The following is a 72,089-nucleotide window of genomic DNA, read 5'->3' as shown; positions in this document are numbered from 1 at the left end:
AATTTTGAACTTGGAGATGAACTTGAAATTCCAAAGTTGAATTGAACTTTGAAATTGGAATATTGAAGTTTGAATTTTGAAATAAGATAGAATTGAGAATAAAAAGATGAATTTGAATTTATAAATAAGAATTGAAGATTGATTTGAGAAATGAGGAAAGCATTTGAAAATTTATCTCAAGATCACTTGGTTTTGAAGATAACTTGAAATAATTTGAAAAAGAAAATGCAATTCTATCCTAAATGATGCATGATTTGAAAAGAATTTGAAAATTGGATTTGAAAAGCATATTTCATCCTTTAGGAGAATTGAAATAAGATTAATATTATAATACATTCATGACTATGGTCATAGATGTATTATAATATAATCTGTATCGTAATTCTGATAAAGAATAAAATATATTTTTGGTGCCTTTATAGGATTTGAAATGAAATTAACCCTCCATATATCCTAACTATGGCCATGAATATATATTTTAAGTTAATTTACAAGTCAAATTCTGATAAAGGAAGAAAATTTCAGAGAATATGATGATTTTCAAAAGAGACTCAAGTGTGGATCAAATGTTATTTCATAAAGGATAAAAAATCCTAAGTATTGTTCACATTTTGACTATGGCCATAAATGTGAATCATTTACTTAGAATTAATTACCTCTTATTAGAATAGTGCATGTGCCATTCGTGTTTCATCATTGTGAATTTTTGAAATAAAAGCAAAAATGATATGAAATAAGTAACATGCTCATACATTCTATTTTAAGCTAGAAAGTAAAGAATTCTCATTGTCATCTAGCTATTACAAATTTTGACTTGAATTGAAATTCAAATTCCTAAACTAAGAAGGAAAAAACAATTTTCTACTTAACTCTTGCAAAATTTCAAGTTACCACAAGTAATGTAGAGAAGGAATATCATATTGGAAAAATAACATGCATGTGTATGTCTAACGGGTAAATGGGAGCATGTATATTTAAGGTAGAGTCGATCCCTATGTTGGATGGAAGATATATAGATGGGACCTATATCTAGGTGAAATGAGAAAAATGCATATGATATGCATGTGTAAAATATGTTTGGAAAGAAAGTCATATGTAATGGGGGGATATATTGAAGAGGTTGCAATAATATACAACATCTAGGTGTTGTTGTGGGTAAGTAGTGAACAATGAATTTAGCAGGTAGTATGTGCAGTGAATGGCTGATGATGGGAATGAAGCTGGAATATACGGGTAGTTGCAAGTGTGAATGTTATGGTGTTGTGGTATGTCATGGGTGTTGAGAAACTATATTTTGATGACATACAATATGATACACTGTCATATATGATATGATAATATGCCTTCATGAATAATGTTATATTATGACCGGATATGATTTGTCATGTATTTAACGAGTATTTGATGCAAGGTTAATTCACCTAAAAAGGATAAAGACCTCCTGCTCAAATACAACCTTGGTGCAATCATACTCTCTGAAGAAAAAGATTGATGGGCCATTCATTCTTAAAGATCATCTAAAGAGACCGGCTACTTCAAGATGGAGATTTTTTTCTTTAGAGTCATATGTAACAGAACCTTCAGAGGCATGCATATTGCATATTACATGCTTTTATCATACAAGTCACTCATTCACAAAAGCTATCTTTCATAAAAGCATACAAAATTTTCAAAAACACCTTTTTGAAATCTAATCGTTGTACCTTCTTACACACTTTTATGAAAAAGGTATTTTGACAAGATATAATAGCTCATGATTTCAAAAGCATTAATTGTACCTTCTATCATGTATAAGACAACTTGAAAAGAAATAAAAAGTAATGATTTCAAGTATGTAAGGAAAAGACAAACATAAAAATCGGCTAGTTGAACTAAACAAAGAAACTAATATTATTATAATATGCTTAGAAAATGCTTTAGTTACTTTATACAACTCAAGAATGTCGACTTACTTAAAGTCATCATTCTTTCTGTAAAACATTAAATACCACCTCAAAAATGTTTTTAGAAATGACTATCTTAACCCCACTCAAGAATGTCGACTTGCTTAAAGTCTTCATTCTCTCTGTAGACATTACATAGCACATCATAAAGTATTTTTTGATATGACTATTTAGAAATAAAGAACTCAAAGCATTTATTGTACTTACACCCATTTAAGTAAAGAAGTGACAATTTCTAAATAAAATACTAAAGTACTACAAATCATTAATTTAAATAAAGACAAAACTACATGATGGTTTAAAATCCAACGTTCAATGTACTACACATCATTTATTATGAAAATAGACTTTTTACATAAAATATATCATACCTAAAATACTACAACGAATAGTGTACCCCAAATACTACACTCATAGAAAGAAGACTTTTTCAAAAAATACATAAAGTTGTTTTTAAAAATGACTTGACATCTCACATCCCAAAAAGACAATCATTTAAAAAAAGCAACGACTATTTTTTGAAGGCTATATAAACACAAACAAAATAGTTCTTCAAACAAGGACATGTGAGCTTACAACGAGGCAAATTCCTATTCGATATTTGAAAAAGACAACCTAGAGAAAAGAAAGAGAAAAGAAAGATAAAAAGTCAAGAATAGCTCTTTGACAAAGAGAACCATCTGAGTGAAAAGAACAGAACATTCTGGGAATCCTTCATTCGTGCATTCACATCATTCTGAAGGTTCTATAGGAAGTATTGTAACTTTCTGTTGTTCACTATATTCCTTCTTTGTTGAAAGAAGTAGACCTCTGTGAAAGAGGGTGTTGTCCTTCTTTGTTGAGAGAAGAAGACCTCTGTGGAAGAGGGTGTTCCTTTTCTCTGTTGAGAGAAGAAGACCTCTGAGGAAGAGGGTGTTGTACTATTTATCCGGTAACTCAGATGTTATAGTAAAAAGTTCAAGTGTTTTGCTTAAGGACTGGATGTAGGTCAGTGACTCGACCGAACCAGTATAAATCTTGTGTTTTATATGTTGTGCCTTATTGCATTTATTTTTTAATTTATCAATCTATTTCATATTTCACTATTCACCCCCCTCTAGTGGAATTTCATTTGGTATCAGAGCAGGTTTGCTAGTTTCGACATAACAAGTCTTTCAGCACTTATGGCATCAACCTCTTATGCTCGTGATATTGAAGGTCAACACGCATCTCGTCCTCCTTTCTTCAACGACTCCAACTATGGATACTGGAAATGCAGAATGACTATATTTCTCAAGTCCATAGATTTTGCTGTATGGAAAATTGTTGAACATCCATACACATCTCCTTCCTCAGACTATAGCTTATGGTCTGATGAAGAAAAGAAGATGGTCAATCTAAATGCAAAGGCTATGAATGCTTTGTATTGTGCCATTGATCAAAATGAATTCAACAAAATATCTATTTGTGAATCATTCATGAAGGAACCAACATAGTGAAAGAAGCCAAAATCTCATCTTTAGTCCGAAAATATGAGTTGTTCAAAATGAACAAAGATGAACCCATCATAGAGATGTTTACAAGATTCAGCAACATCACCAACGACCTGAAATCTCTGGGAGAAACCTATTTCCAGACAGATAAGGTGAAGAAAATCTTGAGATCTCTCACAATTGATTGGGAGAAAAAGACTACAACAATTGAAGAAGCTCAAGATTTATCCAAGCTTACCCTGGATGACTTAATAGGCAATCTTATGACCTATGAAGTCCATATGAAAGAAAGAAGGGAAGAGGAACAACCTACAAAGAAAACTCTAGCCTTCCCAGCTCTTTCTGAGAATGAGGACTCAGAAAAAGAATATGAAATTGCGCTACTCACAAAAAAATTTCAGCGCTTCATGAGAAAGAACCAGCTTCCAAATAAGCACAAGGAAAGAAAAGACTCTAAAGAAGATTTCATGTGCTATCAGTGTAATAAGCCAGGTCACATGAGACCTGACTGTCCTCTTATAAAAAGAAAATCCAAAACTGAGGAACCAAAGAAAAGGTTCTTAAAGAAAAAGGCTCTGCATGCTCAATGGGATGATTCAGAACCATCCTCAAGTGAAGAGTCAAGTGATGATGATGCTGAAACTGCCAACATGTGCTTCATGGCAGAAAGCTCTGTAAGTGAATCTCTCGATTTTTCTTTCGAAGAACTTCAAAATGCTTTTCAAGAACTTTTTGAAGAATCAAGAAAAACGATTCTCAAAAATAAAAATTTGAAATCTGAAAATTTAGAACTTTCTCAGAAAAATGAAAAACTCAGTATTGAAAATTTTGAGTTAAAAAGAAAAAATGGTATGATTACCTCTGAAATCTCTTCTACTAGCTCCAGGACTATAAATCTTCAAGTAGAAATTTCAGAATTAAACAGTAAAACTGAAAACCTTATGAAAACGGTTTTCAAGTTTACTAAAGGGAAAGAGAACTTGAATAAACTCCTATCCTCTCAAAAGTTCTCTTTTTACAAGAATGGTATTGGTTATTCTCACATGAATAAACCTTCTTGTATAAATAAAAAGACTGTTTTCATCAAAGGTTTTGTCGAACCTAAGTAGGAGCATTACAACTTTCATACTGTGTACTCCTCTAAAGTTATAGACAAACCCAAATCAAAATAAATATGGGTTCCTAAGTCTAACAAAAAGAGACCCGATTGGGTACCACAAAAATTTTTTACTTAATATTTTGCAGGCTCCAAAGAAGAAGAACAGATGGATACTAGACAGTGGATGTTCAAAACATATGATAGGACATCCAGATCTTTTTGCTGTTCTTCATCATAAAGAAGGAGGAACTGTCACCTTTGGAGATAACAACAAAGGCTTGATAATTGGTATTGGTAATATCGATAAACCTCTTATCAAAGATGTTCTCCTTGTTAAAGGCTTAAAACATAACCTCTTAAGTATAAGTCAAATGTGTGACACAGGTTATAATGTTAGCTTTAAACATGATGCATGCGACACCAATGAAAATATCATTTTAAAAGGTATAAGAAGAAATAATATATATGAATTATACCTAGAAAACATTACTGAACATTGTCTTATAGCTAATAATGACACTCAAAATCTATGGCACATGAGAATGGGTCATGTCAACTCAAAATACATGTCTAAATTAGCTAAAAACAATTTAGTACGTGGGTTACCTAAAATGATATTTAAAAAAGACTATTTTTGTGATGCATGTCAATTAGGAAAATTGTCAAAATCAACTTTCAAATAAAAAAATATTGTTTTAAGTAAAAGACTTTTAGAGCTTCTCCACCTGGATCTTTTTGATCCTTCTAGAGTAGCTAGTCTTAATCATAATAAATATGTGTTTGTCATTGTAGATGATTACTCAAGATTTACTTGGGTAATATTTTTGAAAAACAAAAGTGATACGTTTTGTGAATTTGAAATTTTATGTAAAAAGTTATAAAATGAAAAATCTTGTTCTATTATAAAAATTCGTAGTGACCATGGAGGAGAATTTGATAATGATCTTTTTGTAAATTTTTGTAACTTGCATGGTATTTCTTATAACTTTGCCTTTCCTAGAGCCGCACCTCAAAATGGTGTAGTAGAAAGAAAAAATAGAACCCTTCAGAAATCTGCTAGAACTATGCTCCAACATAATAAACCTGCTAAATATTTTTGGGCAGAAGCTGTTAATACTGCATGCTATATATCAAATAGAGTTCTTATTAGGCCCTTATTAAATAAAATTCCTTATGAATTGTTCTATGACAGAACTCCAAGGATAAACTACTTTAAAGTCTTTGGGTGTAAATGCTTTATTCTTAACACAAAAGATAGCCTTGATAAATTTGATGCTAAATCTGTTGAAGACATATTCTTAAGATATTCAAGTCATAGTAAAGCATACAAAGTATTTAATAAGAGTTCAAATACTATTGAAGAATCTATGCATGTCAGTTTTTGTGAATCTATTGATGAATCCGTTCATAAGTAGACTAACGATGATGATATTGAAAGTACAGATTTATTGTTAGACAACACAGCTAAACCCAATGAAGATGATCTTCAAAGAACATTTGCCGAAATCAGAGATCATCCCCAAAAGCAGATTTTGGGAGACCTGACCAAGGGGGTTCAAACTAGAGCTCAGCTGGAATGGATTGCAAACATGGCATTCATTTTTCAACTTGAACCAAAGAAGATTGATGAAGCCACCATCAATGAGTTCTGGATGCTAGCCATGACTGAAGAACTGAATCAATTCCAAAGAAACAATGTTTGGGATCTTGTACCTAGACCAAAAGATCATCAGATCAATGGGACAAGATGGATCTTCAGAAACAAGCTAGATGAAACAGGTAATGATATAAGAAACAAGGCAAGACTAGTAGCTCAAGGATACAACCAGGAGGAAGGTATTGATTTTGATGAAACATTTGCTCCTGTTGCTAGACTTGAATCTATTAGAATGCTTTTAGCATATGCAAGCTATATGGATTTTAAACTATATCAAATGGATGTTAAAAGTGCATTTTTAAATGGTTTTATAAATGAAGAAGTATATGTAAAACAACTTTCACGCTTTGAAAATGAACAATTTCCAGATCATATTTTCAAACTAAAACATGTCTTATATGGATTAAAACAAGCACCTCGTGCTTGGTATGACATACTTAAAACCTTTTTATTAAAAACTATTTTTTCTGTAGGCAAAGCAGATTCTACTCTATTTGTGAAAATAGTGAATAATCATACCCTAATCGTTCAAATTTATGTGGATGATATCATCTTTGGATCTACTAACAGCACTCTCTGTGAAGATTTTTCTAAGTCCATGCAGAAAGAATTCGAAATGAGTATGATGGGAGAACTCACCTACTTTCTTGGACTGCATATTAAGCAAACCAAGGATGGAGTCTTCATCAACCAATCTAAATATGCTCATGAACTTCTGAAGAGGTTCAACATGAACTTAATTGCTTCAAAAACTACTCCTATGAGCACAACTACTGTATTGGACAGAGATGAAGATGGTAAGGTTGTGGAAACAAAGTTATACAGAGGTATGATAGGATCACTACTTTATTTAACTGCTAGCCGTCCAGATATCATGTTCAGTGTTTGCTTGTGTGCTAGATTTCAGTCAAATCCAAAAGAATCACATCTTAAAGTTGTAAAAAGAATAATAAGATACCTGAAAGATACAGTTGATTTTGGGTTATTTTTTTCAAAATCATCTACATTTGATTTAATCTCATACAGTGATGCTGACTTTTCTGGAAGTAAATCTGACAGAAAAAGCACAAGTGAAACATGTCATATGCTAGGGCACTCACTAGTTTCATGGTTCAGTAAGAAACAAAACTGTGTATCCTTATCTACTACTGAAGCTGAATACATAGCTGCTAGCCTAGCATGTACACAGGTCATCTGGATGAAACAAACTTTAAAAGATTTTGGTTTGAAATTCGAAAATACAACTATTTTATGTGATAACACAAGTGCTATAAATTTATCAAAAAATCCTATTTTACACTCTCGAACTAAACACATTCAAATTAGACACCACTTTCTAAGAGAACAAGTCCTAAACAATATAATCAAACAGGAATTTATACCCACTAATAAACAATTATCAGACATTTTTACTAAACCTTTAAAAAATGAAGACTTTATAAGAATTATGAGAGAATTAGGGATATGTAAATTAAGTGATTTATAAATCAATTCATATGACTAATTAAAATTTAGAAAGTTTAGTATACTCGAGTTCACCTTTACAAAATATTAAAATATAATCTATACGTGACAAAATTTGTTTTAACCAAAAAAATAATAACAAGTAGAAACAATAAAACCACTTTATGTGAAATCTTGTTTTACAAATTTGTGTCATAATCGAGTGTTTGCTTTTCTTATTTTTTTATTTTTTGTCATCATTCCATTCACCACCTTTTTCAAAGTTTAGGTTTTTTATATTTCACATACAGTTTTACTATTTAATGCTTTATGTCATCTTTTATATCATATCTCAAGTACAATCTACTTTTTGTCCTATCATCTTTCACACTTTTTATGAAAAATTATTATAAGGACTCATTCTCGACAACTTGTCCTTCATTTTTTTAATTATTATATGTTCTTCTCATGAGTACTATTAGTACCATCTTTTTCTCTCTCTATCATACGAATTGAGCCTCCATTCTTGACTTTGACTCCTTTACACATTTTTTTTAAAACTATGGACTCTCTCCAATCGAGTTTCTCTACAAACATTAATTCATGTCTATCATGACATTGCTTTATGTCACTCATCTCATATCAAGCATCAAGTTTTTTTTGTCCTTTTTTATCTCACCCTAAATTCGTATAGAACATCACCCTTTCTTTATGTCTATTCTCACTCCTTCCACGCATATCCATAAAAATACTTCTTAAATAAGAAATCATTACTCCTCACTCATGTATTTCTTTTGTCTTCTTCTAAATTTATCTTTCACGAATTTAGAATACTTTCTCATAAAGTAAAAGATCATTTAAAGTTGTTTGTTTTATTAGGCCATTATTCATCTCACATGATATGGCTCTATAATACTCCTACACCTTCTTTTCACGAATTGCCTTTACTCATCACAACATCCCATGAATATCTTCAAAATCTATCAAAGAACACTCCTCTTTAAGCTTACTTTTTCATACAATCTTATTCTCATTTTTTTTACTACTTCCAATAAAACACTCCATACTCAAGTTGTGTCTCACATCACAACATCGACAAACTCTCACACTATAAAAATTTCCCTAAGTGAAAATTAATGTTTAAAATTATTCTATCAACACTATTCTCCAAATAATGATTTGATCTATCATTCACATGAGCTTTAAGTTACAACTCATGTATTCTCTTTTCAACTAAAATCTAAAATTGAAATGCCACTCACTTCTTATCATAATTATTTTCTTCTTTCTATTTAATAGATTGATTCATCCCTCACCAATTTACTCGAAAATTTCTATCATCCTTCAAGCCTTTACCCTCTCCAAGTCCTTATTTTCTTTCAAAAGCTTTCATTCTCTCAAACCCTTTGAAAATGGCCTCCTATTCAAGATCATCCAACATCAACATGATTGAAGCTTCGGATCTGAGATTTCCAGATCTCATTCACACATATCATTCCATTAGCTCCATGTCTATCCAAACCGGAAAGTTAGTTCATCTTGAAGCTTTCCCATCATTTGATCTACAAACTTCACTTTCCGAATTTATTCATGTCCTAGCCTTTCCCCAATCTATGACCATTTATCCACATCTCATCAAAGTTTTCTACACAAATCTTTTAGTCGACCATGACCACTCCACTATCACTTCCGTGATTCATGGAAAAGTCATCTCCTTCAACATTTTTCAGTTAGGTTGCATTTTAAATATCTCTTCCTACGACATTGAGCTCACTAACATAGTTTCTATCGACCGAACTGTGTTTAAGAAAATCTTCCTCTCCACTCGCTCAACCCATCTTCCATGGCACATAAGCAACTTGAAGCCTCATGCCCTGTTGTTGTCACAGATCCTTTCTTCAAATGTAGTCCCTAAGTTGCCTTCTAAGGGATTTATTGCCAATGAAATCTCACTCCTTCTCTATGCAATCTTCTGTGCCTTTCCAATAAATTGGTCCAGTGTCATCTTTAATAACATGATTAACTTTCGATCTTTTCGCTCTCTTCCTTTCGGGTACCTCATCACCCTTATCCTTCAATACTTTCAAATACCTCTTGAAACCGATGTCGTCTACTACTCCAACCGCACTTTTGACGACTCCTCCCTCCCTGAGGAAGAGTCCCCTCAGCTCAACTCTGACGACGAAGGCCCTCAAGAAGCAGATCCAGCAGCAACTTCTGAACTCGACTTCTTCTCAACAATTATCGATGTACAAAACACCCATAATCTACTTCTAAAGAGTCAAGCATCTCTGCATCAAGCCTTCGAATCCCTGAAAATCGGCCAAGATGCATTGCTTCAGAAGTTTCACCCCTCATCTGGTTCAAAATGAACTATTTTATTTATTAATCTGTAATAACTTTTATACTCTGATCCCCTCCTTTTTGTCCATGACAAAGGGGGAGAAAAACCTGTCTCCAATATTAGAGAAAAATACTCTGACATTTTCTATATTTTATATGCATGTTTTATTACTATGCATAATGGCTTTTTTGACAAAGGGAGCATATTTTGTCATCATCAAAAAGGGGGAGAATGTTGAGAAACTATATTTTGATGACACACAATATGATACACTGTCATATATGATATGATAATATGCCTTCATGAATAATGTTATATTATGATTGGATATTATTTGTCATGTATTTAACGAGTATTTGATGCAAGGTTAATTCACCCAAAAAGGATGAAGACCTCCTACTCAAATACAACCTTGGTGCAATCATACTCTCTGAAGAAAAAGCTTGGCGGGCCATTCATTCTTAAAGATCATCTAAAGAGACCGGCTACTTCAAGATGAAGATTTTTTTCTTTAGAGTCATATGTAACAGAACCTTCAGAGGCATGCATATTGCATATTACATGCTTTTATCATACAAGCCACTCATTCACAAAAGCTATCTTTCATAAAAGCATACAAAATTTTCAAAAAGCACCTTTTTGAAATCTAATCATTGTATCTTCTTACAAACTTTTATGAAAAAGGTATTTTGACAAGATATAATAGCTCATGATTTCAAAAGCATTAATTGTACCTTCTATCATGTATAAGACAACTTGAAAAGAAATAAAAAGTAATGATTTCAAGTATGTACGAAAAAGACAAACATAAAAATCGGCTAGTTGAACTAAACAAAAAAAACTAATATTATTATAATATGCTTAGAAAAGGCTTTAGTTACTTTATACAACTCAAGAATGTCGACTTACTTAAAGTCATCATTCTTTCTGTAAAACATTAAATACCACCTCAAAAACTTTTTTAGAAATGACTATCTTAACCCCACTCAAGAATGTCGACTTGCTTAAAGTCTTCATTCTCTCTGTAGACATTAAATAGCACATCATAAAGTATTTTTTGATATGACTATTTACAAATAAAGAACTCAAAGCATTTATTGTACTTACATCCATTTAAGTAAAGAAGTGACGATTTCTAAATAAAATACTAAAGTACTACAAATCATTAATTTGAATAAAGACAAAACTACATGATGGTTTAAAATCCAACGTTCAATGTACTACACATCATTTATTATGAAAATAGACTTTTTACATAAAATATATCATACCTAAAATACTATAAAGAATAGTGTACCCCAAATACTACACTTATAGAAAGAAGACTTTTTCGAAAAATACATAAAGTTGTTTTTGAAAATGACTTGACATCTCACATCCCAAAAAGACAATCATTTCAAAAAGGCAACGTCTATTTTTTGAAGGCTATATAAACACAAACAAAATAGTTCTTCAAACAAGGACATGTGAGCTTACAACGAGAAAAAATCCTATTCGATATTTGAAAAAGACAGCCTAGAGAAAAGAAAGAGAAAAGAAAGAGAGAAAGTCAAGAATAGCTCTTTGACAAAGAGAACCATCTGAGTGAAAAGAACAGAACATTCTGGGAATCCTTCATTCGTGCATTCACATCATTCTGAAGGTTCTATAGGAAGTATTGTAACTTTCTGTTGTTCACTATATTCCTTCTTTGTTGAAAGAAATAGACCTCTGTGAAAGAGGGTGTTGTCCTTCTCTGTTGAGAGAAGAAGACCTCTGTGGAAGAGGGTGTTCCTTTTCTCTGTTGAGAGAAGAAGACCTCTGAGGAAGAGGGTGTTCCCCTTCTCTGTTGAGAGAAGAAGACCTATGAGGAAGAGGGTGTTGTACTATTTATCCGGTAACTCGGATGTTATAGTGAAAATCTCAAGTGTTTTGCTTGAGGACTGGATGTAGGTCAGTGACTCGACCGAACCAGTATAAATATTGTGTTTTATGTGTTGTGCCTTATTGCATTTATTTTTTAATTTATCGATCTATTTCATATTTCACTATTCACCCCCCCTCTAGTGGAATTTCAATGTGATGAAGGTGTGAACCTACTGTAGACATAGCAGTAGCAGAACATGAATAGGGACTGGACTGCGAGGTGGTGGACATAGAGTTGGAGGGGATACCAGCCACAGAGGATGGTCATACTGCTGCTAGAATGGGCAACGCTTGGGTTGTTGGAAGTGTGAAATACAACAACTATGAGCTACTGTGAAAAATTTATAACAAGGTGAGGGTTGGTACACAGAAGCGACAAGGTGTGGTTGAAGGCACTGTAGTGGTGAAGCATTATATCAATGCTTTGGCATCGCTACAAGTTTTGTGAGAAGCTACAGAGGAAGGTGATGAGATGGTTGTGGATATAGAGAATGAGCTGAAATGAGTGTAGAATAGCAAGTGTTTGAGAGCTGTGAAAGTGGGATGAAGGTGGAGTATGTGCTGGTGATGGTGCGCGTAAGGAACCAAGGTATGGGTGCTGGGAATTGTGCTGTAATGAAGGCTGAAGGTTGAAGCATGCCATGAATAAGGTATGTGCTATTGGTGATAGTGAATGTATATGGGATAAAGCAATGGTGAAAGATGCAGTGAACAAGTTGGGTAAGTGCAGGTGGTTAACATTGTGTAACAAATAGGTGAGGTGGAAGGGGTAAGTGTGAGCTGTAGGTAAGCGCAATTGTGAAAGGAGTGGATGTAAGGTGTGTGATATATAGTGAAAGTGAATGTATGACAATGGTGCATTGCTGTGATGAATAGTGTCTTTTGCAAGAAAATGCAAGTGCGTGGCTGGTAAGTGGAGATAGTGTAATTAGATGGAGGTGCAGGAAGGTATGGAGGTGATGCTGAAGGGAGTGTGACAGGTGGAGGGTAAATGGAGGGTATGCTGTGAATGGGCAGCTTAATATTGCTTGGCTAATAGAAGATGATGTTGTAAAGGTATGAGATGAAGATAACGACACTCCAGGGCCTCCAGAACTGGAAGGATGAGTACTCATAGCCTAAGGAGTTTGCTGAGGCAGAGACAATTCAGCTGCAACAGGCATACTGTGTGAAGCATAGGGCCCTGAAACTCCTTGTAATAAAGGTGCAACTTGGCCTGGTTGGCCCGACCTTTTGCTCAGGCAACATAAATATTCTCGCAAATAGCTATCAATCTATTACAAGTAGGCAAGTTTTCATATCCTCAGATCAACACATCGTAACCTGATAAACCGACCAACTGCCAGCACAAATATCAAGTACAGACTCCAGACACTGAATTTGCTAAGAGTCTCCCCAAGGATTTCCTGTGGTGTCTCCTCAGACACGATGATCACTGTAGTATTGAGAAACTATGTTTTGATGATACATGATAAATATGATATGCTTTCATGATGCATATATATGATACATGATAAATACATGATATGCTTTCATGAGATATGATAAATATGATATGCTTTCATATGTGAAACTGAATATGTTATATTATGACTGGATATGATGTGCTATGTATTTAACGAGTATTTGATGCAAGGTTATTTCACTTAAGAAGAGTGAAGACAACTTGATCAAGTGCAACTATTTGATGCAATCATACAACTTTGAAGAAAAAACTTGATGGGCCATACATTCATAAAGATTATCCAAGAAGATCGGCTTCCTCAAGATGAAGACTTTTTTCTTCTTTAGAGTCATATGTAACAGAACCTTCAGAAGCATGCATATTTCATATTAGACTATATGCTTTGAAATCATACAAGCCATTTATTTACAAAAAGTTAAGCTTTCATAAAAGGATACGTTATGTATATTGTAGCATTTCAAAAACACCTTTTTGAAACAAATCATTGTACTTCCTACAAGCATTTATGAAAAAGACATTTTGACAAGATATAATAGCTCATGATTTCAAAAGCATTAATTGTACTTTCTTACAAGCATTTATGAAAAAGACATTTTGACAAAATATAATATCTCATGATTTCAAAAGCATTAATTGTACCTTCTAACATGCATTTATGAAAAAGACAACTTGAAAAGATATAAAAGCTAATGATTTCAAATATGAAAGAAAAAGACAAAATGAATTAATTCATAATACACAAACATTTACGTAAGAAATTTTGGTTCATAATATATAAGCATTTATGTAAGAAAAGACAAAATGTGAAAAGATGTATTGGTTCATAATACATAAGCATTTATGTAAGAAAAGACAAAATGTGAAAAGATGTATTGGTTCATAATACATAAGCATTTATGTAAGAAAAGACAAAATGCATTAGTTCATAATACACAAATTTTTACGTAAGAAATTTTTGTTCATAATACATAAACATTTATGTAAGAAAAGACAAATTATGAAAAGATAATACACAAGCATTTATTTGAGAAATGACTATTTGTAATATAAGTATTACTCAAGCATTTAGTGTACTTCACAACCATTCATTTTAGAATTGACGATTTGAGAAAATAAATATTATTTTATCAAAATAAGAAATGACCATTTCTTTCTATAAGCATTAAATGCCACCTCAAAAAGCATTTGAGAAATGACTATTTATTTATAAATAAAACCCATACTCAAGAATGTCGACTTACTTAAAGTCATCATTCCTTCTGTAAACATTAAATGCTATTCCAAAAAGCTTTTAAGAAATGACCATTTATAAATAAAGTACTCAACAAACATTTATCACACTTACATACATTTATTATAAGTGACGACTTGTAAGAAAAATATTAATATACTAATATTCATTAAATTGAGTAAAGACAAAATTACATGATAGAATATATTCCAACGTTCAATGTACTACAAACCATTAAATTGAGTAAAGACAAAACTACATGATAAACTACACTTCAACGTTCAAAAATACTACAGAACATTTATTATGAGAAAAGACCTAATACAAAGAATAACTCATTTAAAATACACCAACGAATAGTGTACTCCAAAAATGCTTCGTATGGAAAGAAGACTTTTTGAAAAAGCAATATAGTACACTTATCTTTTTCACACTAAGTTGTTTTTGAAATGACCTGACTTCTCATATCCCAAAAGGATAATCATTTCAAAAAGACAACGACTAGTTTTCTAAAGACTATATATATACAAACACAACAGTGTGAAAAGACAAGCAAGCTTTCAACGAGAAAAATTCCTGCTCGACACTCTGAGAAAAGAGCTTAGAAAAAGAAAGAGAAAAAGAAAGAGAAAAGGAAAGAGAAAAAGAAAGAGAAAAAGTCAAGAAAAGCTCTCAGAAAAATACAAGAGTGTGTAAGAAAAGAAAAAGATCATTCTGAGAATCTTCATACGTGCATTCATACTTTGCATATCATTCTGAAGGTTCTATAGGAAAGTGTTGTAACTTTCTGATTTCTGATTGTATCCCTTCTCTGTTGAGAGAAGTAGACCTCTGTGAAAGAGGGTGTTTTCCTTCTCTATTGAGAGAAGTAGACCTCTGAGGAAGAGGGTGTTTTTCCTTCTCTGTTGAGAGAAGTAGACCTCTGAGGAAGAGGGTGTTTCCCTTCTCTGTTGAGAGAAGTAGACCTCTGAGGAAGAGGGTGTTGTACTATTTATCCGGTGACTCGGATGTTATAGTGGAAGGCTCTAGTGTTTTACTTGGGGACTGGATGTAGGTCAGTAACTCGGCCGAACCAGTATAAATCCTGTGTTTATTGTGTTGTGCCTTATTGCCTTATTTTTTATTTTATCGATCTGCATCATATTTCACTATTCACCCCCCCTCTAGTGGAATTTCATGTAGGTCCTTTTAAGCCCCTAGAGGCTTTTTCTCCCTCATCTGATGCATTAGTATCATGAAACGACCACCATTGCACACTCCCTTGATTCAAAACAAGATCACTACTGACAGAGTCCATATTTTTTTCAAAGAGTCGCACTTCACCAGAATCAGTGACCCTAAAAAAATCTTGGATAAACATTGTTAATTCTGACACGATCTGTTGTTCCATTTAGCACAATTTTGAGTTTTGCAGGATCTGGGGATGGAGGTAACACCATCTTCTTCTTCTAAAGGAAAACCAGATTTTACTTAAGGTAATGGGGTTAAGACGTCTAAGGAAGGCTGAAGGGAAAAAGTCCCTTTAGGTGAAGTAGATGATCTGTCTAGCTCACATGGGAGGCTTTTGTTTCTGGTAGGAATGCAAAACATGGGTACAAAGGGGAGCATCACAGCAATGCGTTGGCACTACTGTGAATCTATAAAAAGCTACAGCAGTGTCAAGCACTGCTGTAGGTGAAGGTGAATGTGGTGCATTAACGGTGTAAACAAAGATCAAATATGAATCAAAATAACTATGGGGAAACAACTCTCGATGATACAGGAAAATAACTCAATATAAAAGGCATCAATGACCCAGACGACTCATAAACCAGAGAAAACCTATAACAATAGAGAAATGAATATCTGCAGATAGATAAAACCCAAACCTATGTATCCTAAATGCATATTTCTTATATACTAAACCTGGATTTTACTATGTTGTTGTAAATGCCCTTTTCAAACCGAATGCGAAAAGGGGTCAGCCCAAGTGAACCAATTTCCATAGATCAATTTTGGTGATTAATTCCAGCAAGTTTCAGCAAGGTAGTTAGTTCCCCATGGTGATCTCTGCTATCCGATGGGTTTTAACAGTTGAACACAGCTCTGCTATGAGTCCCATCGTGAATGAGGTTCAGCCACAACCTTTACATGGTATCTGGTGATACTTGATAATATCATTAGCTAACCATCACCCACACACATGTTATAAAATGCAGGGCTGATAAGGGATGCAGAGTAAAAAACACAGGGCTGGACGTTGGGCAAGCACTCACAGAGCTTGGGAACTTCTCAATCTCAAAAAGAAAACGACGCAGAATACAAATCCACTATAACTGCAGATGAGACAAAGGATCGAGGGAGAGCCATTGCAAAGTGAATCTGATCTGATACTAGATCAGATCGGATACCACCGTGAAGATCACCTTTGAATCTATATGGATGATTTTATTATATGCAATCTACTACAACTTCATGTTAATTAATTTGAAAGGGATGATGTTCCAATTACCTTATTGGTGCAGAAATTAAAATGCAGTGAATGGACCGATATATAGAGATTATGAAATTAAAAGAAAAGTTAAATGAATGGATGGAATTAACTGGAAAATGCAGGGAAACGAAACGTACTGAGGAGAAGTATTTATGTAGCATGGTGATCCAAATGAAAACTGGAAGGACCCTTAGACGCCATGATCAACCAAATGTCCGAAATACAGTAAAAATGACAGAAATACATGGGATAAATCGAACTAAAGGCAATTAAATGCTATTGAATATAAACAAACAATCAAAGTAAAACAGGAATCAGGGAAATAACTCAATAATTTAATAAAATGACTACAGAAACTGCAAAAGAAAATGAAAGTATAGTACTACATTACAGGAATGAAAAGAGGAAAACGAGAAGATCCGATCTTTTGTTGCAAAATACAGGTTGATGCTGCTATGAACAGGAAACTATATTACACATAGAATGGAACATAAATGCCATGAAATATGATTTTATCGCAGATATGAAGCTAGAAAGCTTGTAGATCTGCAGTTCAATCAAATGATAATACTGATTAAGTAAATATGAGGCAATAACCTATATGAAGTAGACAATCAAATGCCAGAAATCACAATGCCAACGAAAATCAAAATGCAATGGCCAATAAAAGCAAGAAATCAAACGTCAAGAACCTAGATCATAATGTAAACAGAAAATCCAAAATTCACAAGAAAATCAAAATGAAAGCAAAATTGAGAATTAGCAGGAAAATCAATCTGAGACTCAGGTGAACCATATCGGATTATTGAATCCGATAGCATGAGCGGGACAAGAATAAAATTGCAGAACAAATAAACAAAACAAAACAAAAATACAAAAGAAATGTTGGAATCTGATATTCCCTTGCTATAGCAACAGGTGGGTCGATCCTGCTATATGCAGGTTGATCCCACCATTTTGCCTTATGATAAAAAGGAAGAAAATGAAGAAGAACAAAAACTAAAACAAAGCGATGCTATGAAAGGGAAAAAGAATTTCTACAAAGAATCAAAGAGGAGGGAGACGACTACTTACTTGTAACTTCAGGGGTGTCGACCTCCTTCGGATTACATGGAAAAAACCAGAGGCAACCAAAAGAATGAGAAGAAGAATAATGAAGAGCAGAAGAATAGAAGGGTGGTGAGAAGGCGATCATCGAGAAGGAAGAGGGGAGAGGTGAAAAACGGATGGATCATAAGCCTCCCTGCGGTTTTCTTTTATAAGAGAAAACCGTTGGGAATTTTACAAATCGAATCCAAAAGGTTTTTGAATTTTTTTAAAAGTATGGTCCCTTTCAAAAAGTTTTCTAAAAAGAGCTTTTTAGCAAAAGGGATGCTTTCAAAAAGAGGTTTCCAAACTGTTTCTTTCTGAATTTCTTTTCCAATTTTATTTTTTTGTTCTTTTCTCTATGTTTTCCTTTTTTTTTGTGTTTTTAAAAGAAAACTTTCTAAAACTATGGGGAAAACAAATGGTTTTTGAATTTTTTATATTAAACTTAAGATTTTTACAAAAGAGGGGTTTTATGAGAATATAGGGTTAAACTTCAGGAATTTTTAGAAAATGGGTCTGGATCCGGTAGTTTTGAGAAAATATTCAAGTTTTGGATCTCGAATTGAGGAATACAGATTAAGGGATCCAAATGGATACCAGATGGACTATCTGCGCCATTCAGAAAACTATTTTTTGTATTTTTATAATTTTGATTTGAAAATTAGATAACAGGGTTCAGAATTGGATTTTGATGTCAGATCCGGATCTGAAATTGAGTCAGATATAGAAAATAGATTTGGTTTCTAGTGAATCCAAGAAATAAATGGAATTTTGATCAAAACTGACTCAATTATTCAGAAAATGGGGGCCAAGGGCAAAAAGGGAATTTTTGCAATTTTTTTGAAAATTTTGGGGTGTTCACAGTGTCATGTTTTGGAATAGAGGATACTCTATTTTAGTTCAAAAACCAACAAGATCAAGTTGAGATCTGTGTCTAGATTCTTTTTTGTTCTTTTATTTTATATTTAATGCTCTCATTTCTTTGTTTTTCACTAACATAGTTGTGTGTAGTTCATCATTTTGGTTGTGTGGTTGTATTTGTGCAGGTGGTTGCTGTGAGCGAGAAGCAATATTAGGTGGTTGGCGTTGAGGTGGATGCACCAAGATTCCCGACACCCGCATATAAGGCTCGTGGTTCACGAGCAGAGGCATTTTCCTTTATGTTTTTCTTTTTCTTTATTCTTTTAGTTAAGTAGGGCCTTAGGCCACTTCTAATTGGGTTGTATTAATTTTCTTTATGCTCAAATATCTTGTAATAGGTTTTCACGCTTGCTTGTTACATTTTATTTTTTTTAAGGCAATAAAGGTGTGCTCTTGTGTGGAATACTTAAATTTCGTTTCCGTTCCCTGAGTTCAATCCAGACTTCACCATTAGTGTAAACCGGTTTTTATTATTTGGTGTTTAGTTTGCACAAACATTTTATGAAAAATATCTTTTTAAAAATATCTTTTATAAAACTTACACAAAATTTTTGACACTGTTGTTGGGGATCGACGTTCAAGAACTAAGTATTCACTTTATTGCCTAGTGTTTGTTCATGTGTTGTTAGGATTGCTAGTTTGATTTTCTTTATTTTTATTAGGATTTTTTAGTTTATTTTTTTGATGATATCTAGGATTGTTTAGTTTGCTTTTGCAAGTTATTTAGGATTGTTAGGACCGCGTTGTTTGACACCCTTAGAGCTATTTTACTTTTCTTGCCTGACCTACCTAATAGGGTACCCATTTCATAGGTGATCGTGCATCTAGTTTGAATTCTATAAGATAATTGTTTGGGTGCAAGTGCATGCTTGTGTGTTTATTTATTTGCTTTCACTTGCTTGCGTGGTGTGATTTATGTGCTTGTGCGTTAAGATAGATAGGCAAATCACCCTTTAGGATGGTTGCTACACCAGTCTCTACACAAGGTATATGCAAGGGCGACGCTCGCAAGACCCCGAGCTTATCAAACCTTTAGAGGACCCAGAGTCCATCCTTAGGTGAGCCTGCAGATCCAGCCACATGGCTGAAGATCAGCAGATTACCCATCCTCTTAGAGTATTTCATCCCTACATAATATACTCCCACCTCATGCATCGCGAGACCTGATGTAAAAGCGAATCAATACGAAATCAAGGCCAGTGTGATCCAAATGCTCCCATCATTTTACGATCTTAGCAACGAGGACCCTTACTGTCATCTCAAAGAATTCTTGGAGATCTGCTCCACAATGCGGATCAACAACTTTGGAGATGACACACTTAGGTTGACACTCTTTCTGTTCTCCCTTAAGGACAAAGTAAAGCACTGGTTAAAGTCCTTAGATACGGTAAGGATTGCCATTGGTATCAATTACAAAAAAAAAATTGAAAAAGTACTTTTCCATCGACAATACAAATCAGTATAAAAAAACTATTACCAGTTTCAGTTAAATCGAGGGAGAACTATTCCACGAGACCTAGGATAGGCTCAAAGACCTACTCAGAAAGTGTCCTACCACCAGGTACCCAAAATGGCAGCTGGTGCAGTATTTCTACGATGGCCTGACTGAGAAAGACAGGCAAATAGTTGATTCCTCAGGTGGGGGCACGTTCATGCTCAAGAGCGAGGATGAGGCATGAAACCTGTTTGAGACATTAAGTAAAAATTCAATGCACCATGCTGCAGCCTCAAAAGTAGATCGGTTAACATCTGCGATTGGGGGACCCAAGAAAGGAAGGATAGACGAGGTAGGGGCCTCCCTAGAGCTGCATCACAAGGTTGATATGTTGACCCAAAAATTAGATCAACTTCTTTTTAGATCTTCTCCAGCTCAGCAGGTGTATACGTTATGTGCTATCCCAACACACCAAATCATGGATTATTCCGCGATGCCATAGTATTCTGAATTTGTCAAAGAACAAGTTCAGGTTGCGCAAGGTTTTGTTAGGTTTGCTAATAATCCCTTCTCGTAGACCTATAATCTAGGATGGTGAAACCATCTCAATTTTTTGTAGAGAAATCCACAAGGCCTACCTCCCGTTCCATCCCAGACACAAGTTAAACTGTATAACTTTCAATAAGGTTACCCAAGGCCCACATTCTTACAGGCTCCACCCCAGTTTAGCCAGCCTTCTCCCCAAGAACCTACATCGAGCCAGTCTTTTCAGAAGAAGCTCCTCGAGGCTTTTTTAGATATGAAGGCCAACCTCATCCCTTACACGTAGTCGATAGTGAAGCTAGAGACTTAGATGAAGTAGTTGGCAAGGCATTGAGCATGCGTAGCGAGAGGAGCCTTCGTAGTTAACCTATTATCAACCCGAGGGGTAAGGATCTCATGCACTCTGACCTGCACATGAAAGAGTCACATCAAGAGCATGCCAAGTCTGTTATGACCCTTCGGTGTGCGAAGGAATTTCACCCAGTTTAGGGGATAACTGAGGAATCTAAGGATAGGACTATAGGCCAGTCAAGTTCTCCTGTGAGGCCTAAGGAAAGCGGCTAGGGCCCACAATCTGAGCCATCTACTTCTTATATACCTAGAGCTCCCTTTCCTCTGGCCTTAGAGAAGCCCAAGCCCTTTGCCAAGCAGGGAGTGAAGATGAATGAGATGCTTGAGTTATTCAAGCAGGTCCATATAAACCTCCCATTGCTAGATGCCATACAACAGGTTTCAGCCTATGCAAAGTTTCTTAACGAGCTTTGCACTCGAAGGCGAAAGTCGATGTCTAGTGTACTCAAGCGAGTATATCTGACTAAGCAGGCAAGTTCGGTGCTTTTACATCAGACTCCACCCAAGCTTAAGGACCCCAGGGCACTAATCATTTCATGTGTCATAGGAAATATTACCATTAAGTGTGCTCTGCTCGATCTTAGGGCAAGTATCAATATATTTCCGGGTTTATTCTATGCCACATTTGGGCTTAAAGATATGAAGCCTACACCGATGACCCTGTAGTTAGCGGATAGGTCCATCAAGGTTCCACAAGGGATCCTTGAGGATGTCTTGGTCAAGGTGGAGGACTTCTATTTCCCTGTAGACTTCATTATTCTAGACATGAAAGGCATGGATCATGTCTGACAAATGCCCATTATTTTGGGATGGCCTTTCTTGGCGACAATGAATGCTTGCATAAACTATCGTACTCGAGCCATGAACATGTATTTTGGTAACAAGAAGATGAGACTGAACATCTTCAATACTGCCATGGGGCCCGCAGGAGAGGATACTTGATTCCAGGTAGACATTGTCTAGGACCTGGTTGAAGGAGAGCCATTGTGGATGTTGAGTGACCACCCTTAGGATGAGGATCATGTGTTGCTTCAAGAGGATGAGTCTAAGCTGAATGATATGATTGTGGTGCTATGCAATGCAATGAGATGGTATGCCGAATACATGCAATGATATGCAATGACACATGAAATGTGAGCACTGAACGAGGATGAAAATTTGGGGTGTTTACAGGGGGTGATGAAATATCATATTGGATGTGGGATGCAACTGATGAGATATTCATGTACTTGTTTTATACTAGTAAAAATGCTATGCATTAGGTGAATACAAAAATGTATGTTGGAATGCATACGTATTTACCTAAATGCATGTTGATACTATGTGAGAAATGTATATGATATGATGGAATGGGATAGGAAATACAAGATATATGCAAGTGGGTATGCTAAAGCTAAGGCAAAGGGTATATGAAAGAAATGCAATGCATATGCCACAGGAGGTGGAATGAATGATTCCATGGTTCTCATGAGCAATGAATATCGGATGAAGATCATAGCAGCTGGTGACGGGTAGTCTTTGACATAAGACTGGTAGGTGACTAGCATAATGCATCAGCTACAAACAGATGATGAAATGGTGATCAACAATAAATAATTTGAATGGAGCACCAGATCAATTTTGCCAACTGATTTCAGAAAAGAGAAGTGTGATCATCGCAAAAAAATTTCTCTCGTTCCTCTTTTCCTTTCTCTTCACCTTTCTAACCTCTATTTTCCCTTTTTGAAGGGGAAAATAAAAGATAGAAAAGAAGAGAGAATGAGAAAAGAAAGCAGAGAGAGGAACTCTTTTGCGGGGTCTCACTTGACCTTAATTTGAAAATATTTAGAAAATTACTCACCTCTATTTTGAAATATTTGCGGGAAAAATTGGGAGACGGGATTCGCTCGTCGGTACGAGGTTCGACCGTTCTTGGCGCCTTTACCAGGGGTAATCAAACCAAGGATCAAATTTATGCCTATTTGCTTTGCTAAAATATCATCTAAGAATTTATCCTAAATCTAAATACACAAAGAATCATGTTTATGCAATGCAAGGATGTATGCTCTTTTTGAAAAATGATTTGGAAATCTTCAAGTGTTTCTGAGATGAATTTGATAATAGAGTGAAGAAATGACTTCTGAATGGTTGAATCTTAACTTAGAACTTGAGATAGATTAGGAAAGATATTTTGAAGTTCTAAGTCTTAGAAAAAAATCAGAGTTTGGGAAGATAAATCTTTGATTTTGAAAAGAATGATTTGAAGCAAAGGAAATGAAATTTCAAAGTCTGAACTTGGACTTTTGAATCTGGATTTAGGAGAGGAGATGAATTTTGGAATGCAATTGAATTCTATATTTGAAATTTGAGATTAGAATGAGATTTGAGAAATCCAAATTGAGTTTAAAAAATAGAATTGGATTAAGAGATCTAGATGGGATATAAGAATGGAGTTGGTTTTTGGAATTTAGGAATCATGATAAACTTGGGTTTTGAAATCTGGAATGAAATGAAATTTGAATCCAAATTCTAGATCCTAAATAGAATTGGGATCCAAGATAAAATTGAATTCTGGATTTAAAATCCTAAATGGGAATTGGATCTGAAATCTGAGATCCAATGATGGGATTTGGATCTAAAGTCTGAGATCCAAGATGGAACTGGATCCGAAATTTTGGAATGGAATTTGGATCTGAAGTCTGAGATCCAAGATAGGTTTAAATTGTGAATCCTAAATGGATTTTGGATCTGAAGTCTGAGATCCAAGATGAGATTGAGTTCTGGAATGCTAAATGAATTTGGATCTGAAGTCTGAGATCCAAGATAGGATTGAATTGTGGATCCTAAATGGAATTGGATCAAGGATCTGAAATCTAAGATGAAATGGGGTTTTAACCTTGGGTTTGGATTTTGAAAGTCCAAACAAGACTTTTGAAGATGGATCTGGGTTTTGAAAACCCAGATTGAATTTAAAACTTTAGGAAGATTTAAATTTTGAAATTTAGAATCAATCTCAGTCTTTGATTTTGAAATTTTGAAGATAAGAAGATAAACTTGATTTTGAATTTGAAATCAGAAGATGAATCAGAAACTTCAAAGTTAAATTGCACTTTTGAAGTTTTGAATTTTGAATTTTGAATTGGAGATTGAAGTTTTGAATACAAAATGAATTTGAAATTTCAAAGTCAATTTGGACCTTGAAATCGATTTTTTGGATCTTGAAAATGAGATAGAATTTGGATTTGAAATAGAAGCTTGAAGAAAGATATTCAAGATCACTTGGGTCTTTGAAAAAGAATTTTAAAAATATGATGCAATTCTATCCTAAATGATGAATGAATTTAAATAATTTTGAAATTGGATTTGAAAATCATATTTCATTCTCTAAATGAATGTAAATAAGATTGAGGATATAATATATCCCTGACTATGGTCATTGGATATATTATATAACAATCATATTTAAATTCAGGTGAAGAATAAAACAGATTTTGGTGCTTTTATAGAGTTTAAAATGAAATTAACACTCAATATATCCTGACTATGGCCATTGATATATGTATTGAATTAATTTTAAACTAAACTCTGATAAAAGAGGAAAATATTTTAAAGAAAATATGATGACCTTTGAAAAGGATCCAGTGTTATTCTATAAAAGATGAAAATCCTAAGTCTTGTTCACATCCCGACTATGGCCATTGATGCAAATCATCAACTTAGGACTTAATCACCTCTTATTAGAATGGTGTGCGTGCCATTCGTGTTCCCATTTATGAGAATTTGAAATAAAAGAGAAGAATGATATAACAATGGATAATTCATGATATTTACATGCTCATTCATTCTAATCTAATGCAGGAAAAGATAAAATTCTCATTAATATCTGATTATTACAACCCTACAATTGAATTTAAAATCCTAATCTGAGAAGGAAATCAATATTTCTAGAGATTCCTGCAAGAAAAAATAATTAGCACCAAGCCAAGACAAAATGAAATGGAAGAGATTAATTCTAGCTTAAGATGCTACATCATGCTAAAAGAGGCATATGGCATATTCTGTATTTATGAAAAAATGTGCATATGTACATGTATATGTATATATATATGTGCACGTATATATATATATATACATGTATATATACACACATATATATATATATATGTATATATATATATATACATACATATATAAGCAATGCCATAGGTAAACGAAAATCCATGTGTGAAAAAGGTATATACAAGGCTTTTAGGTTGATGAGAGATATGCAAAGTGGATGGTAGACTGTACATTTCGTACAAAAATTTACTGAAAAGATGACTGTTAGTCACTACTATAACTTAGAACACTACTTGAGATAGGCAGAGTGGGGATGTAAGTGACATAACTGGTGCAGGTGGAGTGCTACAGTGAAATGGTGTTGAAAGTATGGCCACCAGGGACAATATTCAATGATGGAAGTGATTGTGTACCAAAGCCATAACTGTGTAATGGGTCAAGGGATAGCTTACAACAATTTTCTGAAATGCTGTAGAAAAACATTACGCTACAGCAACTCAGGGAGTTGTTGTAGATGCAGAAAGATTGTTACAGCAATCGTTGGCTCTATTGTAGATGTAATGAAGCTACAACAGTGCTTCACACCACTGTGGCTGAATGGGAAGTGAAGGGTTGTGAGATAACTGGTTAGGAGGAAGGTGTGTGATGTGAATAAAGTGGAGTAAGTGGTATGACTGCACGTGTTGCAGTAGGTAAATGTGGGGGTGCAGGGCATCTGTAAGTGCTGAGATGTAGGTAAGATACAAGACAGTGTTGCAGGTATATTAAAGTGCAATAGAAGACGACCTAAGTGATTCATAATTCAATGGAATAGGCAAAAGAAATGATTTACAACAAACCGAGAAAACTGTGTTTTTAACATGGTTTATAACAAATACTTAATGAAATATGCCTGTTAAAAGGTTCACAGCAGTGTATGATACTGTTTTAGATGCCAAAGAGCTACAGTGAACCCCTTTGTGGTAGACGAACCAGGAAGCAGTGTTCATTTCCTGCCTCCACCTCTGTCAGCAGAGAGACTGAATTTGCTTTGGAAGCTTTAATACCAAAATCTCCGTTTTGCTGCTGGATCCGATGCCTACTTGCTAACGGCAGTAAAGCGCAGTTGGCAGTGAAATGTTCAGAAATATGAGTGTATACAGTGGGATGGGTGATCAACGATGTAATGGTGGTGCACAGGGAAAGAAACAGGGAGATGGATACATTAAGAAAATATGAGGAATAAATGCACATGTAAGGGAATGATGATGAACATAAGGAGGCTATCAGTGAACCTTCTCACAGTAAACCAGGCCTGTCATTCCGACCCATTCTCTCAATGAATCAAACTCGCAGTTCAGAGTAGTTTTTGCAACAAACTAAACAAGTCGGATTGAATATTTGCCTTCTCAATAAACCAGATTTAATGTTACAACTTATCATGAGCCCTCTCCATAATCAACCTGCGTGAATCATATATCATAAGGAAGATTATATTTGGCAAGACATGTAAGCAAAATTGGTGTCATGAATGAAGGAATAACAAACACGATGTGGCATGAGACCTTACCTGAATACCTGGTATAGACTACACCTGAGATGGGAAGGCATTGTAATAGTGGCTACTGAATATTTCAAAGGATTGCCATTGATGATAGATTGTGAAGCTAAAATGCAGAGGATGATCTTAATCATAAGCCTGTTAATCTCCTACTTACCCAAACTTGAGAAAAGATGTCAATGAATAGCCATAGGAATGTCTGTCTTTCTAATGAATGGCCATTGGCAACCTCATCGTCCATATTGGCCAGCGTGGGATTCCATTATTTAGTGGATTACTCTCTGATTTGTTTAATTTTAGGAATGACTACAGGGTAGTCTGTGTTTAGGCATAATTTCTGTTAAAAAAAAGGTGGTCCAGTGACTCCAGTCAATAGGATATCCGATCTTCTCAAACCCCAGAGGGGCATCATCCTCCATTTTACCAGAAGAGGTCGCTTGATCTGGAGGGCAAACATCTCTCAACACCGAAGGTGCCTAAGTTAACTGCATTTTCTCTCAAGATAACTGGAACTTACTCACATATTGCAAATAAGAACATACTGGTTTTCTGAAATAAAACCCATGAATCAGGAATACTCAACGTATGTCAATCAAGATATCAGAGAAGATAAAGTGAAAAATAAACGAGGACTCTGTCTTTAAGGGAAATGGATTTTCCCTTTTCCTATCAATTGTATTTATTATTATATTTTTTTTTAGCCGAGCCATAAAACCCCAATTGATGATATATAGAAGTAGTCCAAAGGTGTGAGAAACTGATTATGCATGATGTAAGGCAGGTCAGTGGGCATTGAGCCAAATGAGAAAAGCATTACCTAGATATGAATCACCTAACAACATTCACACAATTGCAGATGATGGCCAGGATTTAGTTGCAGAACCGAGTGTTGCATAAAATCCATACAATCATTGTGCCAAAATTGGGATGCTATGATATTATAGTAAAAAGAACATATACAAAATGACAGGAAAAGATATAAACGGATTAACAATAGCCAAAAGATACAGATCAATATCATGAATGAGGAAAACAGAAAATAGAAAATAGAAAACAGAAAACAGAAAACAGAAAAGCACTGGCAAATGGATAAGCGAAACCAAATGAACAAGACGATGCTGACTAGTAATGCTATACCAAATGAAACCTAGATACGATTAAAAGAGGTCAGGTATTACGAACAAAAGACAAAAATGCATACTAAGGATGCAAAATATAAGGATTCACCTATATGCTTAGCTGATTACGACCCACATAAAGGGTAAAATACAGACTCAAGGATCGAAATCCCAGTCGATCCATAGCGATGGGATACAAAATTCGATGCAATCAGAGAATCAAGGTAACAAGCGAAAATCAGGTATAAACATGAGAGATGTAGATAAAAAAAAAACAGAGGTAAGTAATCAAAACAAAAAAATAAAACTAAGGATCAGCCAACAGATTAGACTGGGATTAGCATAAAACATATCAAATTACTGAATCTGATATTCTAAACTCAACAAATAAAAATCGTAAAAGAAACAGAAATACGAAAAGGATGTTGGAACAGAATTGTTCCTCTTGATCTTGCTTATTTGTAACTTAGTTTGTTATCTACAAACTGATGTTACAAAGTGTGCATCAATAAACTCGAGTTAAAACACAAAGGGAAAATTTGAAAAGAGAAAGAAAGGAGAATGAAACAAGACAAAAGGGAAATGCAATAACGAGATAAAAGAAATAAGTGATGCAAAGAAGAAGAAGAAAAGATGAGGATGAGGCACTTACTTCCAATTATGGTGAGATCGATTTCTTTCAGGCTCCTGCAGAGAAGATGCCGTGTGGAGGTCGGGAAGATGGATGGAATGGATGAGGGAGATGCTAGCGTTAATGGATGCTTGGAGGAAGAAAATGGATGAAATAGAGAGTCCCCTGCATGCTTCTCTTAAAGGGGGAGAATGAAGGTTTGAGAGGGGAATCAGTTGAAGATGAATGGAGGGAGAAGGTTTTGCCGAGGATGGAGGATAGAGAGGCAATCAAGGGCAGATCGAACGTGGAGAGGAGAAGCCCGCGAGCCTGCGGCCGTTGCAAAATTTCCCCTTTTTCAAAAAGGAGGTCCCTTTTAAAGAGGACTTTTCATAAAGTGGTTTAAAAAGAGTTTTTTAGCAAAACAAAAAAAAAAACTTAAAACCAATCGTTTTTCACATAATTTTTTTCGATTTTTTTTTGTTTTTCTGTAGTTTTTCCATATTTTTGTATTTTTAGAATAAAATCCTAAGATTTACGAGGAAGTAAAGATTTAAAACTATTTTTTTTTGTATTTTTGAGAAATATTTACAAAAGAGGATTTTTCTGAGAATTCAAGGCTATTTTGGAGAATTTTTTTGAGAAAATGAGTTTGGATTCAAAAATTTTAGAAGATTTTCAAGCTCTTAACCTCAAATTGAGGAATATCAAGTAATGAATCCAAACGGATACCGGATGGACTGTCTCAGCCATTCAAAAACTATTGTTGGTATTTTTGTAAATTCAATTTAAAATTTTGGACAACGAGGCTCAGATTTGGATTTTGACACTGGATCCGGATCCAAAATCAAATTTGAATATATCAACATGGAATTCAATCCAGAAAATATGAAAAATAACTAAAATTTAGTTTTGAAATTGCTTTGATTTTCTTAGAAGATGAGGCCAGGGGTAAAAAAGACATTTTTAAAAAACTTTGAAAAATTTGGGGTGTTCACAAATGCCCCTCTTTGCTACTAAGCCGGTTGAAAGCCGAGCTTAGTGGCAAAGATAACACTCCAAGTTTTGAAAATGTCCCAGTTAGCAGATCTGAACTGGGTGTGGAAGAATTTATTGAAAAGATGTGATTTCTCAGGCTTAATACCTTATCCTAAGTGGCTTTAGGGAGACGAAATCCTCGAAAATGACATGACTGAATAATGGAGGATGAAGAAATCGTGATGGGACTTTGGGTGAAAATCCCAAAATGGTGAAAAATCAGAATTTTGATTCAGTCTTATGGGTGAGACAAGATCAACTTTTTGGAACGACTCAGGTTTAGCCCTTAACCTGGATGGGACGAAGATATATCAAGATGAATTGAATAAGGAAAGAAATACATGAGGACCTTAATGAGACATTTTTTGGAAAATGCCTTATGAGATGAAGCTTAAGTAGAATCCTATCCTGGATGGATATACAAAGCATGGATTCCTCGATGGGAAGAACCATGATGGGATTGGAAGAAAACATCTTGTCAAAACGAGGATTTTTGTAGGAACAAAACTCAGGTTTAACCCAAACCTAAAAAAGGAAGATACCTCGTGGCACGAGGTTCAGGCTTAACCCTTAACCTAAAGGGGACGACCAAATGGAATCCTCGAATAAAGAAACCATGATGGGACCTTTGGAGTTTAGACGAACAAATCCGGAAGGGGTTTGCAGTAGGAGGAAGATGGGGTTCCCTAAAGCTTGGAAAAGGGGATGATTTTGGGCGTCTCATTGCTGAGACTGAAATAGCTTTTGAAATCATTGACCTCTCACAGAAAGTACAGGTTCGACCCTTAACCTGAGTAGGTACGACCATATGGATTTCTCGAATGAAGAAACTGTGATGGGATATGAAGAGATACTTCAACTGAATGAGGCAACTCTTTCTGGAAGATATAAACAACGCTAGGTTGCATCAAAATGAATATTGAATATTTATTTCATTCTTGGAATAGCTAGAAAATTTTGCCAATAAGATAAAATTATAGTTGACTCAAACACTTGAAAATGTGCACGTGTGTGCAAAAGACATTCCCTTTTTTACCTAGAGTATTTCCTCCAATGAGGTTAACTCCTCGGTCTTCAGAGTCAAATTCAAAAATTTTAACACTGATGATTTTCTTCAAGGAAGCTATCCATTTCCATGATATGAGAAGAGAAAAAATATTCTTAATTTCATAAAAGCAAGTAGTGAAGCGATATTTATAACAGAATTTTGCATGAGAAAAGATGATTTCTGGCAATTTTGGTAGTTTGATATCTGGGTGTTTTCCCATGATGATCCTTTTGCACTCCCCTTTTTTTTGAGTCATTGAATTTTCTCGGACTTTTACGTTATCCTTCATTTGGATGATGTCTTGAATTTTCTCTCTTTTCGAGGAAGGGTACATCATAAACTCCTTCATCTTGGAGATGTTTCGATCCTTCTTTTATCTCAGGAATTATATTGATGGCTTTAGCTCAAAAGGTCTTTAGATGATAGCAGAAATCAAATATCTTTTAGGGTTTGTCGGTAGGTTCATCACACTCGCCTTCATCTCGATGGTGATCTGAACTTTCCCTGAAAGGAACCTTCACAAACTTCTTTATCTCAGAGATTATACAAATCTTCTTTGGCCCCAGGGGTCTAGCTCGTCTATTCGTCTTCATCTTGACGACAGTTGAGAGATCCCTTTTGCAGATATTTGATTGATGCTTAAATGGTTGAGAAGACATGGATTGAGTGGATTCTTTTATGGCTTAAGATATTTCCACTGCATGATTGCCAGATAGCCGTTTTTAAACATGCGCCATAGCCATGATCAATATCAATTTGCTTCTGGCTTTTCAACATCATTGAATATTTCTTTCGCTAATCATACCAAGGACATTTCTTACATCCTTTTGGTTGATCAATAGGGAAAATATTTGAATTTTATCCCTTTTTCGCAAAAAGCTTCACCTTTTTGGAAAGAATACTAGAAGTAATATGAAGTAATTCTTTTTGTGTAGTCAGATTTTTAGAATCAACAAATGCTTTTAGCAAATCGGCAAAGTTTTCACGAATTCTTTGTGAAATAATCATTCAATATAGATTTTGATGAGACCTTGAGCCGAATCTTTGATTTTTGGGAAATACATGACCAACAAAAGCTGGAACCTTTGAAATACATGACCAACGAAAAGCTGGAACCTTTGAAATACATGACCAGCAGAAGCTGGAACCTTTGAAATACATGACTAGCGAAAAGTTGGAACCTTTGAAATACATGAATGGTTCAAGTCAGAGCTCGAATAAAGTAAAGAGATCACGAGCCGTAACCCGGATCAACAAAAGAAAATAAAGAGCTCGAGTCAGGGCTCGAGTAAATAAAGAGATCTCGAGTCGGAACCCGAATCAACAAAAGAAAAATGAAGAGCTCGAGTTAGAGCTCGAATAAAGTAGAGAGATCACGAGTCGGAACTCGGATCAATAGAGAAAAATGAAGAGCTCGAGTTTGAGCTCGAATAAGGTAAAGAGATCACGAGTCGGAACCCGGATCAACAAAAGAAAATAAAGAGCTCGAGTCAGGGCTCGAGTAAATAAAGAGATCTCGAGTCGGAACCCGGATCAACAAAAGAAAAATGAAGAGCTCGAATAAATAAAGAGATCTCGAGTCGGAACCTGGATCAACAAAAGAAAAATGAAGAGCTCGAGTTAGAGCTCGAATATGGTAAAGAGATCATGAGTTAGAACTTGGATCAACAGAGAAAATAAAGAGCTCGAGTCAGGGCTCGAGTAAATAAAGAGATCTCGAGTCGGAACCCGGATCAACAAAAGAAAAATGAAGAGCTCGAGTTAGAGCTCGAATAAGGTAAAGAGATCACGAGTCGGAACTCGGATCAACAGAGAAAATAAAGAGCTCGAGTCAGGGCTCGAGTAAATAAAGAGATCTCGAGTCGAAACTCGGATCAACAAAAGAAAAATGAAGAGCTCGAGTTAGAGCTTGAATAAATAAAGAGATCTCGAGTCGGAGCCCGGATCAACAAAAGAAAAATGAAGAGCTCGAATAAGGTAAAGAGATCACGAGTCGGAACTCGGATCAACAGAGAAAATGAAGAGCTTGGATAAGAGCTCGAATAAGATAAAGAGATCTCGAGTTGGAACCCGAATCAACAAAAGGAAATGAAGAGCTCGAATCAGAGCTCGAATAAGATAAAGAGATCTCGAGTCGGAACTCAGATCAACAAAAGAAAATGAAGAGCTCGAATAAGATAAAGAGATCTCGAGTCGGAACTCGGATAAAAAAAAAAAAAATATGGACCAACTTGAAAGTTGGAGTTTGAAGGAAAAGGAGCTTGGATCAGAATTCAGATCTTTAGAGGAGAACCCGGTTAGGGGATCAAAATTTTGCAAATTGTCAATGCAGGAGCTGGATTTTTGAAAAGAGGATTCTATCTGCAGAATTTTGAGGAGAAATCAACAGAGATTGTAAACTGGAGTCAGAGATTGATGATTAGGATGATAAATCATTCATGGCCTCAAGATTTATCTCTTCTCCTGAATGGGAAGTGAATTGGGTGCATAATTAGTGCAAATGAAATGCACATGCACATGAAAATGCAAATGAAGTGCAAATGAATGGTGAGGGATTTTATTTGATCCTGCCTGCATACAGAATGTTTGAAAACAAATTTTTAAAAAGATGCCCCAGTGTAACTGGGAAGAGGGAATAAAATTTAAAGAAGGCTCTCTGCAGGGCAAAGTCTTGATTAGACTTTGAGGAAAATTTTGGATTGGGAGAAAAATGATATGGTAGACAATTGAAAGAATATCCCACTACTAGGGATTGAGTCGTCATAAGGATTACGACAATTGTGTTGTCATCCTTTTGCAAGAGAAATAAACAACGGAAAATGTGCCTTGTTACCTAGGTGAGGTCGTCAACCACGAGGAAAACACCATTTTGAGGGAAAGAGGTATCTCTTAGAAAAACAATCCGCAAACAGATTTAGAATAAGGAGAAGGCAAGTGGGTAAATAATTTCCACCACATTAATCAAGGTATTCACGAGGAAAATCAGGCAAAGAATTTTGCGAATAGACAAAAGGATTGAAAATCCAATGAGAGAAAACATATGATTTTTGAAAATTGCAAGCAGGATAAAAAAAATGCAGCTGGAAATTCGAGATCCAGTAGAACAAGAGAATAGAAAATCACCTGAAGTTTTGAAAGAGATTGGATATTTTAAAAAGTCATCCAGGGTTTGAGAAAATAAAAGGAAAAGATGAGAATATGGATATTTGGAAAAATATTTTTGGGAAAATATAAGGGAAATAAAAGTAGCATAAAATCACATCCTGCACAAACATTTATGCACATACAACACTCCCTAAAAGGCTGACTCTAGATGCATCATTTTGAAAAACAGTTGTAGGACCTTAATCCAAACTCTAGGTTCAGATCATCTTTGTCCAATCCAGTTACGCTGATATACCCGAATTGAAATCCGAGGTACGTGGCATATAATTTCAACTTCGGTTGTAAGATAAGGTTTTCCAACATCCTTGAGTGCCTACTGATATACTTCGGACTGTGGCCCGCGGTACGTGGTAGGGGGGCGTTAACCCAAATAAGTGGCCCAGTTGTTAGGCTCTGTCCCGAACTAGGGTTCTGGAAGAGAGCCCAGCAACGTGAAGACCGGGTAATGATAGGTAATGGAGATTTTGAAAAATGATCACATGCAAGAAATAGAGGGCTCTAAATCCTAGAGAGATAGATTTTGAAAACTTTGAAGAAGCATACATTGTTTGCATTCAGATCCTAAATTGAGGAGAGTTGTATTTAGACCTAAGTCTATGTGAGCATGAAAATTTCTCCTCAATCTGGTCCTACCAAACCATGCCTAGTCTATATGCAGTCAATGTCAGCTAGGTCAGAATCTAGGCTCCTAGGTTCGCATGATATCAATAGAAAAAGAGCTGACATTTTGTGAACATAATTTCGATAATTGAACTAAGTCAAGTACAATTCTGATCAGACAAGGACAGGTCCCATCACAGTCGCCAAACCTGTTATCGTCGTGTGAACACCCCAAATTTTTCAAAAATTTGTAAAAATGACCTTTTTGCCCCTGGTTTCATTTTTTGAGAGAACCAAAGCTAAATTTTGACCATTCTTCAAATTTTCTGAATTAAAATCCATATTGATATATTCAAAATCAACTTCGGATCCGAATCCAGTGTTTTAAATCCATATTTCCTCAAAATTCAGATTCAAACTCATTTTCTGAAGAAATTTTCTCAAAATAGCTTTTAAATTCTCAGAAAAATTCCCTTTTGTAAATATTTTTGCAAAAACACAAAAAATTAGTTTTAATCTTCGTCTTCTCGTAAGATTTTAGGATTTTATTCTAAAAATGCAAAAAAAATAGAAAAATAACATAAAAACAAAAAAAATTGAGAAAAGCTACAAGGAAAACAGATGATTTTCAAGCTTTTGAAGCCGTTTTTACCAAAAACCTCATTCCTTAACCATTTTGCAAAAATTTCTTAAAAGGGGAACCACCTTTTTGAAATAGGGAAAAGCTGCAACGGACTCCTCCCGCGCTTCCCTCTTCTTCTCTCACCACCGTCCGATCTGCAACAGCCTGCCCATTCTTCACCTTCCATCTCCAACGAGCTTTTCACTCGAACCTTCCACCTCTTCTTTAAGAAGAGTTCTTCACCCATGATCGAGGCATCCATTGTTTTCCTTGGGATTGATCGACTTTCTCTCCTCTGGTGTCGATCATCCATCTTTGTTATCAGCATCTCTTCATCTCCATTATCGATCGAGTTTTTTTTCTGCAAAAATCCATTAACATCCATTTTCCATCCCATTATCAAGGCTTTGCTGAAGAATCCATTGCCGATATCCATCCCTCACTTGATCAAGGAAGTTTCGGCTAACCCATCATCCATTGTCGACCATTGATTCCAACATAGCCAAAAGGCCTTGTAGCAGAGGACTCAATCACCTTGCCTCTTCTGATAGACGATAAAGGACCAGGCTGATTTCCTCCATCAGTGGCTTCCTGCAAAACCAAGCATCCACCGATTCTTACAATCAGGCTGGACTTCTGAAGGATTGGTCATCTCAGCCACCATTGATCCAGGATTGGATATCGAGCATCCCACCTTCATCCCTCTCCTCCATTTTCTCGCCTAAACTCGGGAATCCCCGCAAGAAGGAAAGCCCCTTTCTACTCCTGCAAAACGCAAAGTGATCAGATAAGTCATCCACAACCCCTCTGATTTTTCCTTTCATCGCAATTTCGTTTAACAACATTGCTTATTTCACTACTCTTCCTTCTATTCTATTTCCTATTTTCTCTCTTTCTTCTTTTTTTTTCTCTTTCTTTTCTTCTTTCTCTATCCATCTTTTTCGGTTTCTTTTAAACTATCTGTTTCTTGCACCATCAGAGCATCAGCGGTAGCATTGATTTGCTTATAGCAAACCAATCTGCCAAAATGCAACATTGACGGGAGGTATTCCGACATTTTGGGTTTTTCCCTTTGTCTTTTTTTTTACTTCCTACTCAATGGTCGGCCCATCAGTTACTCATGGATGGTCGGCTTCTCGGTTGTTCTGATCATCTGCCGATTGGAGGATCGAAGACCAGCCAATCTTGATGGTTGCGATGATCTGGCTCTCCTGTCCTGCCATGAGAAATCCGCTCTTACTTAAGTTTCTGGCCCTTCTGATAAGTCTGGTTGGGTTTCCCGCTCTGTAGTGGATAACTCACATCGGATTTGAAAAGAAGGTTTCTCATAGATCACCCATCTAGATATTCTAATTCAAATTCCTCCTGCATAATCGTTGCAGAAGCTAAGACTGCCTGTAATGGAATGAGTGTCATCATGTGCATCATTTTTATTTTTTATTATTATTTTTTTTTGTTTACAAGGGTCTCGTCCAGGGCATAGGTTTCATGTTTCTCGGTTATGAAGAGTCCATTGCATTGAGTCAACATAGTTGAACTTAGTCATATTCAACCTAACATAGTCAATCGAGTAACCCTAGTCAAGTCTTGTCCTAACCCAAGTCAAACTCTAGTCTAAGCCTAACCGAGTTTGTTTAGTCGAGTCAACCGAACCTAGTTAAGTCAAGATCAGACTGCATTACCTGTCTCCCATAAAACAGAGTCAAACTCGCTAAAGTCTGGTAAAACAACCCAAACTCAAACTTAAAGAAAATATATCAAGCATTTAAAGGTAAAGATATATTATTCATCCATCGTCAAGTGATAGATAAGGGAACAACGTCCTATGAGTTATTCATTTCAAGCATTCGAACATAAAGCATTTCATCAATTAATATTTTAACCTTAACTCACATAATAAAACATAAATTATATGCATTCAAGTCATACAAGTCATCGCATAATATATATATATATATATATGCATCTAGGACATTCAGACCATTGCATCATTTTCATATGCATTCATAATTCTTATAAACAATAAGTCAAATCACATTTGACCATTCCAACGTGAAACATACGCACATACCTTATAAGTAATTTAGTTAGATATTCATGATACACATCAATCATGATACATAGGTGTGATATATTTACTTAGACAATCATAATGCAATCATTTGCAATGAAACTATGTAGGCATGATGTATCATTCACCTAATAAATCAAGACTAGTCATTTGTAGGCATGATGTGTTATTCACCTATATGCTAACATAAGCGTCACAATCATAACCTCATTTCAAGATCTAAAATTAATAAGGATCTGATTATCATATCTGAGTTTAATATATAATCATGCTATAATAGAAAAGCCAAAGCTATAGATTCATAACTGGCTATCTCAATTAACTCAGAATATCATCATAATTAATCATAATATTTCATTTATTTATAATAAAAAATTACAAAATCCACGCCGGATCACCTGGTCTGAAAAATATATGACCTCACAAGGAGTTACCGCCCTAGACGGATGGTCTACCTGGTCTTGGAAAATGCACTTTCTCACAGAAATATACCATCTTCACGGGCTATCCACTCTTGGACAATGCACTTTCTCACAGAAACTTACTGCTTTAGCCGAATTACCTGATCTAGTCATGCACACCCTCATAGAGAATCCTTTGACAACAGTTCCTCAATGGGTACCATATCCAGTGAAAACTATTGTGATACATGCATCAATACAATTGATGACTCTTAAGATCGATAGTCATCAACACGGGCATAAGCATGTATACAATCAATGCATCACATCATACATCACTTCATATGGCATTAAAATTATAAAATCACACATTTAACCAATAAGGCTTCATGAACCAAAGTTCACTATTGAACTTAAATATTTATCGCATGCATTCATAATTTTATTTCACGTAGCATTTAAAACATGTCATACAGAAGCATATTATCATACGCATCATATCATCGCTAAATTTCACATATTCATCTTGACACTCACCTAACATACTTAAGAGGTCATTCAATATATGCCTGTGTTTTATCATATTAGCATTTATCCTTCATAGTCATCTCCAAAAGTGTTGACTATTAAAGACCCATTTCATTTCCAACACTTTTCATTGGCTTTACCCATCTACCTTGAATGTATGTTATACTCGGACATATGTATGTATGTGTATAAACTCTCATGTCTATATATATATATATACATATATATAGGTATGTATGTCTCTTTCTATCCTTTTTATCTTAACATATGAGCCTTTTCACTATTGATTTCCATATGATATAGGTGATTTTCCTTCTCTTTTCATTACTAACCCGTTTGTTTTGTAGGAAATATGTGAAAGATATCACTACTTGGGGGTTGTAAAATTGATCTTATATGTTGTAATAGCTAGATTTGAATGAAAATTTACATTTCCTGCTTTAGGTAGAATGAATAAGCATTGTAAATATCATGAATTACTTGTTTTTCATGCATTTTGGCCTTTATTTCTCAAATTCTCACAAATGGCAACACGAATGGCATGTACACCATTTCGTAAGAGGTAATTGATACTAAGTTGATGATCCACATCAATGGCCATAGTCAGGGTGTGGACAAAACTTAGTATTTTTATCTTTTACAAAATAACACTGGATCCACACTGGATCCGTTTCCAAAATTCATCATATTTTCCTTAAATATTTTTCCCTTTTATCAGAATTTAACTTAAAATTAACTCAAAATATATACCAATGGCCATAGTCAGGGTATATTGAGAGTTCATTTCATTTTAAATTCTATAAAAGCACCAAATGTATTTCATTCTTATCTTGAATTTAAATACAGATTGTTATATAATACATTCAATGACCATAGTCAATGATGTATTATATCTTCAATCTTATTTTAATTCATCTAAAGAATGAAATAGCTTTTCAAAATCCAATTTCAAAAAAAAACTTTAAATTCATTCATCATTTAGGATAGAATTGCATCATATTTTCAAAAATTTATTTTTCAAAAAAACTCCAAGTAATGTAAATATCTTCCTCAATCTATCTTCAATCCTTATCAAATCCGATCCATCCTTTCATTTTTCAAAATTCTATCTTATTTTTCAATCTCAAAGTTTCAATTTAACTTTGAGATTTCAAATTCATTCTATATTGACATTCAAATCAAATTTCAAAATCCAAATGTGACTTTGAAATTCCAAATTCATTCAAAATTCCAAACCAATTCAAAGTTCAATTTAACTTTTGAGATTCTTGATTCATTTTCTAAAAAAATCGAATCCAAATTCAAATTCAAAGTCCAATTTGACTTTGAAATTCATCCTCAAAACCAATTTTGAAATTCCAAAATCCAAAGTTAAATCCTAATCCCAACTTGGATCCAAATTTCCAAGTATGAATCCAACTTCACTTTAGATCTCAGACTTCAGATCCAAAATCCCTTCTAGGATCCAAAGCCCCATTCCACTTTGGATCTCAGGTTTAACATCCAAATTCCATTTAGGGTCTAGATCCCAATCCTACATTGGATCTCAGATTACAGATCCAAATTCCATTTAGGATCCAGATCTCAATTCTACATTGGATCTCAGATTACAGATCCAAATTCCACTTAGGATCCAGAATCTAATTCTACTTTGGATCTCAGACTTCAGATCCAAATCCATTCTAGGATCCAGAACTCAATCTTATCTTGGATCTCAGATTCAGATCCAAAATCCATCTTAAAATCCAGAACCCAATTCTACCTTGGATCTCAGACTTCAGATCCAAAATCCGTTCTAGGATCCAGAATCCAATCTCATTTTGGATCTCTGATTTCAAATCCAAAATCCATTTGTAGGCTTCAATATCCAATTCCATCTCAGATCTCCAATTCTTAAATCCAATTCCATTCAGAATTTCAGATTCAAATTCCATTTCATTCCAAAAATTCAAATCCAATTCCCATTTAGGATTCTAAATCCAGAATTCAATCTCCTCCTGAATTTCAACTCTATTTTTTTCCAGACTTTGGATTCAGATTCAATCTTGAATTCTAACTTTCAAATCAATTCTATTTAGATTTCCCACATTTCATTTTGATTTCAAACCTCAAAGTTAGAATTCAACTTCATTCCAAATATTTATCCAACTTCAAACTTCTAGATTCAAAGCCCATTTATGACTTTGAAATTTCCTTCTTCTCTTTTATCTCAGTTTCAAGATCATTCCTTTCGAAATCCAGATTTATTTTCCCAAAACTCTTGATTATTCTAAAACTTAGAACTTTAAATCTTAAGTTCTAAGTTAGAAACCATTTCTTCACTTTATCAGATTCATCTAAAAAATACTTGAGAATTTTTCAAAATATTTTCAAAAAGAGCATACATCCTTGCATTTGCACAAGCATGATTCTTTGTGCATTTAGACTTAGGATAAATTCTTAGATAATTTCTTAGCAAAGCAAAAGACATAAATTCGACCCTTGGTTCGATTGCCCCTGGTAAAGGCGCCAGGAACGGTCGAACCTCGTACCGACGAGCGGATCCCGTCTCCCAGTTTTCCCGCAAATATTAAAAAAATGGAGGCGAGTTATTTTCTAAATGTTTTCAAATTAAGGTCAAGTGAGACCCCGCAAAAGGATTCCTCTTCTCTTCTTTTCTTTTCTTTTCTTTTCTCTTCTCTCCTTCTTTCTATCTTTTTATTTTCTCCCTTCAAAAAGGAGGAAATAGAGGTTGGAAAGGAAAAGAGAGAACATTACGAGAGGAAAATTTTTACGATGATCACAGTTTTGGCGACCGTGATGGGACTCGTCTCCGTCCGATCGAATTATGCATTTTCTTTTGCTTTGACATTATCTAAGTTTTTATTCTTCAAAATATCAGCTATATTTCCATGCAAACCTTAGGGGCCTAGATTTTGTCCTAAGTTGACATCATTGCATATAGGATTTAAGTATGGTTTGGTAGGACTATATTGAGGAGATTATTCCATGCTCACATTAGACTTAGGTCTGAAATACAACTCTCCTCAATTCTAGGTATTGAATGCAAAAACAATGTACGCAAGTGTATGCTTCTCTTCATTTTAATCTATCTCTTTAGGACTTGCATTAGAGTCATCTGATTTCTTGCATGTTGAGCATATTTTTGAAAACCTCCCTACCTATATTGTCTTGGTCTTCACGTTGCTGGGCTGTCTCACTGAACCATAGTTTGGGAGAGAGCCTCACAACTGGACCACTTATTTGGGTTCGCGCCCCCCTACCACGTACCTAAGGGCCATAGTCCGAGGTATATCGGTAGGTGCTCAAGGATGTTGGGAAGCCATTACCTTAGAACCGGAGAAATATTTCTATGCCACGTACTTCGAGCCTCGGCTTGAGTATATCGGCGTATCTTGATTGGAATCAGATGATCTGAACCCTAGAGTTAGGATTAAGGTCCTACAAGCCATTTCAAATATTGCATTTAGAGTCAGCCTTTAGGGAGTGCTGTATGCGCATCCTCGTTTGTGCAGCTTTAGTTATGTGATATTTTTCTTATTCTCTCATATATATATCAAACCCTTTTTCAAAACCCTGGGTGTATTATTCAAATCTTACCCTTATTTTCAAAAACCCCAGGTGTATATTTCTCTCTGCCTATGTTTCTTTTCTCTTTTAGATCAAATTTTCTTCAAAAACCTTGGAAAATTCCTTTAAAAATTTCACCAACCTTTTTAAAATTTCCAGGTTTGATTCTTCAAGAGTCTATCCGTAAGTCCTGCATTCTTTACCCCAGTATCATTTCGATGGCGTCAAATTCCCTCGATGTTGTTTTTCCCCGAGATGATGTCTTCTATCAGATTCAAATGGATCCCCGGATCTGCGGGTTGTCCAGTCTCGACCTTTCTTCCCTCGGTGGTATTATTCTTGGTTCGCCACCTTCTCATGTATGTTCCCAGACCACTTGGATGACTGTGGGTTGGAGATGGCATCAGCGGCAGGCAAGCGAACCATCAATGGAGCTCTGATTCAAGCTATGGCAGAGCGGTGGAATCCACGTACCTGCACATTCTGGTTTCCTTAGGGAGAGATGACTCTACTGATGGATGAATTAAATGATATTATGGGATTGCCTGAACCAGCTGGTCAGCCAGATGATCCTGTCGAGCAACAGTTTTTTATCAACATCAAAGGGGTGGATGTTCGAGAAGCCTTGGCAAGAGCAACAGGGAGCAGATCCTGGCCTCTCACTGAGATTGGTGGGAATCAATTCATTGACCTATTCGAAACTATATCACAAGTATGGAGCCTACAAAGAGGTTGGCACTCTGTCTCGAGCAGCGAAAGACAGAATTCAGCATGCCATGATCCTGTGCACAGTGGGGTTAGCTTTCTTCCAAGATGGTCAGAATTTCATAGATATCAGAGTCGCCCAGCTCTTTCGAAGATGGGGAAGCAAGCAGACCTGTCAGCTTTCAGTTTCTATGACAGCCTTGGCTTTCCTTTACAGAGGCTTGGCTCGATTTTCTCTTGGGAAGACCATTCTGGTAGAAGGATGCACTTACGCCCTGCAGTCGTGGTTCCTGCGACACGTTCCCTCGAAGGCCAGTTCTTTCAGGTTCAACAGTAAGCAGCTGAAGACAGTCATTCAGTATCGAGCTCTGATCGAGAAACTGCATTAGGAGGAGATTACTTGGGACTTCTTCGACAGAAGAGAGACCATTCCTCGATACACCTACGCTCGTGACAAGCGCTACAGGTTGATGGGCCCTTTCTTTTGTGTTGATTATCAGCCGGAACGATGTCTGAGGCAGTTTTCGCAGCGGCAAATTCATGCCAACACCCACTTCCCGACAGGCAACATCCCAGAATTCAACCTGCAGTCGGATCAGTGGTCTGGGGCATACCATGTCACAAAATATACCTGGGACTCCTTTATTTCTCTGTCTATATTTCCTGGGCCAAATGTATCATCTGAATATCAAGAGTGGTGGCAAACTGTCTCCCACTCTCTCTTTGTCTTTGAATGTTAAAAATATCAATAAAAATTACTTTTTTGGCCAAAATTTTGTTTCTTGTATTTTGTTTATATAGCACAAATAGTCACAACTTTTGGTGACGACCTCATCCCGGGTAAAAGGGACATTCCTCTCACATTTGTCTTCAATATATTTTATCATGGTTGATGACCTCGCCTAGGTAACAAGGCACATTTCTCTATTATCATCAAATGGTAACACAATTATCACAAATCGTGTGATGACCCAATCCCGGGTAATGGGATAATCTCCTAAAATTGTCTACCGAAATCCTTCATTCTTTTTTCTCAAAAAGTTATAATTTTCAAAAAGCTTCTCCATACTCTAACCATTCCCATATTTCTACATGAAAACTTTGGCATTTGAAAATGGTTCAGACAAGGGCTGATAAGAAGGCTGCTCAACAGCACAGCGACAGAGAAACAGAGGAGATGAATTCTCCTAGATTATCCAAGAAGCATGACTCAGGGGATGAGAGCGACGTTGATCCGAACATGTACCAGATCTTTCAAAAGATGATGACCAAGATGATGGTCGAGCAGGCTAAGGCTGGTCCCAAAAAGGCAGCTTCTAAGAGCAAAGCTAAGAAGAAACCCATGAAGAAGCCAGTCAAGATCAGTAAGCAGAAGATCCAGCATGACAGCACCTCAGAAAATTCAAAATCAGCAGAAGAGAACTCCGAAGAAGAGCTGCTGATCTACATTCCGAAGCATCTGTGGCAGTCCAAGAGGCCAGTGGAAGAGCCAGTGTCAGTAAACAAAACAAAGTATGAGACCCCCACGGAGGATTCAATCAAAGCATTGACAAAGATAGTCAAAGACCTACAAATTCGTGACAAAGGAAAGAGGTCATACACCAGGCAGGACTTTTATCTCGGCTTAGAAGGGGACAAGGATCTGGAAAACCTCCCCCAAAAATTCATTAAGTTTGACGGAACCGGCGATCCAAAAGTTCATCTGGCAATGTTCTTCGCAGAATGTGCCCGGTTTAGTGAAGATAACCGCGCCCTTTTTCTCTGTTTTCCCCGCAGCCTGGACGGGATAGCGGCCAAATAGTATGCCGAACATGTCAATCCCATCGAATTGAGGGATTTTGACAAAGTTGTTAATATATTTGTTGAATGCTTTCTGTTCAACACGGAAGCCCTACCTACCCTAAACCACTTGTGCAACCTCAAACAGGAGCCCAATGAGAAAGCCAGGGATTTCATCCACAAGTGGAGGAGCATTTGCAATAAGATGAGGAATCCCATTTCTAAAGAACATGCCCTTCAAGTCATCCTAAACATTTTTTGTCAGCCGCTAAAAAGTCTCCTTTTCCCATATCCCTCCAAATCCTTCATCGAACTAATAGAGCGAGCAGAATGGGTCGAAATGGGGGTAGAGAATGGGATGTATGAAGGTGTTGCTTTGGCCAAGAACATCCTGGACCCAAAGAAGAAGGCCCATTTTACCTACTCAGCTGATGTTCTCGAAGACAATCAAGGCAGTAGCCGTAAGAATGACAGTGGCAGTGGCACGAGGCCTGAGCAAAATAGAGGTAGAAAAGGAAAATTCTTTAAAAACAATGACAAATCTCTCCCAACCGGTCCTCAACAAAAAGGGGACTTTCAAGAAAAACCTAAACACATCAATTGGAGCAAGGATTGAAAGTTCACTCCTTTGGACCAGCCTCTGGAGAAAGTGTTGGAATACCTGCTGTCCCACGGAATGGTGAAATTGCCCAAAATTGCAGATCCTCCAGTATTCATGGGGAAGTACAGAGAGCAATACTGCAAATTCCATAGAGCCATGGGACATGATACAGAACACTGCTTCGTCTTGAAGCATTTGGTCCAGGACTGTATTGACAAAAGCATCCTCGTAGAAGATGAAGAGGAGGGCAAAATGAAAATTTTATCTGCTCCATTCCCAAAGCATTCAACATCAACCATCTCAGAACATTCATTCCTTCCGCAAAGTCGTATACATTCATGCTCTAGTGAAGAGCTAAAACTCCAGCATCAGTTAATGGTTCTACATCAAGATCAGCCTGTATCTCAGAAAATGGATATCTTCTCACTTCTTTACCAAGTAAGTGTACCAGTCGAGAATGAAAGAATTCAATTTTTCCCAAGAAGTTTCCTTAAGAAAGAAGCCTGCACAGAGAAAGTAGAAACCTCTAAAGCAGCGGAAGAACGAGCTGATGATTTTCAAAAGCCAATTACAACACTCTCCAACATTTCCATCTTCGAATTAACTCATGATTCTCCCAAACATCAGGAAAAGTTGGATGATCTATTAAGAAAGATCAAGGTGAAGCCGAACACCACGCCCGAAGATTTGGCACAAATAGTAAATCAGGCGATGACAAATGCGCCTATCACCTTTTCAGATAAGGACCTGCCAAAGCCTCATTCTTTTCACAACAATGCACTGTATATTATGGTAAGGACCAGGGGCATGATTGTCCCACATGTGCTCGTTGATAGAGGCAGTAGCCTCAACATTTGCCCAGAGATGACAGCAAAGGCCCTAGGATTGAAGGAAGAGGAATATGTGCCTGATCCCATTACCATCTACGGTTTTGACAATCACGAGAAAACTGCCAAAGGCAAGATCTTTTTGGAAATTTTTATCAACTACTCAGTGCACACGGTATTATTCCATGTTGTCAATGTGCCGCCGACTTACAATCTGTTGTTGGGATGAACATGGATCCACAATGCCAATGTCGTTCCGTCAACCCTCCACCAATGCATAAAGTGGTCTAAGGGAGGAATGATTACTACCATTTTGGGTGAAGACCCTGAAGAAAGGCTGTCACAGCCTATGATTCCCCGTCCAACATTTACAGCAGATATTTCCAGCATCCGAGAAGCAGATGAAATCAACCTTAGTGACAGCCTAGAGATGCTGAAATTAAAAGATGTCATGGGTGAAGAGAATGTCACAGCTATGGTACAATGACCTTGTTTTTTCAAGCTAGGAGGATGCATCAATTACGCCTCCCTCAAAGATCATCCCTTGTTTCCTCAGTTTTCCAAAGCAAGAAAGGGGTTTGATCTGCTGATAAAACATGGATATCAATTGTTCCAAGGCATGGGGAAAAATGAAGACGGCATGATAGAGCCCATTATTCCTGTTCAGCATACAGACAGCTCAGGGTTGGGGTTCACCGGCCAGGATTCCAGCAAGAAGACCATTTTTGTCAGAGGAAGCCAATAAAAGGATGATGCCTAAGTTTTCCTACTTTTCTGTTCTCATTTTTTTTGTTTAAATCTTGTAGGGACAATACAGTCCCATCTTTTGTCAGTGTCTTGTAAATACTTTGCTTCAATCAATGAAAGATCAATCTTTTTCCACATATTCGGGCATCTATCATTCCTTCTTATGCTTTGTCTATGTCATTACTCTTTGCTTTATACAAAAATTTGTTTTGGCTTGTACTTTCCCCTAAAAACCTCTTTTCGGCATTTTCAGGACCATTAACTCCTGAATCAATCACAAAATTCGTTATCAATCCCAAATATCTAAAATTGGCAAGGTTTTCTGAGATGAAAGAAAGAGCAGAGGTCAGTCAGGCAGCAGAGCAAACCGAAGAGCCAGCTGAATTTGATTCCACTATTCAAGAATTACCAGAATTTGCTCACATTCAGAAGCAGAATGAACCCTCATCTTTGGTTCAAGATCCAACTGAGGATATCAACACTGGGTCGGAAGATGATCCAAAATTCTCAAAATCGGGTCGAGTCTAAGCGAAATTAAAAAAGCTAGACTCATCCAATTCCTCGAAAAGCATCAGGAAGTATTTGCCTGGACTTATGAAGATATGCCAGGATTAGATACCAAGCTGGTTGAGCATCGCCTCAAGTTGAAACCAGAAGCCAGACCAATCAAGCAGAAATTGAGGAAGTTAGACCCTCGAATTGAGCAGCAAGTCAAGGAAGGACTTGAAGATTTATTAAAAGCAGGCTTCATCCGGGCCATTGATTATCCAGATTGGTTGGCAAATATTGTGCAGTCCCTAAAAAGAACGGAAAAGTTCGAATTTGCATTGATTTCAGGGATCTCAATAAGGCCACCCCGAAAGATGATTATCCGCTTCCCAATATTGACCTGTTGATCGATAGCACAACAGGTCATGCCATGTTTTCTTTCATGGATGGATATTCAGGCTATAATCAGATCAAGCTGACCGTTCGTGATCAGTCCAAGACTTCATTTACTACCCCATGGGGAACTTTCTGCTATACAGTCATGCCATTCGGGCTCAAAAATGTTGCGGCAACCTATTAAAGGGCAATGGCCATCATTTTCCATGATCAAATGCACAAGAATATGGATGCATATGTGGATGACATTTTGGTTAAGTCTAAAGAAGAAGAAGATCACCTTGATGCTCTTAGTCAAGTTTTTGAAAGACTTATCCTATACAAGTTAAGACTTAATCCTCAAAAATGTGTTTTCGGAGTTGAATCCGGCAAATTACTCGGCTTCATTATCAGCAAGAAAGGAATCGAGGTGGATCCGGCCAAGGCAAAAGCCATTATTGATATGCCGCCCCCAACTAATCTGAGAGAACTGCGAAGCCTACAAGGACGTATTCAGTCTATTCGCAGATTCATCTCTAATTTGGCTATGAGATGTGAACCTTTCAATCATTTGCTAAGAAAAGGAGTTAAATTTGAATGGGGATTGGAATGTCAGCTCTCGTTTGAGCGCATCAAGCGGTATCTCCTTAATCCACCAGTTTTGAAGCCGCCAAAGCTGGGAAAGCCTCTCTTACTATATATTTCAGTCAATCAGAATGCCTGTGGTGGATTCCTCGCGCAGTATGAAGAAGGCAGCTTGATAGAGCACGCCATCTACTACGTGAGAAAAACATTCATTGATTATGAAAAGAAGTAATCTCAGATGGAGAAAACTTGTCTAGCTCTGGTCTGGATGTGCCAAAAATTGAGACATTACTTGTTGGCTTCTGAAATCAAATTTCTGTCAAAGCTTAATCCGCTCAGATATATTCTTGAGCAACCTTTTCTCACTGGACGGATTGCGAAATGGCAAGTCCTCCTAATGCAATATGACTTAGAGTATGTTTCTCAAAAGTCGATTAAAGGTCAAGCGATCGCAGATCAGTTGGCAGACTTTCCCCTGACAGAAGAGATTAAAGCAGAGGATGATTTTCCTGACGAACACATCTATAATATCCAACAACCCCCAGTTTGGAACTTGTTCTTCGATGGCTCTAAAAACATGTCTGGCATAGGGATTGGAGTCTTGTTAATCACTCCAGAAAAAGAAAAGATCCCTTATTCCCTCAAGCTTGGTTTCCAATGCACTCATAACATGGACGAGTATGAAGCTCTAATATAAGGCCTCAAAATTTTGCAAAATTTCAATGTCAAGAGAGTGCATGACTTTGGCGATTCACTACTTGTTGTCAGTCAAGTTAACACTGAATGGCAAGTGAAAGATTCCAAATTAATTCTGTATCAGAAGATCGTCCTAACTCTTGTGGACAACTTCAAAGAATTTCGGCTCAGTCACATAAGAAGAGAACACAATCAGATAGCTAATGGCTTAGCCAGCCTGGGCTCCATTTTATCATTCAAAGGCAGTGAATCATGTCGTTCTTTCGAAGTTGGTAGACTTGAGCAACCTGCTTTCACTTCAACTATGCAAGTAAACCAGGTCGATCAGAAGGAGAAGCCTTGGTATCAAAATATCAAAAATTTCATTGAGACAGGTGAATTTCCACCAGAAATGCCTAAAAGAGACCAACGTGCAATTCAGCGCATGTCTACCCGATATTTCATTCTTGCCAATGTCCTCTACCGCCGTGGGTTCAGTTCTGAGTATTCAAGGTGCTTAGACAAAGAAGAAGCTATGTAAGTTATCCAAGAGGCACATGAATGGATTTGTGGTGGCCATGTCGGCTATCAAACTCTCGTCAAACAGATCGTTCGAGTAGGGTACTATTGGAATACCATGCAGCAGGACTGTCATAGATTTGTGAAGAGATGCGTCAAGTGCCAATTGCACGCGCCTTACATTCATGCTCCGACCGCATATCTGCAATCAGTTGTTTCTCCTTGGCCATTTTCTATGTGGGCTTTTGACGTCGTGGGCCCAATTACTCCCTCTGCTTCCAACGGCCACAAATACTTTCTGGCTGCGACAGAGTATTTCACAAAATGGGTTGAAGCTGTTACTCTACGCACAGTAGATGGCCGCCACGTGGTTTCTTTCATTCACAAAAACATTCTTTGCCGCTTCGGCATTCTACACAATATTGTCTCAGATAATGGAACCCACTTTAAAAATGAGAGGATGAAAATATTTTGTTCTAAATTCAGAATTTGCCATCATTTCTTAGCTCCCTATTATCCTCAAGGGAACGGCCAAGCAGAGGCTACCAATAAGATCTTGATTCGTATTTTGGAAAGGACTGTGAAGACAGGTCGAGATTGGCATGAGAAAATTCATGACGCACTTTGGGCATATCGAACCACCATTCGGACTCCGACTAATGCCACTCCTTCAGAACTTGTTTACGAAACTGAAGTGGTATTGCCTCTCCATGTCCAAAAGCCCGCTCTCAAATTTGCTTCCCTTATAGAATTGCCACTTGATCAGTATCAGCAGCGGAGATTGGTGCAGCTAGATTTACTGGATGAAAAGAGACTCAAAGCAGCAGAGCACGCTCGAGCTTATCGGCAGAGGATAGCTCGACATTATGCCAAGTCTGTCATTGAGAGAAAATTTTGAGTTAACGATTTGGTACTCAGATCAACGGCTCATCTCAAGCATTGACCACGGGGCAAGTGGTCACCCAATTAGGATGGCCCTTATGTGGTTAAGGAAGCACTTCCTCGCAATTCGTATAGTCTAATCAACGCAGATGGAGTGAAAATGCCAGATCCCATCAATGCTCTGTATTTGAAGAAGTTTTACACCTGAAATGTTCATTCTAAAGCCTTTGTACTCTTCAAAAGAGCCATTTAATTAAAATAATGATCTTCTATCAATTCTTACATTCTTCTCCATGATACTGGGGCATTTTATTTTGATCTATAATCATCTTCTTTCATCATATTGTAAACACCCCAAATTTCCACTCACCTTCTTGACATCGCCCTCAATCATCATATTTCAGTTCTTCAGAAGCAATGAAGGGTAAAATGGACATTTTCCAAGATTGAACCTTGCAGAAAGTCCTAAATTTCATTCTTGAACCTCAAAATTTCTATATTTAGGTTAAGAGACATCTTCAAATTGCAAAATTTCAAAATCCTCTTTCTGGACAAAAAGTTAGAATTTCCAAGTCTAAGCTCAGAGTGACATTTCACTGAAACATGTCTTTGCATCGCATTGCATGAACACTTTGCATCATTTCACTGCACAGCATGTCATTTTGAGATCCAGAACTCCTGATTTTCAAAATTGTCAATCCAGATTTGATTTTTAAACTTTTCAAAATTGATTTTTAAAACCCTGGGTATTCAAAATTACCAAATTTTCCCATTTTACCTCCAGGACTTTGAATTACAAAATTTTTTTCTCAAGAAAAATAATCTGGATATTTGGATATTGATTTTAAAGATTTTATCTCAAAACTTTTTGCAAAAAGGATTTTAAATCTCTTTACAAAATTTTTTACATTTACTTTATCCATATTTTGCTATGAAAAACCAATTTTTTCCAAATTCTTGAAAACAAATAATGTTTTATCTCGTATTTTCAAATAAATGGAGCGGGACCCGCCTTTGAACTAGCATCATACTCAGAATCTCAGGTAAGTTGTGTATTCTCAAGCGGGACCCACCCGAAGTTCATACCCATTTGCAAATTTTTCTTAATTTCTCAATATTTATTTATTTATTTATTTTTAGTTAGCGGACCCACACACATGTGGCACCCCAATTGAAAATAAAAGACTTTCAAAAACAAAACTTTATTTTCAGAAGGATTTTAAAAGTGAAATGAGATGGCATTTCCATAAAAGCCTCTCATTTATTTCATTATTCATTTTTATTTTATTTCTTTTATTTCTTTTATTAATTTTGCTTACTTAAAATTGTAAAAGGAAACGGCCCAAACAGTGCCACAGCCATATTTTAAAAAAAAAAAAAATCATTTTACCCAAAAACTTAGGTAAATGAAGCACATTTTTTTGAAAAAGAGACACGAGGCGCCCTTTTGAAAACGGCTACCTTTAAAGCTACGGTTTAAAAAACAAAATTCAAAGAAGGTAAGGGATTTTCAAAGGGGAAAGGAAGCTGGATTTTTTTGAAAGAGGAGGAAAATCATTAAAAAGGGGGCTGGAACGATTGAAGGAGGGGGGTAAAAAAATCGTGATTTTCTTGTCTTCTTGGGTTTTTGCAGGAGGTTTCTTTCCAGCAGCAGAGGAAGCAGCAGGTTTTGGTTTTTTTTTTCTTTCAGCCCATCTTCAGCCGCAGGTCTTCCACCACCAAGTCTTCATCTTCTTCAGCCAACGTCTGCATCTCTTTCAGCCCATCAACAGGAGACTAGCCGTGTCTTCAGGTCAACAGCAAAGGGATCGGCTTCCCTTTGAGAGCCAACAGGAGTAAAAGGGGCGACCCACAATTTTCCCTTCCTCTCAGCATCACGATCGACTCCCCTCTGCTTTCCATCATTTTGCAAAGGGTTCAACATCTCCAGCAGCTGGCCTTCAGAAGCTTTAGCCGATATAATTGATCCTCTGCAGAATCTTCAACGGGAAGGGACCTTGTCGACTCGGCTGGACCCAAGGTAAAGACTTTATACACTCGTTTTATGTAAAGTAGAAATCTTATTTATGTCACGTTTTCCTGCAAATTCGCTTCAGCAATTGACGTATTTTGCATTATGGTTGTCCAAGGTATTAAGAGTTGAGGATATCGTTCAATGATATTCTCAACTCAGTCCGAATTTCAGCAGATGACTGCGTTCTTTCATCATTTTTTTTTCTTTGCTGAAAGTATCTGTAGATCGAAGGACACCGTGATAGCCTATAAGGCTCATCCTACAGAAAAGGGTGCTCTTAACCAGAGCACCACATTTAAACCTAGTATATTATTCCTTATATTCCCCTGCGTCAACTATGTTTGAATCCATATAGCCTTCTGTTTCATGGTTTTACATTTTTTTTAGAAAATTTCGTATGTTTTGCATGTCTCAAAATGGGAAAGAGCTGAGCGTTTTATGATTAATTGCGCACTTCCGAATGTTAACATAGATCTGAAATTTTGCAATGTGCTGATGCTGATGAGTGTAATGAGGATCTGTTTAAGTTCTGATGCTTCATTTGATTCCAGCCTCCTATATTTTCATGTCTTACATCTCATATATGGAGGTCATTCTTTGAGATTCTAGCAGCATGAATAGGCTCATGTATGTTCAGATATGCCCACAACAGCCATGACCATAGATATGGCATTTGTGACTTACTACTTACTAAGAAGTTCAGAAGATGAAATGGAAAGAAATTTCAAATTAGCTTTTTGTAATTCTGTGAGGGAAGTACCTTCAGTTTTTTTTTTTTTTTTTTACTAAGTAATAACGTTGAAAGCTGTTTCATAAGACAGCATGATCAACTGATTTGGCTTGACAGCATCCGTGTGGTTCTCAGTTCTGAAAGGTATTACATCATAGAGGAACTCATGGTAAAAGCATGGCTCAACACTATTTTATCGTCATTGTCATGGTGTTCCTTGTGCTTCAGGAATTCTGATGTCAAATATCCTATTGCATCTGGAAATATATTTTCTATCTTTCTACTGTCTATGTCTGTTTCCCTATAATGATCTTTTAAACCTTCTTTCTTGTAAGTTTCAGCTACTTGAAGTTTAGCAGGCATTTGCTCCACAATTGCTATTATATATGTATATTCTGTATTGGTCAAAAGTGCTCTGCACAATCAATTTTGTTCATGCATGAGGTGACAACTGAAAGAATCTAGCACAAGTGAAAAGATTGCTCGAGATTCCAGGTTCGAAGCTGCTGTTTGGGGGGTGAACCTTTGGAAAACCATGATATTCCAAAATATATGGTGCTATTAGGTCAACTGCTATTTTTATTCCACTTGATGAAATGCTTAAAGATGAAAATTTCCAGATTGTGACCACAGAAATAGTTGGCCCCTTCCAGGATATATTCATCTAAAAGTTGAAATTTGAGCAGTTCAGCTTCGGTTGTGCTTGCATCAGCAGGTGCTTATGGCCTAAGTAAGACTTGCAATGGAGCAGGCTCAGGCCTAACTTAGGTTGGTCTAGATTATCTGTAATTAGGCCTCATAGAGGGCAGGTCTTTCTGGCTTCTCATGAAAACAGAGTTAGTTGGTTAAGGACCTTATTTTTAACAACTATATATAAAGGGGGTATATCTTGGATTTCAAGTTGGATTGTTTCATGTTTGCACACACCTAAACCAGCTCTCAGTCCTTTCATAATATCCTTGAAGACAGCCCATTATTCCCATAATGCCTTTCTTACACATCACGTATGTGTTGTATTTACCATTTTCTGCAGGTATGCAGTCTTGACATTCGGCTATGTTCATGAACGGATATATCCATATCCGTTCATGATCTCTATGCCATCTTTTGCATGCTTCATTATTGATATATAGAGAATCTCCATACCCATTTTTATTGAAAATTATCTTGTAATTTGGAAAATACGGCTGTGCAAAACCGCCTACAGAAACTGTATATACCTGTATTTTCTGGTTTTACCCATTATATGGAATTTCCATTAAACATATATATTTTCTCATTATATGTATATATATATCTATGTATATGTATATCTATCTATACGTATGCGTATATATGTATATATATATATCTATATATATATATATATACATGTATATATACTTATATATATATATCCCTTCATGTGCACTTGTTATCACATAAATTTTCTTTTCTTTTATTTTTTTGTGAATATATCTTCATTACTATATATCATTTATCATAAATTCAAATATTTCTATGTCTACATATATATCTTCGTTGTATATAGTATATATACCCATTTTCTGGGTTATCTTTTACTAACTCTCATTTTGCAGGAAAATATAGAAGATGCTGATTCCTTGACTCCATTTCATATTTTTTTTTACTTTATGATATGCAATGTAATAATCCAATGTAAACCTTGGAATACGATTTAATTTTACTGCTTAGATTAGGCCGCATCTCATATAGTTTTGATTTCAGTAATATCCTGATTCTATGATGCATATATCTCAATTTTTCAAAATTCACCGTGGATGAACACGAATGGCACGTGCACCAACTCTTAGAGAGTTGATGAACTCGGTGGAGTCCATATTTACGGCCCTAGTCGGAATATGGATGAGACCCAGATCCATCATGTCTCTACCAGTCACATTGAGCCTACACTCTTAGGCTATCTTGAAAATGCACCTCATATTTCCAATGTTTTCAAAATATTGTGAATTAATTCAAATAAACCCTGAATATATTCATGGCCACAGTCAGAATATGTGAAGGACTTACTTTGGTTTAATCCACATTTTTTTCAACAAATTTTTCAGAAAGTTTTTCAAAGTGCATTCATTCATTCAAATTATCTTTATCATTCGTTTTTCTCATGATTTTCTCAAGAATTTTTTCACTTGATGGGAATTGATTTCTCAAGAAACTATGATGATATTCGGAGTTGGATTTTCCAAATCAAAGTTTTCCTGTGATTTTCCTTGGAAATGTTATTTTCTTAAGATTCTTTTCAAAAGGAATTTCTCATCTTTCTCAAGAATCAAAGTTGATTTTCAGACATTTCAAAGACAAAATTCTCAGGATTTCAATTTCCTCAGGTCTAAGTTTTCTTCTCCAATGAATTTTTTTATAAATTTTCTATCCTTTTCTTAAAAAAATTCTCAAAATCCGAGTTTTTCCAACAAGTGCTTTCCTTTTCAAATGTTCATTTTTTTCAAGAATTCTTACAGTTTTCCTGAGATTCTCATTTCTTTAGGGTTTTCTAAGTCTTTCTAAACTTTCTCAAAATTTTCCTGAGATTCTCATTTCTTCATGGTTTTCCAAGCCTTTATCAACTTTCTCAAAATTTTCCTGAGATTCTCATTTCTTCATGGTTTTCCAAGTCTTTATCAACTTTCTCAAAATTTTCTCGAGATTATCATTTCTTCATGGTTTTCCAAGTTTTTATAAACTTTCTCAAGATTTTCTCGAGATTCTTACTTCTTCAAGATTTTCCAACTCTTTATAAACTTTCTAGAGATTTCAAACCTTCTTCGTCTGAGTTTTCCTGAGAGATTGATTTTCACCTTTTCCTGAGAAATGCTTTTCAACTCCAAATGTTTTCTAATCATACATCATATTTTCCAATTTACATTTTCCAAAATTCTCATAGCACATGCCTGAATTCTCTGTGAATTTAGGATAGAACACAATTTCAATGATTTTACTAAGTTAAGCACAATTTTGGTCCTTGGTTCGATTACCCCTGTTAAAGGCGGCAGGAACGGTTGAACCTCGTACCGACAGGTCGAGCCCCATCCCATGGATTTTTCCGCAATTTTCAAAATGGAGGCGAGTATTTCAAAACCATTTTCCAAAATCTGTTCAAGTTTGAATCACGAAAGCCTTTCCATCTCTCTTCCGCAAGGAAGGGAAGACGGGAAAAATTTCGCGATGATAACGGGTTTGGCGACCGTGATGGGACCTGTCCTTGTCTGACTTAAATTGTGCTTGACTTAGTTCAATTATCGAAATTATGTTCACAAAATGTCAGCTTTTTACTTTTGCTATCATGCGAACCTAGGAGCCTAGATTCTGACCTAGCTGACATTGACTGCATATAGCCTAGGCATGGTTTGGTAGGACCAGATTTAGGAGATATTTTCATGCTCATATAGACTTAGGTCTAAATACAACTCTCCTCAATTTAGGATCTGAATGCAAACAATGTATGCTTCTTCAAAGTTTTCAAAAGTCTATCTCTCTAGGATTTAGAGCCATCTATTTCTTGCATGTGATCATTTTTTAAAATCCCAATTACCTATCATTACCCGGTCTTCACGTTGTTGGGCTCTCTTCCAGAACCCTAGTTCGGGACAGAGCCTCACAACTGGGCCACCTATTTGGGTTAACACCCCCTACCACGTACCGCGGGCCACAGTCCGAAGTATATCGGTAGGCGCTCAAGGATGTTGGAAAACCTTACCTTAGAACCGAAGTTGAGATTATATGCCACATACCTCGAATTTCGATTCGGGTATATCGGCATAACTGGATTGGACAAAGATGATCTGAACTTAAAGTTAGGATTAGGGTCCTACAGCTGTTTTCAAAATAATGCATCTAGAGTCAGCCTTTTAGGGAGTGTTGTATGTGCATGAATGTTTGTGCAGGATGTGATTGTTTGTATGTTACCTCTATTTCCTTACATTTTCCCCAAAAAATATTTTCAAATACCCATATTTTTCATCTTTTCCCTTTATTTTCTCAAACCCTGGATGATTTTCCCAAATATCCAATTTCTTTCAAAACTCCAGGCGATTTTCCCCATTCTACCTTTCTACTGGATCTCGAATTTCCAACTGCATTTTATCCTGCCTGCAAAATTTTTCAAGAATTTCCTACATTTTCCTAAGTCTGATTCTGAGTCTTTCTCTGGTTACAGTCCGATGGCATCCAGCCAAGTCGATCCTATCTTTTCTGAAGGTCACATCTCCTACGAGGTGCGACAAGGTTGTCCCGAACATCGAGCCCTTAGCACCGGAACTTTCATTCCCCGGTGGTACTATTCCTGGCTCAAAAGCTTTTCCCGAATGTTCCCGGACCATTTGAGCGAGTGCGGATTAGAATTGGCGTCATCAGTTGGAAAGCAGACCATCAACGGCAACCTGATCCACGCAATGGCAGAACGATGGAATCCTCGGACATGTACATTCTGGTTCCCGTGGGGAGAGATGACCGTTTTAATGGATGAATTTTCAGAAATCATGGGATTACCAGAACCAGCCGGTCAGCCAAGCGATCCATTAGAACATCAATTCCTGATCAATGTCAAGGGTTTGGACCCCCGAGATTCATTAGCTTGTATGACAGGCCGCCGATCCTGGCCCCTGATCCAGTTGGAGGGAAATGAATATGTTGACCTGCTCGAGTTGTATCACCAGTACGGGGCCTTCGTTGAAGTCAGTTCACTATCCAGGACAGCTAAAGAAAGGATTCAGAACGCAATGGTGTTGTGCACTGTAGGATTATCCCTCTTTCCAGATGGACAAAACTACATGGATATCAGAATAATCCAGCTTATGAGAAGATGGGGAAGTCGACAAACCAATCGTCTTTCCATAGCCATGGCAGCGCTCGCCTTCCTATATCGTGGTCTGACTCGATTCTCATTTGGAGAATCCATCTTAGTTGAAGGATGCATTTACGCGCTTCAATCCTGGTTCTTCCAGCATGTTCCAGCCCGAGCAAGCTCTTTCAGATACAATGGTCAAGAACTTCTTCCAGTGGCACAATATCGGTCTATGATCAACAACATTCAAGAAGATGACGTAGTCTGGGACTATTTTGATCGGCAACTATCTCCTCCCAGATACACATACGCTTATGGCAAGTGGTTCAAGTTGCTGGGACCATTCTTCTGCACTTACTACCAACCAGAGAGATGTGTTCGACAGTTCTCCAAGAGACAGCAGTACGTCGAAGCCCGATTGTTATCAGGAGCTATGGCAGAGTTTGATCTCACTTCCGCACAATGGTCCGGGGCATATCATTCTGCCCGCTACGGCTGGGATTCCTTTGTCTCTCTTAAAATCTTTTCTGGTCCTAGAGTGTCTGCTGATTATTGTGAATGGTGGTTTGTCCTCCACCTCTTTGTCAAGATCAATAAAATCATGTTTTCTCATTTCAATAAAATTCTCTATTTTTCCATTGTGGTTTGACGACCTCGCCTAGGTAACAAGGCATATTTTTTTTGTTGTTTGCTAAAAGAGTTGACAACACAATTGTCGTGATTCTCGCGACGACTCAGTCCCTAGTAATGGGATATCTTTTTCAAATTGTCTACCATATTTCCAATAAATATTTCTTCCAAAAGCCAATTCCTTCATAATCTAATCAGGTCTTTGCCCTGTAGAGAGCATCCACAGCTACATTAGAGCATCCGCAGCATTTGATGGTTCGAACAAGGTCAGGAAAAAGAACCACATCACCTCAACACTCCTCAGCCTCAGAAGGAGAAATGGATCATCCCGTGAATCAAGATCAACAACAAGAGGATGATGGCATAGATCCGCAAATCTATGCCATGTTCCGAAAAATGATGAACAAAATGATGAGTGAACAGGCTGGGACTAGTGCAAAAAAGAATTCATTCAGAGAAAAGTTCCACGGGCATAATAGCAAGAAAACTTCCAAGAAGCAGGTTCAGCTTGAAGAAAGTTTAGATGAATCAACGGAAGACACTGAGGAAGAATATGAGGTGCCTCTGGCATTTCAGAAACGTGGCCGAGAACAAAGGAAAAGTCGTAAATCAAAGAATCAGGTTACAGAAGAACCTCTGCAGTCACAATTCAGGGAAATGGCCCGAGTTGTTAAGGATCTCCAAGCCTGCGACAAGGGAAAGAAAGTCTTCACCAGTGAGGACTTCTATGACGGCCTCGAAGGGGATGACGATCTCGAAATCCTTCCCCGAAAATTCATCAAGTTCAATGGTTCTGGCGATCCAAAAGTCCATCTCGCCACTTTCTTCGCAGAGTGCTCAAGATTCAAGAGAGATAACAGAGCACTATTCCTGTGTTTCCCTCGCAGCTTGGAAGGAGTTGCAGCTAAATGGTATGCTGAGCATATCAATCCCATCGAGCTTAAGGAGTTCGATAAAGTGGTGAATTTATTTATTGAACGCTTCTTGTTCAACACAGAAGCACTCCCGACATTAAGTCATCTCTGCAGTCTGAGGCAGAATGAGAATGAAAAAGCAAGAGATTTCATTCATAGATGGAGGTCAGCCTGCAACAAAATGAGAGATCCCATATCTGAAAGGCACGCTTTGTCATTGATCCTCAATAACTTTTCTCAACCCTTAAGAGGATTAATCTCTACTGCACCGTCCCGGACCTTCATTGAATTAACTAAGCGAGCAGAATGGCTCGAGCTGAGTGTAGAGAATAGAGTCTATGAAGGCTTCACTTTTTTCAAGAGTAACCCTCAAAGTGAGCAGAAGAAGAAAGCTCACTTCACCTTCTCTGCCAACAACAACAACAACAATAGCCGAAATCAGTACAAAGGGCAGAAGAAAGATTACTGCTACGGCGCAGGCAATCCCAACAATAAAGGAGATCAGAAAATGAAGCCTGCTCCTCAATACAGCAAGCCTTCTCAGCAAGACCAAGGGCCGAAATTGCGTGAAAAAGTTAAACATGAAGGGTGGAGTTATGACCGAAAGTTTACTCCTCTCGACCAATCACTCGAAGATGTGCTCGAGTATATGCTGTCGAAAGAAATGGTCAAGTTACCTAGGCTGGCCGATCCCCCTGTGCCTATGAGGAAATGGAAGGATCAATTTTGCAAGTTCCATAGAACAGTGGGACACAACACTGAGAACTGTTTCGTTCTCAAGAACAATGTGCAGGATCTTATTGACAAGAATTTATTGGTAGAAGGAGAAGAAGAAGAAAAAATGGACATTCTTAAGCAGCCTTTTCCTTCACACACCACAGGAGTAGTGTCTACACAACCATTCCTGCCTCACGAACACATCAAGCCGTGTTCTGCATAAGATCAACAAGTTCAACATCAGGTATCAGTACTTCGACAAGCAGCTCCAGCTTCTAAAAAGATGGACCTAATAGCAGCATTCGGCAAGATGAAAATTTCTGAAGCACCTGTAAAGTCATCCCCCAAGTCAAAGGGACTTCTTGATTTTCTCAATCAAATCATCAAGCCCAAGCCGAAGAATTCAAGTCAGAAGCCTCTGACCGCTCTGTCCAATGTTTCCGTTCTTGACTTGGCCAAGAGTTCCTGCAAGCATCAGCAAGTACTGGATGATCTGCTTAGAAAGATCAAAGTTAAGCCCAGTACCACTCCTGAAGACATGGCACAAATTGTGAATTCAGCCATGACTAATGCGCCAATCACTTTCTTGGATGAGGACCTTCCAAAGCCTCATTCCTTTCACAATAATGCTCTTTACATTGTCGTTCGGGTAAGGGGAATGACAGTACCCCATGTGCTAGTTGATGGACGCAGCAGCCTCAATATATGTCCCGAAATGACCGCAAAGGTGCTAGGCATTAAGGAAGAAGAATACATTCCAGATCCTATTACCATCTATGGGTTTGACAACCATGGTCAAACAGCTAAAGGCAAGATATTCCTGGAAGTGTTCATCAACTATTCTGTGCATTCAGTGCTTTTTCATGTGGTCAATGTGCCACCCACATACAATTTGTTGCTCGGAAGGACGTGGATTCATAATGCAAATGCAGTGCCTTCCACCTTGCATCAATGTGTAAAATTGTCCAAAGGTGGAATGATTACAACAGTGCTCGGAGAGGACCCAGAAGAAAGACTCCCACAGCCTGTGATCCCTCGACCATCATTCACTACAGATATTCCTAGCATTAGAGAGAGTGAAGAAATCAGTCTCAAAGAAAGTCAGGAAATACTCCAGACAACATCAGAATTATCCCTGCACACTGTAGCCATGACCCGATGGAGAGGTCCCAAGTTCTTCAAGATTGGAGGTCGTGTCAGCTACGACATTGTCAAAGATCATCCATTGTTTCCACAATTCATGAAAGCAAGAAAGGGATTTGATTTACTTCTGAAGCATGGTTATCAACCCTTTAAAAGACTGGGCAAAAATGAAGATGGTCGTGTCGAGCCAATGATCCAAAAGCATCGTCCCCACAGGGCAAGATTAGGGTTTTCCGGCGGGAGCTCACCAAAGAAGACTGTTTTTGTTAAAGGGGCACATTGAGAATTGTTGTTGCATTTCCTTTCTATTCCTTTCAAAATAAATGTCTCAATGTCTTTTATCAAAGTCAAATCAATAAAATGTCAAGTTTCTTTGTCTATTTGGATGCCATCTGTCTCTTTTATCTCTATATCCTCATTTTATAACTCAATGTCGTTTTATGCATAATTCTTTTTAAATGATTGTTTGTCGTATGATGGACGATTTTTCCTGAATCAAATTTCTTATCCAAATTTCAAAAATGTCTTCCCGAACAATCAAGAAACTCATTATCAATCCATAGGCTTTCCAGAAGTCGGCAGCGATTCACCGAGTCAAAGCAAGCACAGAAGATAGCAAGGTTGCAAAGCAGTTAGATGATTATGCAGAATTTGATCCGTCTCTTCAGGAATTACCAGAGTTCGTCTCAGTTCAGAAGCAAGATGAACCATCTGCTCTAGTACAAGACCCGACCGAAGATGTCAATATCGGTTCAGAGGACAATCCCAAGGTTCTCAAGATCAGTACCAGTCTAAATCCGAAAGAGAAAGAAAGACTCACTAATTTTCTCAAGCAACATGAAGAAGTATTCGCATGGACATATGAAGATATGCCAGGCTTAGATCCCAAATTGGTCGAACACCGACTCGTTTTGAAGCTAGATGTTAAGCCAGTTAAGCAAAAGCTGAGAAAAATGGATCCTAGAATAGAACAACAAGTCAAGGAAGGACTCGAAGATCTGCTCAAAGCAGGATTTATTCGAGTTATTGACTACCCAGACTGGTTAGCCAATATTGTCGTTGTTCCAAAGAAAAATGGCAAAGTGAGGATTTGCATAGACTTCAGAGACCTCAACAAAGCAACTCCGAAAGATGATTATCCACTTCCAAGCATCGATCTTCTGATTGACAGCACGGCAGGACATGCCATGTTCTCCTTTATGGATGGATATTCCGGTTACAATCAGATTAAGTTGGCCGCACGCGACCAATCCAAAACTTCCTTCACTACGCCTTGGGGCACTTTCTGCTATACAGTTATGCCTTTTGGGCTCAGGAACGCTGGAGCGACCTATCAACGGGCCATGACCGTTATCTTTCATGATCAGATGCGCAAAATCATAGATGCGTATGTTGATGACATTCTCGTGAAATCTAAAGAGGAAGAAGATCACCTCAAAGCACTTGATCAAGTCTTTAAGAGACTCATTGTTTACAAGTTAAGGCTTAACCCGCAAAAGTGTGTCTTTGGAGTCAAATCAGGCAAACTGTTGGGTTTTCTGGTCAGCAAAAAGGGAATTGAAGTCGACTCAGCCAAAGCAAAGGCTATCATTGATATGCCACCCCTGAAAAATCTCAAAGAATTGCGTAGCCTTCAGGGACGCATGCAATCAATTCGACGGTTTATTTCCAACTTGGCGATGAGATGTGAGCCCTTCAACCACTTACTCAGAAAAGGAGTAAAGTTCGAATGGGGACCAGAGTGTCAGCAATCGTTCGATCGGATCAAGAAGTACCTTCTCAATCCTCCAATCTTGAAGCCGCCCGAATTGGGAAAACCTCTTTTGTTATACATCTCAGTCAATCAAGATGCATGCGGCGGATTCTTGGCGCAGTACAAAGAAGGCAGCTTGATAGAGCATGCCATTTATTATGTGAGTAAGACTTTCATAGATTATGAAAAGAAATACTCTCACATAGAGAAGACCTGCCTAGCTCTGGTATGGATGTGTCAGAAGCTAAGACACTACCTGCTGGCATTTGAAGTCAAAATTTTGTCTAAACTCAATCCTCTCAAGTATATCTTAGAGCAGCCTTTTCTCAACGGACGAGTCACAAAATGGCAAGTCTTATTGATGCAGTATGACTTAGAATATGTCTCGCAGCAATCAATCAAAGGCCAAGCAATTGCAGATCAATTGGCAGATTTTCCTCTAGCAGAAGAGGTGAAAGCCGAAGATGACTTCCCTAATGAGCAAATTTGCAATATCCAGCAATCTCCAGTCTGGAATTTATTTTTCGACGGTTCTAAGAATATGGCTGGAATAGGCATTGGAATTTTATTAATCACTCCTGAGAAAGAGATGATTCCATTTTCTCTCAAGTTAGATTTTCAATGCACCCACAATATGGCCGAGTATGAAGCCCTGATTCAAGGTCTAAAAATTCTACTAGACTTCAATGTCAAGAGAGTGCACGCTTACGGTGACTCATTACTCGTTGTCAATCAAGTCTGAGCCGAATGGCAAGTGAAAGATCAGAAGTTATTCCCCTATCAGAAAATTGTTTCAGCTCTTGTTAGCAAGTTTGAAGAATTTCAATTATTCCATATCAAGACAGATTTTAATCAAGTGGCCGATAGTCTAGCCAGTTTAGGCTCCATTATGGCATTCAAAAATGGAGAATCTTGTCGCTCTTTTGAAATTGGCAGACTTGACCAACCTACTTTCCTTCCATTGGAACAAGTAAACCAAGCTGAGCAAAGGAAGAAGCCTTGGTATTACAACATCAAAACTTTCATAGAAACCGGTGAATTTCCTCCAGAACTCTCAAAGAAAGAGCAGCGAGCAATCCAGCGTATGTCTACTCGATACTTCATTTTGGCCAATGTCCTTTATCGTCGAGGATTCAGTTCAGAATATTCCAGATGCTTAGACGAAGACGAAGCCAAAGAAGTCGTGCAAGAAGCACACGAAGGCATTTGTGGTGGCCACGTCGGCTACCAAACCCTTGTCAAGCAAATCATAAGAGCAGGTTACTACTGGAAGACTATGCAACAAGATTGTTATCATTATGTGAAGAAATGTATGCAATGCCAAATACATGCACCTTCTATTCATGCTCCCGTAACATATCTGCAATCTGTTGTCTCTCCATGGCCGTTCTCTATGTGGGCCTTCGATGTCGTAGGTCCCATCACTCCTTCAGCTTCAAATGGTCATAAATACTTCCTTGCCGCAACAGAATATTTCACCAAGTGGGTAAAGGCTATCACTCTTCGCACAGTAGAAGGCCGACACGTGGTCTCTTTTATTCACAAGAGCATCCTTTGCCGTTTCGGTATCCCGCATGACATTGTATCAGATAATGGCAGTCATTTCAAGAATGAAAGAATGAAGACATTCTGCTCAAAGTTCAAGATTTATCATCATTTCTCTGCCCCATATTATCCTCAAGGGAATGGTCAGGCAGAGGCCACCAACAAGATCTTAATTCGCATCTTGGAGCGAACTGTAGAAACAGGCCGTGACTGGCATGAGAAGATTCACGATGCACTATGGGCCTACCGGACCACCATTCGCACTCCGACGAACGCTACTCCATCAGAATTGGTCTACGGAACAGAAGTAGTGTTGTCGCTACATGTTCAGAAGCCCGCTTTGAAATTCGCATCGCTTCTGGAATTACCTCTTGATCAATACCAGCAGCAGCGATTGATACAACTAGACTTACTCGACGAGAGAAGGCTGAAAGCAGCAGAACATGCTCAATCCTATCGCCAGAGAGTAGCCAGGCAGTATGCGAAGTCTGTCATCGAAAGAAGATTCAAAGTCAATGAGTTAGTGCTTCGATCCACAGCCTATCTCAAGCATCATCCTGGCGGTAAATGGTCGCCAAATTGGGAAGGCCCATATGTCATCAAAGAAGCATTACCCCGCAACTCATATCGGCTCATCAACGCCGATGGGGTAGAATTGTTGGATCCTATTAATGCTCGACACTTGAAAAAGTTCTACACTTGAAACATTTAGTCTCCTCTTGTAATCTTCCCGTTTTCTTCAAATAATGACCAAACTTTCTTTCCCAGTTACACTGGGGCATTTTAATTTTTTTTTTTTATGTATGCAGGCAGGATAAGCAAATATCTCATTTTACACATTTGTGCATTCATATGCATTAATTCATATTCATTTGCATTCAACTGCATTAACAACAATCCGGTCAGTATAGGGATTTCAACAAACAGTCCCATCACAATTCCTAAATGATTCAAAATTGGAAGGTAATCACCAATACTGAACCAAAACCCAGTGCTCGAACTGGTATTATTTCAAAATCTAGTGTTTAAACTGGTACATTTTCGAAATCCCAACTTTTCGAAAAACCGAGTTCCGACTCGGGTTTTTATTCAAATCATTTTCTTCTGTTGATCCGGGTTCCGACTCGAGATCTCTTCATTCGAGCTCTGATTTGAGCTCTTCATTTCCCTTTGTTGATCCGAGTTCTGACTCATGATCTCATTACCTTGTTTGAGCTCTGATTTGAGCCCTTCATTTTCTTTTGTTGATCCGGGTTCCGACTCGAGATCTCTTTATTCATTCGAGCTCTGACTCGAGCTCTTCATTTTCTTTTGTTGATCCGGGTTCCGACTCGTGATCTCTATATTTTATTCGAGCTCTTACTCGAATTCATCATTCTCCTTTCTTGATCCAAGTCATTTCGATTCTCACGGTCTGTCAATTGCTCAAATTTGATATTTTGCCCACTAATTTCCAATTTCAATCTTTGGATCATGCAATTCTCCAATTCTAAACTCTGGGTCAACCAATTTCCAATCTCAATTCTCAATTCTCAAATCCAAATTCTCAATTTTGACCTCCAGGTCATTTAATTCTCAATTTCGACCTTCGGGTCACTCAATTCTCAATTTTGACCTTCGGGTCACACAATTTCGACCTTTCAGTCAACCAATTCTCAATTTCCACCTTTAGGTCATCCAATTTTGACCTTAGGGTCATTCAATTTCCAACAACCAATTTTCCAATTTCCAATTTTGACCTTTGGGTCTATCAATCTCAATATCCAATTTCAATCATTTTCTCTTGCGAGAGACCCTTTTTAAGGAGAGTTCGAGGGAGCTCGTTCTTTTCTCATGCTATCCAATTCGTTCACTTAGCCCCTTTTCAGGGAGAGTTTGAAGGGACTCGCGTCTTTGTGAACCGTTTGCAAAACAATTTTCAATTTCACACGAGGAACCCTTTTAAAGGAAGAGGCTCGACGGAGACTCGCTTTTCTTGTGACCCCCCAATTTCATACTAGGCCATTTTCGTCATGGAGGACCCTCTTTAGGGAGAGTGTGATAGACTCGTTCCTTTCATGACCCGATTTTCAGACCTCACTATTTATCGGCCCCCTTTCCATAAGAGAAGCCTAATATTAGGGAGCTTTGACGAAAGCTTAATTTCTCTTCGAAAGTTCGTTTTGCAAACACCTCCTCTTCAGGGAAGAGAGGAGTATTTCCCAATTCCCATTCAGGTAAGGGCCAAGCCTGAGTCTCTCTTTTTGGGGAAAAAGAGAGGAGAATTTTCGTCACGGATGTATTGAGTCAGACCTCAAACGCTCTCTTTCACCAAGGATTTCAAGAAAATTTTGTCAATTTGCCAATCAAATTATTTGTTGATTTCAGAATCTTTATTATACGAATCTTTATCTCATTTTACCTTCAGCATTATTTCCAAAAGAGTGAAGCTTTTGCGAAAAGAGATTCAAAACTCAAATTCTTTCTATTGGCCAACCAAAAGGATGAAGGATAAATCCTCGATATGGCCAGAAAAGAAGATTCAATGTTATTGAAAAGCCATAGATGACTAATATTGATCGCGGTTATGGCACATTTTAAAGACCATTCTTGTAAAAACGAGGCAGTGGAAATATCCTGAGCGCTGGGAAAAGAGAGAATTCATCCAAGCCCTGTCTCCTTAAAATCACCTAAGCTGCAATTAAATATCCACAAAAGGGATCTCTCAATTATCGTCAAGATGAAGGCGAATTAAGCGAGTAGACCTCCGGGGCCAAAAAAGATTCGAAACATCTCCAAGATGACGGAGTTTGTGACAGATCCTTCCAGGGAAAGTCCAAAGTACTGTCGAGATGAAGGCAGATGTGATGAGCCTCCCGACAATCCCCAAAAGATATTTAATTTCAGCTATCATCCAAAGATCTCCCACACCATGAGCCAATATCGTCAAAGAAGGATTGAAACATCTCCAAGTTGAAGGAGTTTGTGACGTACCCTTCCCAAAAGAGATCAAGAGAGGAAAAAGAGAAAGAGAAAAAGTCGGAACATCTCCAAAATGAAGGAGAATGTAGCAAAAACCCAAGAAAGCCAAAAGAGTGCAGAAAGAGTATCACGAGATAAGCTCCCAAGATATCAAACTGCCAAATCTACAAAGAATTTCTTTAAATTTGTGAAATTCTATTATCAATATCCTTTCATCAACTGCTTTCATAATATCCAATTCTCTTTCCTGTTCATATCAAGGAAATTGATAGCTTCCTTGAAGAAGGTCAATTGCAAGCAATTTGGATTTCAAATCTCGATCCTACGAAGTCAATCTCGTTCGGAGGTAATGCTTCAGGTAGAAAAGAAAGAATATTTTGCAACAATGCATATCCTTTTCAAATACTTTGCATCAATAACAAATTTCTTAACATTTTGACAATATTTTCTAGCTATCCTGACGTGAAGTGAGAGCTTGATATTCATCCTTGATACATCCTGACACAAATTTTAAATCCCTCTTAAGGACTTGATTCCTTCCCTTCTTTGAGAGCGTAAGCTCTCAGATTCGCACACTTCCCTGTGTCCCCACTGTCCCACCATAGATAGTCCCATTTCGGTTCGAGGTTGAACCACCAATCATTTCTCGCAAAAGGCAATTTAAAAAGTTGATTTTAGTCTCAGCAATGAGACACCCAAGATCAATCCCTTTTCAAGCTTTAGGGACCCCATTTTCCTTCCTTTTGCAAAATCTCTGTCGGATTCATTGTGCAAAATCCGAAGGTTCCATCATACCAACTCTTTTTTCCGCCCGATCAGGATAAGGGTACAAATCTGAGCCTCCTTCAATGAGGTATTCCATTTTCCGCCTGATCAGGATAAGGGCATAAACCTAAGCCTCATTTGGTGAGGTATTCCATTTTTCGCCCGATCAGGATAAGGGCATAAACCTGAGCCTCATTTGGTGAGGTATTCCATTTTCCGCCCGATCAGGATAAGGATATAAACCTGAGCCTCATTTGGTGAGGTATTCCATTTTCCGTCCCATCCAGGTCAAGGGCATAAAACCTGAATCTCACTCTCACAAAGTGAGTCATTCCTTTTCATTTCTCCATTTCATATCTACCATGATCGTCGGGCTAATTTCTCTATACCCAGTCAGATCCTTCTAACTGGGGCATTTTTCTATATATTGCCCAAATTTGGTGTGTTTTCTTTGCCACTAAGCTCGGCCATGAGCCGGCTTAGTAGCAAAGAGGGGCATCTGTAAACACCCCAAATTTCCACTCACCTTCTTGATATCAACCTCAATCATCATATTTCAGTGCTTTAGAAGCAATGAAGGGTAAAATGGTCATTTTCCAAGATTGAACCTTGCAGAAAGTCCTAAATTTCATTCTTGAACCTCAAAATTTCTATATTTAGGTTCAGAGACATCTTCAAATTGTAAAATTTCAAAATCCTCTTTCTGGACAAAAAGTTAGAATTTCCAAGTCTAAGCTCAGAGTGACATTTCACTGAAACATGTCTTTGCATCGCATTGCATGAACACTTTGCATCATTTCACTGCACAACATGTCATTTTGAGATCCAGAACTCCTGATTTTCAAAATTGTCAATCCAGATTTGATTTTTAAACTTTTCAAAATTGATTTTTAAAACCCTGGGTATTCAAAATTACCAAATTTTCCCATTTTACCTCCAGGACTTTGAATTACAAAATTTTTTTCTCAAGAAAAACAATCTGGATATTTAGATATTGATTTTAAAGATTTTATCTCAAAACATTTTGCAAAAAGGATTTTAAATCTCTTTACAAAATTTTTTACATTTACTTTATCCATATTTTGCTATGAAAAACCAATTTTTTCCAAATTCTTGAAAACAAATAATGTTTTATCTCATATTTTCAAATAAATGGAGCGGGACCCGCCTTTGAACTAGCATCATACTCAGAATCTCAGGTAAGTTGTGTATTCTCAAGCGGGACCCACCCGAAGTTCATACCCATTTGCAAATTTTTCTTAATTTCTCAATATTTATTTATTTATTTATTTTTAGTTAGCGGACCCACACACATGTGGCACCCCAATTGAAAATAAAAGACTTTCAAAAACAAAACTTTATTTTCAGAAGGATTTTAAAAGTGAAATGAGATGGCATTTCCATAAAAGCCTCTCATTTATTTCATTATTCATTTTTATTTTATTTCTTTTATTTCTTTTATTAATTTTGCTTACTTAAAATTGTAAAAGGAAACGGCCCAAACGGCGCCACAGCCATATTTTCAAAAAAAAAAAAAAATCATTTTACCCAAAACTTAGGCAAATGAAGCACATTTTTTTGAAAAAGAGACAGGAGGCGCCCTTTTGAAAACGGCTACCTTTAAAGCTACGGTTTAAAAAAAAAAATTCAAAGAAGGTAACAGATTTTCAAAGGGGAAAGGAAGCTGGATTTTTTTGAAAGAGGAGGAAAATCTTTAAAAAGGGGGCTGGAACGATTGAAGGAGGGGGGTAAAAAAATCGTGATTTTCTTGTCTTCTTGGGTTTTTGCAGGAGGTTTCTTTCCAGCAGCAGAGGAAGCAACAGGTTTTGGTTTTTTTTTCCTTCAGCCCATCTTCAGCCGCAGGTCTTCCACCACCAAGTCTTCATCTTCTTCAGCCAACGTCTGCATATCTTTCAGCCCATCAACAGGAGACTAGCCGTGTCTTCAGCTCAACAGCAAAGGGATCGACTTCCCTTTGAGAGCCAGCAGGAGTAAAAGGGGAGACCCACAATTTTCCCTTCCTCTCAGCATCACGATCGACTCCCCTCTGCTTTCCATCATTTTGCAAAGGGTTCAACATCTCCAGCAGCTGGCCTTCAGAAGCTTTAGTCGATATAATTGATCCTCTGCAGAATCTTCAACGGGAAGGGACCTTGTCGACTCGGCTGGACCCAAGGTAAAGACTTTATACACCTGTTTTATGTAAAGTAGAAATCTTATTTATGTCACGTTTTCCTGCAAATTTGCTTCAGCAATTGACGTATTTTGCATTATGGTTGTCCAAGGTATTAAGAGTTGAGGATATCGTTCAATGATATTCTCAACTCAGTCCGAATTTCAGTAGATGACTGCGTTCTTTCATCATTTTTTTTCTTTGCTGAAAGTATCTGTAGATCGAAGGACATCGTGATAGCCTATAAGGCTCATCCTACAGAAAAGGGTGCTCTTAACCAGAGCACCACATTTAAACCTAGTATATTATTCCTTATATTCCCCTGCGTCAACTATGTTTGAATCCATATAGCCTTCTGTTTCATGGTTTTACATTTTTTTTAGAAAATTTTGTATGTTTTGCATGTCTCAAAATGGGAAAGAGCTGAGCGTTTTATGATTCATTGTGCACTTCCGAATGTTAACATAGATCTGAAATCTTGCAATGTGCTGATGCTGATGAGTGTAATGAGGATCTGTTTAAGTTCTGATGCTTCATTTGATTCCAGACTCCTATATTTTCATGTCTCACATCTCATATATGGAGGTCGTTCTTTGAGATTCTAGCAGCATGAATAGGCTCATGTATGTTCAGATATGCCCACAACAGCCATGACCATAGATATGGCATTTGTGACTTACTTCTTATTAAGAAGTTCAGAAGATGAAATGGAAAGAAATTTCAAATTAGCTTTTTGTAATTCTGTGAGGGAAGTACCTTCAGTTTTTTTTTTTACTAAGTAATAACGTTGAAAGCTGTTTCATAAGAGAGCATGATCAACTGATTTGGCTTGACAGCATCCGTGTGGTTCTCAGTTCTGAAAGGTATTACATCATAGAGGAACTCATGGTAAAAGCATGGCTCAACACTATTTTATCGTCATTGTCATGGTGTTCCTTGTGCTTCAGGAATTCTGATGTCAAATATCCTATTGCATCTGGAAATATATTTTCTATCTTTCTACTGTCTATGTCTGTTTCCCTATAATGATCTTTTAAACCTTCTTTCTTGTAAGTTTCAGCTACTTGAAGTTTAGCAGGCATTTGCTCCACAATTGCTATTATATATGTATATTCTGTATTGGTCAAAAGTGCTCTGCACAATCAATTTTGTTCATGCATGAGGTGACAACTGAAAGAATCTAGCACAAGTGAAAAGATTGCTCGAGATTCCAGGTTCGAAGCTGCTGTTTGGGGGGTGAACCTTTGGAAAACCATGATATTCCAAAATATATGGTGCTATTAGGCCAACTGCTATTTTTATTCCACTTGATGAAATGCTTAAAGATGAAAATTTCAGATTGTGACCACAGAAATAGTTGGCCCCTTCCAGGATATATTCATCTAAAAGTTGAAATTTGAGCAGTTCAGCTTCGGTTGTGCTTGCATCAGCAGGTGCTTATGGCCTAAGTAAGACTTGCAATGGAGCAGGCTCAGGCCTAACTTAGGTTGGTCCAGATTATCTGTAATTAGGCCTCATAGAAGCAGGTCTTTCTGGCTTCTCATGAAAACAGAGTTAGTTGGTTAAGGACCTTATTTTTAACAACTATATATAAAGGGGGTATATCTTGGATTTCAAGTTGGATTGTTTCATATTTGCACACACCTAAACCAGCTCTCAGTCCTTTCATAATATCCTTGAAGACAGCCCATTATTCCCATAATGCTTTTCTTACACATCACGTATGTGTTGTATTTACCATTTTCTGCAGGTATGCAGTCTTGACATTCGGCTATGTTCATGAACGGATATATCCATATCCGTTCATGATCTCTATGCCATCTTTTGCACGCTTCATTATTGATATATAGAGAAGCTCCATACCCATTTTTATTGAAAATTATCTTGTAATTTGAGAAATACGGCTGTGCAAAACCGCCTACAGAAACTGTATATACCTGTATTTTCTGGTTTTACCCATTATATGGAATTTCCATTAAACATATATATTTTCTCATTATATGTATATATATCTATGTATATGTATATCTATTGTATAT

This window comes from Nuphar pumila, chromosome 8 (assembly GCF_984573655.1).
Source record: "Nuphar pumila chromosome 8, dmNupPumi1.hap1.1, whole genome shotgun sequence".
In the NCBI taxonomy this organism is placed as follows: Eukaryota; Viridiplantae; Streptophyta; class Magnoliopsida; order Nymphaeales; family Nymphaeaceae; genus Nuphar; species Nuphar pumila.
This window is presented reverse-complemented; position numbering follows the sequence as displayed.